This window comes from Ips typographus, linkage group LG14 (genome assembly GCF_016097725.1).
Source record: "Ips typographus isolate SLU linkage group LG14, UJ_Ityp_2.0, whole genome shotgun sequence".
NCBI lineage: Eukaryota > Metazoa > Arthropoda > Insecta > Coleoptera > Curculionidae > Ips > Ips typographus.
Genome location: NC_138435.1, coordinates 2,870,432 through 2,942,520, shown reverse-complemented (window position 1 = coordinate 2,942,520; position 72,089 = coordinate 2,870,432). Strand labels below are relative to the sequence as shown.

The following is a 72,089-nucleotide window of genomic DNA, read 5'->3' as shown; positions in this document are numbered from 1 at the left end:
AAATCAGTCTGATCGGTTTGAAATTGAGGAAACGCGGTAACATTGTAGGTTTGGTGGAGGTTGCGTCAGTTCACATGCTACAACACTCGGTTAAGTCAACATATCTCAGGAACTAAAAGAGATAAAAATCTGAAATTTTCAGGGATTAAACCACTAACAACTGGCTACAATCCCTGCAAAAATCAGTCTGATCGGTTTGAAATTGAGGAAACGCGGTAACATTGTAGGTTTGGTGGAGGTTGCGTCAGTTCACATGCTACAACACTCGGTTAAGTCAACATATCTCAGGAACTGAAAGAGATCAAAATCTGAAATTTTCAGGGATTAAACCACTAACAACTGGCTACAATTCGTGCAAAAATCAGTCTGATCGGTTTGAAATTGAGGAAACGCGGTAACATTGTAGGTTTGGTGGAGGTTGCGTCAGTTCACATGCTACAACACTCGGTTAAGTCAACGTATCTCAGGAACTAAAAGAGATAAAAATCTGAAATTTTCAGGGATTAAACCACTAACAACTGGCTACAATCCCTGCAAAAATCAGACTGATCGGTTTGAAATTGAGGAAATGCGGCAACATTGTAGGTTTGGTGGAGGTTGCGTCAGTTCACATGCTACAACACTCGGTTAAGTCAACGTATCTCAGGAACTAAAAGAGATAAAAATCTGAAATTTTCAGGGAATAAACCACTAACAACTGGCTACAATCCCTGCAAAAATCAGACTGATCGGTTTGAAATTGAGGAAATGCGGCAACATTGTAGGTTTGGTGGAGGTTGCGTCAGTTCATCTGCTACAACACTCGGTTAAGTCAACATATCTCAGGAACTAAAAGAGATAAAAATCTGAAATTTTCAGGGATTAAACCACTAACAACTGGCTACAATCCCTGCAAAAATCAGACTGATCGGTTTGAAATTGAGGAAATGCGGCAACATTGTAGGTTTGGTGGAGGTTGTGTCAGTTCATCTGCTACAACACTCGGTTAAGTCAACATATCTCAGGAACTGAAAGAGATCAAAATCTGAAATTTTCAGGGATTAAACCACTAACAACTGGCTACAATTCGTGCAAAAATCAATCTGATCGGTTTGAAATTGAGGAAATGCGGCAACATTGTAGGTTTGGTGGAGGTTGCGTCAGTTCATCTGCTACAACACTCGGTTAAGTCAACATATCTCAGGAACTGAAAGAGATCAAAATCTGAAATTTTCAGGGATTAAACCACTAACAACTGGCTACAATTGGTGCAAAAATCAGTCTGATCGGTTTGAAATTGAGGAAACGCGGTAACATTGTAGGTTTGGTGGAGGTTGCGTCAGTTCACATGCTACAACACTCGGTTAAGTCAACATATCTCAGGAACTAAAAGAGATAAAAATCTGAAATTTTCAGGGATTAAACCACTAACAACTGGCTACAATCCCTGCAAAAATCAGTCTGATCGGTTTGAAATTGAGGAAACGCGGTAACATTGTAGGTTTGGTGGAGGTTGCGTCAGTTCACATGCTACAACACTCGGTTAAGTCAACATATCTCAGGAACTGAAAGAGATCAAAATCTGAAATTTTCAGGGATTAAACCACTAACAACTGGCTACAATTCGTGCAAAAATCAGTCTGATCGGTTTGAAATTGAGGAAACGCGGTAACATTGTAGGTTTGGTGGAGGTTGCGTCAGTTCACATGCTACAACACTCGGTTAAGTCAACGTATCTCAGGAACTAAAAGAGATAAAAATCTGAAATTTTCAGGGATTAAACCACTAACAACTGGCTACAATCCCTGCAAAAATCAGACTGATCGGTTTGAAATTGAGGAAATGCGGCAACATTGTAGGTTTGGTGGAGGTTGCGTCAGTTCACATGCTACAACACTCGGTTAAGTCAACGTATCTCAGGAACTAAAAGAGATAAAAATCTGAAATTTTCAGGGAATAAACCACTAACAACTGGCTACAATCCCTGCAAAAATCAGACTGATCGGTTTGAAATTGAGGAAATGCGGCAACATTGTAGGTTTGGTGGAGGTTGCGTCAGTTCACATGCTACAACACTCGGTTAAGTCAACGTATCTCAGGAACTAAAAGAGATAAAAATCTGAAATTTTCAGGGAATAAACCACTAACAACTGGCTACAATTCGTGCAAAAATCAATCTGATCGGTTTGAAATTGAGGAAATGCGGCAACATTGTAGGTTTGGTGGAGGTTGCGTCAGTTCATCTGCTACAACACTCGGTTAAGTCAACATATCTCAGGAACTAAAAGAGATAAAAATCTGAAATTTTCAGGGATTAAACCACTAACAACTGGCTACAATCCCTGCAAAAATCAGACTGATCGGTTTGAAATTGAGGAAATGCGGCAACATTGTAGGTTTGGTGGAGGTTGTGTCAGTTCATCTGCTACAACACTCGGTTAAGTCAACATATCTCAGGAACTGAAAGAGATCAAAATCTGAAATTTTCAGGGATTAAACCACTAACAACTGGCTACAATTCGTGCAAAAATCAATCTGATCGGTTTGAAATTGAGGAAATGCGGCAACATTGTAGGTTTGGTGGAGGTTGCGTCAGTTCATCTGCTACAACACTCGGTTAAGTCAACATATCTCAGGAACTGAAAGAGATCAAAATCTGAAATTTTCAGGGATTAAACCACTAACAACTGGCTACAATTGGTGCAAAAATCAGTCTGATCGGTTTGAAATTGAGGAAACGCGGTAACATTGTAGGTTTGGTGGAGGTTGCGTCAGTTCACATGCTACAACACTCGGTTAAGTCAACGTATCTCAGGAACTAAAAGAGATAAAAATCTGAAATTTTCAGGGATTAAACCACTAACAACTGGCTACAATCCCTGCAAAAATCAGACTGATCGGTTTGAAATTGAGGAAATGCGGCAACATTGTAGGTTTGGTGGAGGTTGCGTCAGTTCACATGCTACAACACTCGGTTAAGTCAACGTATCTCAGGAACTAAAAGAGATAAAAATCTGAAATTTTCAGGGAATAAACCACTAACAACTGGCTACAATCCCTGCAAAAATCAGACTGATCGGTTTGAAATTGAGGAAATGCGGCAACATTGTAGGTTTGGTGGAGGTTGCGTCAGTTCACATGCTACAACACTCGGTTAAGTCAACGTATCTCAGGAACTAAAAGAGATAAAAATCTGAAATTTTCAGGGAATAAACCACTAACAACTGGCTACAATTCGTGCAAAAATCAATCTGATCGGTTTGAAATTGAGGAAATGCGGCAACATTGTAGGTTTGGTGGAGGTTGCGTCAGTTCATCTGCTACAACACTCGGTTAAGTCAACATATCTCAGGAACTAAAAGAGATAAAAATCTGAAATTTTCAGGGATTAAACCACTAACAACTGGCTACAATCCCTGCAAAAATCAGACTGATCGGTTTGAAATTGAGGAAATGCGGCAACATTGTAGGTTTGGTGGAGGTTGTGTCAGTTCATCTGCTACAACACTCGGTTAAGTCAACATATCTCAGGAACTGAAAGAGATCAAAATCTGAAATTTTCAGGGATTAAACCACTAACAACTGGCTACAATTCGTGCAAAAATCAATCTGATCGGTTTGAAATTGAGGAAATGCGGCAACATTGTAGGTTTGGTGGAGGTTGCGTCAGTTCATCTGCTACAACACTCGGTTAAGTCAACATATCTCAGGAACTGAAAGAGATCAAAATCTGAAATTTTCAGGGATTAAACCACTAACAACTGGCTACAATTGGTGCAAAAATCAGTCTGATCGGTTTGAAATTGAGGAAACGCGGTAACATTGTAGGTTTGGTGGAGGTTGCGTCAGTTCACATGCTACAACACTCGGTTAAGTCAACGTATCTCAGGAACTAAAAGAGATAAAAATCTGAAATTTTCAGGGATTAAACCACTAACAACTGGCTACAATCCCTGCAAAAATCAGACTGATCGGTTTGAAATTGAGGAAATGCGGCAACATTGTAGGTTTGGTGGAGGTTGCGTCAGTTCACATGCTACAACACTCGGTTAAGTCAACGTATCTCAGGAACTAAAAGAGATAAAAATCTGAAATTTTCAGGGAATAAACCACTAACAACTGGCTACAATCCCTGCAAAAATCAGACTGATCAGTTTGAAATTGAGGAAACGCGGCAACATTGTAGGTTTGGTGGAGGTTGTTTCAGCTCATCTGCTACAACACTCGGGTTAAGTCCACATATCTCAGGAACTGAAAGAGCTAAAAATCTGAAATTTTTAGGGATTAAACCTCTATAATAGTACTTTAATCCCTAGGAATTTCAGATTTTTTGCTTGGGTATTTATGGAGTTATGGGTCAATTCTCACACATTTTTACGAGCGCATAAATTCGAATGAGTGACAGTTTTTAACACCGTTTTACCAGTCAATCTGGCAACATTGTACCAGTTTACCCTATTAATCTTTAGGATCGTAAAAAGTAGATTTTTTTTTTAAATTTTATTACTTTTGAAAACGGTTTTTGACACAAAATGGGATGAGACCAACATGTGTGTGATGGACGATAATTTGTCATGGTAATCAACAGAGAACAGGAAATCAACCAAGACAGAGGGAGGAGTTGAGTTATTATTGAATTTCAGTAGAAAAAAACAATTTATAACCCATAATTGACCGAAAAATCAAAATTCCAGCTCATTAGGAGCAGAAATGTAAGAGATAAATGGAACGAAACATCTCCCAAAACAAAATAGTGTCGAAATCAGACAATTTTTCCCCAATCTAGTTGATTTTTGTAGGAATTGTAGCCAGTTGTTAGTGGTTTAATCCCTGAAAATTTCAGATTTTTATATCTTTTAGTTCCTGAGATATGTTGCCTTAACCGAGTGTTGTAGCAGGTGAACTGCAACCACCTCCACCAAACCTACAATGTTGCCGCATTTCCTCAATTTCAAACCGATCAGACTGATTTTTGCAGGGATTGTAGCAGGTTCATAGCAGTTTAATCCCTAAAAATTTCAGATTTTTATCTCTTCTAGTTTGCGAGATATCCACCTTAATGGGTGTTGTTGCAGATAAAGTGTTTGTCTACAAAGTGACTAATTTAACAAACCACAGTAACTAGAGTACGAATCAAGCTGAAAATTTTGACAGTTATATTTACCTGGCACAAGGCAAAAATTGTACTAAATTTGACAGCTGTCACTGTCACACAAGTTTGACAGGAAATTTTCGAAATTCATGTTTGGCTTGCAATCAAAGAGAAACTTAGTGAACGGCTAATAGCTTAGAAACTGAGGTGCTAATTAGTGTCAAATTTTTGACAGGTGTCACTCATGTGTCACAAAGTAATTGTACTAAATATGACAGCTGTCACTTGCGCACAACTCTGACAGGAAACTATGGAAAGTCGTGTTTGTGGTCAAAAGGGAGTTTAGCTTGAATGACAGCCTACAGCTGTCATATCTCCGAAACCGCTTGAGGTATCGAGCTGTCATTTTTGACACATGTCACTCAAGTGCCATAGAGTAATTGTACTAAATATGACATCTGTCACTTGCGCACAACTTTGACAGGAAATTATGGAAAGTCATGTTTGTGGTCAAAAGGCAGTTTAGCTTGGATGACAGGCCACAGATGTCATATTTCCGAAACTGCTTGAGGTATCGAGCTGTCATTTTTGACACATGTCACCTAAGTGTCATAGAGTAATTGTACCAAATTTGACAGCTGTCACTTGCGCACAACTCTGACAGGAAATTAAAGAAAGACATGTTTGTGGTGAAAAGGGAGTTTGGCTTGGATGACAGCCCCCAGCTGTCATATCTCCGAAACTTCTTGAGATACTGAGCTGTTATTTTTGACACATGTCACTTAAGTGTCATAGAGTAATTGTACTAAATATGACAGCTGTCACTTGCGCACAACTCTGACAGGAAATTAGGGAAATTCATGTTTGTGGTCAAAAGTGAGTTTGGATTGGATGACAGTCCACAGCTGTCATATCTCCGAAACCGCTTGAGGTATCGAGCTGTCATTTTTGACACATGACACCTAAGTGTCATAGAGTAATTGTACTAAATATGACAGCTGTCACTTGCGCACAACTCTGACAGGAAATTAAGGAAAGTCGTGTTTGTGGTGAAAAGGGAGTTTGGCTTGGATGACAGTCCACAGCCGTCATATCTCCGAAACCGCTTGAGGTATCGAGCTGTCATTTTTGACACATGTCAATCAAGCATCAAAGAGTAATTGTACTGAATTTGACAACTGTCATTTGGCCGCAAGTGACTTAAAGTCGGTTTGAGTGTGTTGGTGACCTTCTGGCGGTGATTCCGAGGTTGGCGGCGTTGCCGCTTCGGTCGCGTACGTTTCGGCGAGGTGGCAACGCCGCTCCCCCTATGTTTCCTACGGCAAACATTTATGATTTGTTGTTTCCATTTCAAATTAACCGTTTTACGGTCCGAGGAGTTGCGAACGCTTTTTCCGTCCCGAAAACCGTTTAAACAGCCCTGGCAAGTCGTAAAATTGACCGAACAAACTGTTAAAAGGGCTGACAATTAATGGCGTCAGTGAATTTATGATACAGGGTCGTAAAAATTGTACGGAAACCCGTAATGTCCGTGAGAAAACAACCGCGTGTGTGCTACTTTGGCAACTTTGCCTGAAAGGGCCTTATTGACACATCCCTTCTCTAGTGCCCCTTTTCTTTGGTATACCAGCCGCAGTTTTGCTTAAAGGGACGGTTATTTAAGGGTTTTATTAAACCAATTTGCATACATATTTGATTAGTACGGCTCGCTTTTCTCGGTGGCCGAAATTCAAACTTATTACCTTCCCAGTCGCAGCTTCCTGACAACAAGTAAAAAATACTTGTTTTTTGAACACCCTGTATATATTTGATCCTGGCGGTTGGAGTGTTTGGCAGCGTTGGATAGAGGACCTCAAAAGCTGTCGAATGGTTTTTTTCCGGTCTCTCAACTCTCAAAAATAACCGAGTTATGCTCTTCCCAAAAATGAACAACCTGTGTTCAGGCAAACAACTTATACAGTCTACTTTTTGCTGCACACTCGGTATATTTGGACACCGATTTTTGGTTACTTTACAGGGTTGAATAGAGGACTTTATGAGGAACATTTTGGTTTTTTTCCGGTCGCTCAACTCTCAAAAATAACCGAGTTATGCTCTTCCCAAGAATCAACAACTTGTGTTCAGGCAAACAACTTATACAGTCCACTTTTTGTTGGACACTCGGTATATTTGAACACCAATTTTTGGTTACTTTACAGGATTGGATAGAGGACTTTATGAGCAACATTTTGGTTGTTTTCCGGTCGCTGAACTCCCAAAAATAACCGAGTTACGCCATTTCAAAAATTCCATGACCATGCTATGCCAAGGGAACATATGAGGTTTATATTTTTGGGACACCCTGTACATATTTTGCTCCGATTGTTGGAGTGTTTAGTAGCGTTGGATAAAGGGCTTCAAAATCTGTAGAATGGTTTTTTTCCGGTCGCTGAACTCCTAAAAACAACCGAGTTACGCCATTTTGAAAATTCCATGTCCGCGCTATGCCAAGGGAACATATGAGGTTTATATTTTTGGGACACCCTGTACCTATTTGGCTCCGATTGTTGGAGTGTTTGGTAGCGTTGCATAGAAGACTTCAAAAGCTGTAAAATGGTTTTTTTTCCGGTCGCTCAACTCCCAAAAATAACCGAGTTATGCTCTTCCCAAGAATCAACAACTTGTGTTCAGGCCAACAACTTATACAGTCCACTTTTTGCTGCATACTCGGTATATTTGGACACCAATTTTTAGTTGCTTTACAGGGTTGAATAGAGGACTTTATGAGCAACATTTTGGTTTTTTTCCGGTCGCTCAACTCTCAAAAATAACCGAGTTTTGACCGCGCAAACTTTAGGCACCCTATGCCAAGGCAAAAGATTACCAAAGTCAATATTTTTTTAAACCCCCTGTATATTTGCCGGCCGATTTTTGAGCGCTTTACGGCGCTGGATAGAGGATGGCAAGAGCTACATTTTAGCGTTTTTTTCGGTCGCTCAAACTCGAAAAACAACCAAGTTAGGGCTGTTCCAAAATCACGGTTCCTATGCCATGCCACTAGAACTATATTCAATCAATTTTTGCGTGGAGAAAACGGTGGATGTTAGGCAATATCTTTTTCCGCAGTTGTTAGGACAGATATGTGCCCGATTATTTCCGCGTATAGCGACGGGCGGCGCCTCCACCATTTTGTCAAGAATCACTTTTTTCGCTTTTAAGGGGTTTAATTCCGACCAATTGCACTTTAAATTGTGCCACAAGTATTTCAAAGGTGTACAGTGGCAAACAAAAGGGAACAGATGTTTTAAAAGTGGAAAAAAAAAAAACTTTAATGGATTTATAAGAGGATTTCGATTCCCCTTTGCGCCATTGGCCCCCCTGCCGACCGGACTTATATACGCGCTACAAATATGATGAAAAGGACCCTTTTCGACCGTTTTAAGGGCCAAACTAGAAGAGTTTCGGCCAGTTTAGGGTGGTTTCAAGTAGGAAAATCGTGTGAAATGTATTTATTTAATATTCTTTGGTGTTTTTTCGTGTGTTTCCTTACATTTTCCACTCGCACGCACGCAAATCCGCTTGTAATTAACATTTCAAATGACGAAAGATGCAAATCTAAAACGAGGTGTAATTATTGTTATTTATTTGGGGTGTGGTGGCACAAATTGTGCCGCTCCGTGGACCCTAATGACCCTTTTGCTTTTCATTAAATTTCAGGTTACTTGGGTAGAAAAATTTGAATTTGCTCGAGATGAGTCAGGACGACTTCTCCAGCAACACCAATTAACTCCCATAACTGTCAAAGTAGATGGGTAAAAAATCTGAAAAATTTCCTGGTTAAACTACCATCAATTGGCTACACTCACTGCAAAAATCAGCCTGATCGAAGCGAAATTGAGGAAATGCGGCAACATTGTTGGTTTGGTGGACGTTGTGTCAGTTCAACTGCCAGGGCAGAAATTTCAAATTTTTTTGGCAAACTTGTGCGAAAGTGACTTTTGTTCAATTTAGTACAATTAGTCTTTGACACATTTGATTGATATCTGTCAAAAATGACAGCTCGATATCTCAAGCAGTTTCGGAGATATGGCAGCTGTAGTCTGTCATCCAAGCCAAACTCACTTTTCACCACAAACGTGACTTTCCTTAAATTCCTGTCAGAGTTGTGCGCAAGTGACAGCTGTCATATTTAGTACAATTACTCTATGACACTTGAGTGACATATGTCAAAAATGACAGCTCGATACCTCAAGCAGTTTCGGAGATATGACAACTGTAGTCTGTCATCCAAGCCAAACTCACTTTTCACCACAAACATGACTTTCCATAATTTCCTGTCAGAGTTGTGCGCAAGTGACAGCTGTCAAATTTAGTACAATTACTCTTTGACACTTGAGTGACATCTGTCAAAAATTACAGCTCGATACCTCAAGCAGTTTCGGAAATATGACATCTGTGGCCTGTCATCCAAGCTAAACTCACTTTTGACCACAAACATGATTTTCCATAATTTCCTGTCAGAGTTGTGCGCAAGTGACAGCTGTCAAATTCAGTACAATTACTCTTTGACACTTGAATGACATCTGTCAAAAATGACAGCTCGTTATCTCAAGCAGTTTCGGAGATATGACATCTGTGGCCTGTCATCCAAGCCAAACTCACTTTTGACCACAAACATGACTTTCCATAATTTCCTGTCAGAGTTGTGCGCAAGTGACAGCTGTCAAATTTAGTACAACTATTGTACTGTACTAGAGTGACAGCTGTCAAAAATTAGACCTCGATTACGTCACTGCTTTGGGAGATATTGGCTTCTGAGATATTTAGGACTTCTGGTGGTAGTTTCTCTGGTTTTTCCACGTTTTTGGGTGGAAAAACGTGATTTTTCCACTACATTGATGCGAGAGCGGTACCACTTAATCATTTTGACGTTTTCCTCTTGAAAACAGCAAAATAATTAGCCGTTCCCCGCCACCAGGCTAATTGTTTCTTCATTAAAGATAATGAGTAAATTAGTAAGTTGATAAATAGAACAAGGGACTTATCTTCTTGATCTTCGTGTTGTCGAGATTTTTATTAGCATTTTAGACAATAGAAAAATTAACTGCTTTATCGCTCCGCAACCGCACGCACACGTACAGTGCGATTCAAGCCAAATTGCGATGACGTGGGAGAGTTTTTGCTGCGAGCGCCTTCAATGGCCCGTAACTTTGTTATTTGCCGAGCCAGAATTTTCTTCGACAACTCCTAGAGTAGGGAATTTAGCGCTCTACACATAAGATAAGAATGATTTTTTCTGTATCTGGCAGCGCAAAGGAGTTATGAGGCTTTAAACGCGTGTGAGACACTAAAAAACCAACCCTGCTATTAACACAAACAGGAAACCTTTCATATCTTCCTTACTGGTGGAGATAATTTTTTTTTAAAAAAACCTTCTTGTAGGGAATTTTGTTCTCTACAAATTAGGTGAAATTCATTTTAGCCCTAACTGTGCTAATAAAGGAGGTAGGGGAGGAAAACTGGGGTGGCGCATGGAACAACTGTCCTCCAGGCGCCATTTCTGTCACCCAGTGACAATTGACAGTTTTGACATTAAATGGCCGCTAATTTACGTGCGATAGCTCATTTTAAAGCTATTTTCACGCGTAATTCAGAAATGCGAATAAATTTAAGGGATGTTTTTGCCTGGAACCCTTTAAGGGTTGGTTTACAACCCTCTGGTGGCCGAAACTTGGTTTTTGGCTCAGAACTCCGTTCTGAGACTAGATACAAAAAAAGTGTATTCTTTATTTTTTATAGAGACGGAAATTTTCTGCAATTTAGTTTTTTTAAAAAATTTTTAGCTCTATAAATAACGGAGTTATGGCGTGATTTGTGTTGCTGCAGTTGTAGGTTGAGTTGTCTAGTGCCTCACCGCAGTTTTTGCCTCATAACTCCTTTCAGAGGCCAGATACAGAAAAAGTGCACTCTTTCTTTTTTGTAGAGGAAGGAATTCTCTACAATTCTCACTTTTTAGGAAATTTCTAGTCCCAGAAATAACGGAGATATGAAGGGTTTTGTGTTGTTGGAGTTGTAAGCCCTCGTGTGTAGAAATCCAGGAAGCTTCCAGAACCTTCCGGAAAGTGCTGGAAAGTTTCTGAAAGCTTCTGAAAGCTTAGGGAAGTTCTGGAAGCTTTCAAAACCTTCCGGACTGGTTTTTTGGCCTTGCGGAAGCTTATTAGGCCGTAAAATGACTGTTTTACTTAAACTGCAACTTTGAGGTTAAATAACTCCGGAACGGAAAAAGCAAAAATTCTTAAAAAATTTAGAGATAATCTACTGTCAGAGCAGATCAACTGTGTAATTTTTCAGATTTTTCCCTCTAACCGTTTTCGAGATATTTAATTTTCAAATTTGTGATCACGTGACACTGTCAACGTCACCCCCACCAAGATTCAAAAATTTGTTTTTTTAGGTTATGAGCCTGTTTTATGCGTTAAAATAACGGTTTAATACGAAACAATTGACGCGCCGCGCTGTCAAGGCTGTCAGTTGTCAGCGGGCCAAAATGGCGCCTGGAGGACAAGACATTCTGGTGCAGCGGCGCTGTTTTTGGTCAATAACTCTTTTCCCAGGAAAGTTAGAGTGAAAACGCTTCTTAGCTTTTTTGTAGAGGAGGAAATTTCCTATAATCTCCTTTTTTTAGGAAAATTTTAGCTCCACCAGTAACGGAGATATGGAGTGATTTGTGTTGTTGACTTACTTGTCCAGTGCCTCATCGCAGGTTTTTACATCGTAACTCCTTTCAGAGACTAGATACAGAAAAAACTCTTCTTACCAGTCTTGTAGAGGAGGAAATTCTCTATAAAAACCTTTTTTTAAAAAAAATGTAGCTCCTCTAATAACGGAGATATGAAGTAATGTGTGGAGTTGGAGTTGTCAACGCACTTTTCTCAGACCTTACAGCGGTTTTTGGCCTGTAACTCCTTCCAGACACTAGATACAAAAAAAGTTAATTTTTCCTTTTTTGTAGGGAATTTAGTGGTCCACACAAAAGCTAAGAATGATTTTTTCTGTAAATGCCAGCGCAAACGAGTTATGAGGCTTTAAACGCGGTGAGACACTAAAAAACCAACCCTGCTATTAACACAAACAGGAAACCTTTCATATCTTCCTTACTGGTGAAGCTAAAATTTTTTTAAAAAAACCTTCTTGTAGGTAATTTTGTTCTCTACAAATTAGGTGAAATTCATTTTTGCCCTAACTGTGCTAATAAGGGAGGTAGGGAAGGAAAACTGGGGTGGTGCATGGAACAACTGTCCTCCAGGCGCCATTTCTGTCACCCAGTGACAATTGACAGTTTTGACATTAAATGGCCGCTAATTTACGTGCGATAGCTCATTTTAAAGCTATTTTCACGCGTAATTCAGAAATGCGAATAAATTTAAGGGATGTTTTTGCCTGGAACCCTTTAAGGGTTGGTTTACAACCCTCTGGTGGCCGAAACTTGGTTTTTGGCTCAGAACTCCGTTCTGAGACTAGATACACAAAAAGTGTATTCTTTATTTTTTATAGAGAAGGAAATTTTCTGCAATTTAGTTTTTTTTAAAAATTTTTAGCTCTATAAATAACGGAGTTATGGCGTGATTTGTGTTGCTGCAGTTGTAGGTTGAGTTGTCTAGTGCCTCACCGCGGTTTTTGCCTCATAACTCCTTTCAGAGGCCAGATACAAAAAAAGTACACTCTTTCCTTTTTGTAGAGGAGAAAATTTCCTACAATCTCCTTTTTTTAGGAAAAATTTAGCTCCACTAGTAACGGAGATGTGGAGTGATTTGTGTTGTTGACTTACTTGTCAAGTGCCTCATTGCAGGTTTTTGCCTCACAACTCCTTTCAGAGACTAGATACAGTAAAAACTCTTCTTACCAGTCTTGTAGAGGAAGAAATTCTCTATAAAAATCTTTTTTTAAAAAAACTGTAGCTCCTCCAATAAGGGAGATATGAAGTAATGTGTGGAGTTGGAGTTGTCAACGCACTTTTCTCAGACCTTACAGCGGTTTTTGGCCTGTAACTCCTTCCAGACACTAGATACAGAAAAAGTTAATTTTTCCTTTTTTGTAGAGAATTAAATTTCCTACAATCCTCATTCCATAAAATTTTTTTGTAGCACCCAAAATAACGGAGATATAAATTGATTAGTGTTGTTGAAGTTGCAGGCTAACTTTACTAGAATCTCACCGCGGTTTTAGGCTGATAACTCCTTTCGCAAACCAGATACAGGAAAATTGCATTCTTCCTTTTTTGTAGAGAGGAAAATTTCCTACAATCTCCCTTTTTTAGGAAAATTTTAGCTCCTCTAGTAACGGAGATATGGAGTGATTTGTGTTGTTGACTTACTTGACAAGTGCCTCACTGCGGGTTTTTGCCTCATATCTCCTTTATAAGAGCAGATACAGTAAAATCACTCTTTACCTCTCTTGTAGAGGAGGAAATTTCCTGTAATACACTTTTTTTATAAAAATCGTATCTCCTTTAATAACGGAGATATGAAGTGATTTGTGTTGCTGGAGTTGTAGGCCCACTTTTCTTCTGCCTCACCGCGGTTTTTGCCTCATAACTCATTTCCCCGATTACATACAGGAAAAATCTTTCTTAGCTTTTTTGTAGAGAAGGAAATTTCCTACAATCTCCTTTTTTTAGGAAAATTTTAGCTCCTCTAGTAACGGAGATATGGAGTGATTTGTGTTGTTGACTTACTTGACAAGTGCCTCAACGCAGGTTTTTGCCTCATAACTCCTTTCAGAGACTAGATACAGTAAAAACTCTTCTTACCAGTCTTGTAGAGGAGGAAATTCTCTATAAAAACCTTTTTTTAAAAAAAATGTAGCTCCTCTAATAACGGAGATATGAAGTAATGTGTGGAGTTGGAGTTGTCAACGCACTTTTCTCAGACCTTACAGCGGTTTTTGGCCTGTAACTCCTTCCAGACACTAGATACAAAAAAAGTTTATTTCTCCTTTTTTGTAGAGAATTAAATTTCCTACAATCTTCATTCCATACAAATTTTTTGTAACACCCCAAATAACGGAGATATGAATTGATTAGTGTTGTTGGAGTTGCAGGCTAACTTTACTAGAACCTCACCGCGGTTTTAGGCTGATAACTCCTTTCGCAAAGGAGATACAGGAAAAATGCATTCTTCCTTTTTTGTAGAGGATGAAATTTCCTACCAGACTAGCTAATTTCAATCAAAATTAACCCACTGTGTCATACAGAAAATTCAACTTTTCCAAACTGCAACAAGGCAAAAGTGGTTGCGCTACCGGGTACCGCCTTCTGGTGCGTAGAAGCGACTGCAGGGTACCATCCACGGTATATTAAACACGCTATTAATGCGATGGACCCATAAATACAGGCCAGGGAACCATCGTACCGTAAAAATAATTTTTTTTTTGGTTTTAATGGGTCGCCACCCGCAATTCACTCGGTATAATGCTTCGAGAAGGCGCCTTTTGTTACAACCAGACGAGAACCAAATTGTTTCCGGCCCAGGGGGAACCCATCAGATATCTTTTTCGTCGGTCGTTTTTTTCCTCTACGAAATTTCGAAGAAAACCGCGGAAACGACCGATTTACCACCAGAAACACCATTTCCCCTCCCCCCCGCAACTCGACAAGTTACATTTCTGCCCGCAACTTTGTTACTGTTAAAGCTTGGATTTTCCGCTTGGCGTAGGATTGTAGGAAATTTCTTCCTCTACAAAAAAGCTAAAATAGGTTTTTCCTGTATGTAGTCGAGGAAATGAGTTATGAGGCAAAAACCGCGATGAGGCAGTAGAAAAGTGGGTCTACAACTCCAGCAACACAAATCACTTCATATCTCCGTTACTAAAGGAGCTAAAATTTTTTTTTAAAAAGGAGATTATAGGAAATTTCCTCCTGTACAAGAGAGGTAAAGAGTGATTTTGCTGTATCTGCTCTTAGAAAGGAGATATGAGGCAAAAACCTGCAGTGAGGCACTGGACAAGTAAGTCAACAACACAAATCACTCCATATCTCCGTTACTGGTGGAGCTAAAATTTTTCTAAAAAAAGGAGATTGTAGAAAATTTTCTCCTCTACAAAAAAGAAAGAGTGCACTTTTTTTGTATCTGGCCTCTGAAAGGAGTTATGAGGCAAAAACCGCGGTGAGGCACTAGACTAATGAACCTACAACTGCAGCAACACAAATCACGTCATAACTCCGTTATTTATAAAGCTAAAATTTAAAAAAAAAAACTAAATTGCAGAAAATTTCCTTCTCTATAAAAAATAAAGAATGCACTTTTTTGGTATCTAGTCTCAGAACGGAGTTCTGAGCCAAAAACCAAGTTTCGGCCACCAGAGGGTTGTAAATCGACCCTTAAGGGTTCCAGGCAAAAACATCCCTTAAAATTATTCGCATTTCTGAATTACACGCGAAAATCGCTTTAAAATGAGCTATCGCACGTAAATTAGCGGCCATTTAATGTCAAAACTGTCAATTGTCATTGGGTGACAGAAATGGCGCCTGGAGGACAGTTGTTCCATGCACCACCCCAGTTTTCCTCCCCTACCTCCTTTATTAGCACAGTTAGGGCAAAAATGAATTTCACCTAATTTGTAGAGAACAAAATTCCCTACAAGAAGGTTTTTTTTAAAAAATTTTAGCTTTACCAGTAAGGAAGATATGAAAGGTTTCCTGTTTATGTTAAAAGTAGGGTTGGTTTTTTAGTGTCTCACCGCGTTTAAAGCCTCATAACTCGTTTGCGCTGGCATTTACAGAAAAAATCATTCTTAGCTTTTGTGTAGACCACTAAATTCCCTACAAAAAATAGGAAATTAACTTTTTTTGTATCTAGTGTCTGGAAGGAGTTACAGGCCAAAAACCGCTGTAAGGTCTGAGAAAAGTGGGCTGACAACTCCAACACCAAACATTACTTCATATCTCCGTTACTGGAGGAGCTAAATTTTTTTTAAAAAAAGATTTTTATAGAAAATTTCCTCCTCTACAAGACTGGTAAGAAGAGTTTTTACTGTATCTAGTCTCTGAAAGGAGTTATGAGGCAAAAACCTGCAGTGAGGCACTGGACAAGTAAGTCAACAACACACATCACTCCATATCTCCGTTACTAGAGGAGCTAAAATTTTCCTAAAAAAAGGAGATTGTAGGAAATTTCCTTCTCTACAAAAAAGGAAGAATGCATTTTTCCTGTATCTCGTTTGCGAAAGGAGTTATCAGCCAAAAACCGCGGTGAGGTTCTAGTAAAGTTAGCTTGCAACTCCAACAACACTAATCAATTTATATCTCCGTTATTTGGAGTGTTACAAGAAATTTCTATGGAATGAGAATTGTAGGAAATTTAATTCTCTACAAAAAAGGAAAAATGATTTTTTTTTTGTATCTAGTGTCTGGAAGGAGTTACAGGCCAAAAACCGCTGTAAGGTCTGAGAAAAGTGCGTTGACAACTCCAACTCCACACATTACTTCATATCTCCGTTATTGGAGGAGCTACATTTTTAAAAAAAAAAAAATTTTATAGAGAATTTCCTCCTCTACAAGACTGGTAGGAAGAGTTTTTACTGTATCTAGTCTCTGAAAGGAGTTATGAAGCAAAAACCTGCGTTGAGGCACTGGACAAGTAAGTCAACAACACACATCACTCCATATCTCCCTTAGTAGAGGAGCTAAAATTTTCCTAAAAAAAGGAGATTGTAGGAAATTTCCTCCTCTACAAAAAAGCAAAGAAGCATTTTTACTCTATCTGTCCTGGGAAAAGAGTTATTGACCAAAAACAGCGCCGTTGCACCAGAATGTCTTGTCCTCCAGGCGCCATTTTGGCCCGCAGACAACTGACAGCCTTGACAGCTCGGCGCGTCAATTGTTTGGAATTAAACTGTTATTTTAACGCATAAAACAGGCTCATAACCTAAAAAAACAAATTTTTGAGTCTTGGTGAAGCTTCCTGGATTTCTACACACGAGGGCTTACAACTCCAACAACACAAAACCCTTCATATCTCCGTTATTTCTGGGACTAGAAATTTCCTAAAAAGTGGAAATTGTAGGGAATTCCTTCCTCTACAAAAAAGAAAGAGTGCACTTTTTCTGTATCTGGCCTCAGAAAGGAGTTATGAGGCAAAAACCGCGGTGAGGCACCAGACAACTGAACCTACAACTGCAGCAACACAAATCACGTCATAACTCCGTTATTTAAAAAGCTAAAAAATTTTTAAAAAAAGTAAAATGCAGAAGAAGGTGAAATTCATTTTTGCCCTAACTGTGCTAATAAGGGAGGTAGGGGAGGAAAACTGGGGTGGCGCACGGAACAACTGTCCTCCAGACGCCATTTCTGTCACCCAGTGACAATTGACAGTTTTGACACTAAATGGCCGCTAATTTACGTGCGATAGCTCATTTTAAAGCTATTTTCGCGTGTAATTCAGAAATGCGAATAATTTTAAGGGATTTTTTACCTGAAACCCTTAAGGGTCGATTTACAACCCTCTGGAGGCCGAAACTGGTTTTTGGCTCAGAACTCCGTTCTGAGACTAGATACGAAAAAAGTGCATTCTTTATTTTTTATAGAGAAGGAAATTTTCTTCAATTTAGTTTTTTTAAAAAAATTTTAGCTTTATAAATAACGGAGTTATGGCGTGATTTGTGTTGCTGCAGGTGTAGGTTTAGTTGTCTAGTGCCTCACCGCGGTTTTTGCCTCATAACTCCTTTCAGAGGCCAGATACAGAAAAACTGCGCTCTTTCTTTTTTGTAGAGGAGAAAATTTCCTACAATCTCCTTTTTTTAGGAAAAATTTAGCTCCACTAGTAACGGAGATATGGAGTGATTTGTGTTGTTGACTTACTTGTCCAGTGCCTCATCGCAGGTTTTTGCCTCATAACTCCTTTCAGAGACTAGATACAGTAAAAACTCTTCTTACGAGTCTTGTAGAGGAGGAAATTCTCTATAACAGCCTTTTTTTTAAAAAAATGTAGCTCCTCCAATAAAGGAGATATGACGTAATGTGTGGTGTTGGAGTTGTCTGTCCACTTTTTTCAGACCTTACAGCGGTTTTTGGCGTGTAACTCCTTCCAGATACTAGATACAAAAAAGTTAATTTTTCCTTTTTTTGTAGGGAATTTAGTGGTCTACACAAAAGCTAAGAATGATTTTTTCTGTATCTGGCAGAGCAAACGAGTTATGAGGCTTTAAACGCGTGTGAGGCACTAAAAAACCAACCCTACTATTAACACAAACAGAAAACCTTTCATATCTTCCTTACTGGTGAAGCTAAAATTTTTTTAAAAAAACCTTCTTGTAGGGAATTTTGTTCTCTACAAATTAGGTGAAATTCATTTTTGCCCTAACTGTGCTAATAAGGGAGGTAGGGGAGGAAAACTGGGGTGGCGCATGGAACAACTGTCCTCCAGGCGCCATTTCTGTCACCCAGTGACAGGTGACAGTTTTGACACTAAATGGCCGCTAATTTACGTGCGATAGCTCATTTTAAAGCAATTTTCGCGTGTAATTCAGAAATGCGAATAATTTTAAGGGATTTTTTTACCTGAAACCCTTAAGGGTAGGTTTACAACCCTCGGGTGGGCAAAACTAGTTTTATTGGTTACGGCACCGGGTTTTATGGCCTGTTTATGGGAAATTACAGAGCGTCGTCTAGTAAATTTGGTGTTTTGGACCACTGCACAATGGTTTTTACCTGCTTTTCTAAACAATTTTGCCCCAACTCAACTTTTAAGGGTGACTAACTTTGATCGGGCATTGCCAACGTGTTTTTTGGTTTAGAAAGCTGATTTTTGCACAGATTATACTAAAACCACTCTAGATTAACCCAAAATTTTTTCAGAATTTTTCCCCAATTATTTGCGGAGATATGGGGCTTTAACCCTATGTCGTAGCAAGTGAGGCCATGCAACACCCCTCAAACCTACCACGTGACCGTGTACAGTCAGTTTCAAAGCGATTTGAATGATTTTTGCACTGATTGTAGCTAATTGTTGCTAGTTTAACTGGGAAAATTTTCAGAATTTTTCCTCAACTATTTCCGAAGTTATGGGGCTAAATTGGGGTTGTTGCAGATGAAAGATGATCGGGAAAGCTTCACCAATCATTCTGAGCACTTTTTTAAATTTTAACAACTGAATTTCTTCTAGCTTCCCATAAAGGAGGAAATTCCCTACAATTTAGTTTTTTTAGGAAGTTTCTAGCTTCAGAAATAACAGAGATTTGCTGGAATTAGTGTTTTTGGAGGTGTAAGTGCAGGTTTCTAGTGCCTCACAGGAGTTTTTTTGAAAATTTCTAACTCCGGTTCTGTAATATAGATTTTACTTAGACTTTTTACGCATATAGTACAGGCCTAAAAGTAGTTCCACACCAAAAATCATTAAAATCTATATTACAGAACCGGAGTTATAAATTTTCAAAAATACTCCTGGCAACTAAGACTGTTTTGGTCGTTAAGACATACAGTCACAATTTTGCCAATTCCTAGCCTTCTGTAATATATTTTCTAACCAAATGTTTTACACAGATAGTACAGGCCTAAGGGTAGTTCCACACCAAAAACCATCAAAATCTATATTACAGAACCGGAGTTATGAATTTTCAAAAATTCTCCTGACAACTAGGATTGTTTTAGTCGTTAAGACATACAGTCACATTTTTGCTAATTCCTAGCCTTCTGTAATATATTTTCTAACCAAACTTTTTACACATATACTACAGACCTAAAGGTAGTTCCACACCAAAAATCTTCAAAATCTATATTACAGAACCGGAGTGACAAATTTTCAAATTACTCATTGCAACTAAGACCGTTTTGGTGGTAAAGACATACAGTCACATTTTTGCCAATTCCGGCCCTTATACAATATATTTTCTAACCAAACTTTTTACACATATAGTACAGGCCTAAAGGTAGTAGCACACCAAAAATCATCAAAATCTGTATGACAGAACCGGAGTTATGAATTTTCAAAAATACTCCTGACAACTAAGACTGTTTTAGTTGTTAAAACATACAGTCACATTTTTGCCAATTCCGGCCCTTATACAATATATTTTCCAACCAAACTTTTTACGCATATAGTACAGACCCAAAAGTAGTTCCACACCAAAAACCATCAAAATCTATATTACAGAACCGGAGTTATGAATTTTCAAAAATACTCCTGGCAACTAAGACTAAGTTTTAGTTGTTAAGACATACAGTCACATTCAAGGTTCAAGAGAGCGTAGCTCCGTTATTTAAGGAGCTACACCAAAAGTGTACAGAAGGTGTCTTGTAGGGAATTTAGCGCTCTTTAAGATTGCTTCTAAGCAATTTCGCCCTAAAAGGTCGTTTAAGCGAGTTACAGGACAAAAAATGTCTATCTCTAAGCAAGTCAGTTTAGGGTAGGTTAAGGTGCAAATATCACTTCAAGCGAGTGGCGCCGCCACTCGCGAGTGTCGGCGGCGGCACACCGAACTAAACGGGGGTCGGGGGCGGCAAAGGGGGGGGTGCGACCACGATTTGTTTTCAAAACTGGCTGGTGCAGCTGGTTCAGTGCGCCACGCGATCCGCAGGAGCAAAGTCCGGTCCGCTTGCGGTCCAATCCGAGTGTTTTTGTTATTATTTTCCGATCAGCTGATCTGGGAAGCGCTTGCGCATCGCAATCGAGTCGTAGTGGGGCAACAGCTGGCCAGATCGAGTCGACTGGGCTACCCTAGAAAACAGTCGAAAGTCGTTCGGTGCAGTCGCTTGTTTCCCTGTCAAATTGGTGGAGGCGCGCGCGCGTTTATTTCTTCTTGACAGTGTGGTGAATATTAGTATGGTGCCGCAACAAATGGAGATGGCACGTTCTGATAGTCCGCACGTTTTGCCCGTTTTTGGGTCGCAACTTGTCGATCAAAACTCTTCGACACCGTACTCCGATGCCACTCAGGTAGGTGTTAACCCGTTGGTTAAGGTGAAAACCGGCCCTTAAGTGATCGTGTGCAGTGCGTTACGGTTTTGAGCCCTTTTTGGATTAATTTCGGCGAGTGAAAGGTAATTTTTTGGCTAGTTTCACTCAATCCCGAGCTGTTTGGAGCTGTTTTCCTTGACTGACATTTTTCGGCCTGTAACTCCCTTAAACGACCCTTTAGGGCAAAATTTCTTAGAATCAATCTTAAAGAGCGTTAAATTCTTTACAAGACACCTTCTGTACACTTTTAGTGTAGCTCTTCAAATAACGGAGCTACGCTCTGTTGAAGCTTGAACTGTTTTGAAGTCACTGAAACACTTTTAGTATCCGAGTGCAGTGTAGACAGTTTTCGGCCTGTAACTCTCTTAAATGACACTTTAGGACAAAAATCCTTAGAAGCTATCTTGTAGAGCATAAAATTCCCTACAACTCTCTTTATTTGCATTTTTGCCTTATCTCCTTAAATAACGGAGCTATGCTCCGTTAAACCTTTTAAAAGGAAGTTTTCGGACTGTAACTCCCTTAAACGACCCTTTAGAGCGAAATTGCTCTGAATCAATCTTAAAGAGCGTTAAATTCCCTACAATACCACTTCTGTACACTTTTAGTGTAGCTCCTCAAATAACGGAGCTACGCTCTGTTGAAGCTTGAGGTGTTTTGAAGTCACTGAAACACTTTTAGTATCCGAGTGCAGTGTAGACAGTTTTCGGCCTGTAACTCCTTTAAATGACACTTTTGGACAAAAATCCTTAGAAGCAATCTTGTAGAGCATGAAATTCCCTACAACTCTCTTTATTTGCATTTTTGCCTTAACTCCCCAAATAACGGAGCTACGCTCCGTTAAACCTAATAAAAGACAGTTTTTGGTCTGTAACTCCATTAAATGACACTTTCTGACAAAAATCCTAAGAAACAATTTTGAAGCGCGTGAAATTTCCTACAACTCTCCTTATTTACACTTTTAGCGTAACTTGTCAAATAACGAAGTTACGTTCTGTTGAACTTTTTTTTATTTTGGAGCTACTAAAGCACTTAATTGCAGTAAGTACTTGAATACAGTTTTAGTCCTGTAACTCCCTTAAACGACCCTTTAGGGCGAAATTGCTCTGAATTAATCTTAAAGAGCGTGAAATTCCCTACAACTTTCCTTATTTACACTTTTGCTGTATCTCCTCAAATAACGGAGCTACGCTCTGTTGAACTTTGAACAGTTTTGAAGTTACTGAAACACTTTCAGTCTCCAAGTGCAGTTAGACAGTTTTCGGCCTGTAACTCTCTTAAATGACACTTTAGGACAAAAATTCTTAGAAGCAATCTTGTAGAGCATAAAATTCCCTATAACACTCTTTATTTGCATTTTTGCCTTAACTCCTCAAATAACGGAGCTGCGCTCCGTTAAACATTGTAAAAGACAGTTTTTGGTCTGTAACTCCTTTAAATGACAATTTCTGACAAAAATCCTAAGAAGCAATTTTGAAGCGCGTGAAATTTCCTACAACTCTCCTTATTTACACTTTTCAAGTAACTTTTCAAATAACGGAGTTACGGTCTGTTGAACTTTTTTTTATTTTGGAGATACTAAAACACTTGAATGCAGTTTTTGGTCTGTAACTCTCTTAAATGACACTTTAGGACAAAAATCCTTAGAAGCTATCTTGTAGAGCATAAAATTCCCTACAACTCTCTTTATTTGCGTTTTTGCCTGAACTCCTCAAATAACAGAGTTACGCTCCGTTGAACCTTTTTAAAGACAGTTTTCGACCCGTAACTCCCTTAAACGGCCCTTTAGGGAAAAATTACTTAGAATCAATCTGATAGAGCGTGAAATTTCCTACAACCCTCTTTATTTACACTTTTGCTGTAACTCCTCAAATAACGGAGCTACGCTTTGCTGAATCTACAACTTCGTTTTTCCTTTAATGAAAGCAAATTTGGACCGTAATGATAGCACAGTCACATTTTTGCCAATTCCTAGCCTCCTACAATATATTTTCTAACCAAACTTTTTACACATATAGTACAGGCCCAAAGGTAGTTCCACACCAAAAATCATCAAAATTTATATTACAGAACCGGAGTTAGGAATTTTCAAAAATACTCCTGACAACTAGGATTGTTTTAGTCGTTAAGACATACAGTCACATTTTTGCCAATTCCCAGCCTTCGGTGATATATTTTCTAACCAAACTTTTTACGCATATTGCACAAGCCTAAGGGTAGTTCCACACCAAAAATCATCAAAATCTATATTACAGAACCGGAGTTACAAATTTTCAAAAATACTCCTGGCAACTAAGACTGTTTTAGGCGTTAAGACATACAGTCACATTTTTGCCAATTACTAGCCTTCTGTAATATATTTTCTAACCAAACTTTTTACGAATATAGTACAGACCCAAAAGTAGTTCCACACCAAAAATCATCAAAATTATAGTACAGAACCGGAGTTAGGAATTTTCTAAAATTACTCATTGACAACTAGGACTGTTTTAGTCGTTAAGACATACAGTCACATTTTTGCCAATTCCTAGCCTTCGGTGATATATTTTCTAACCAAACTTTTTACACATATAGTACAGGCCTAAAGGTAGTTCCACACCAAAAGTTATCAAAATCTATATTACAGAACCGGAGTTAGGAATTTAAAAAAATACTCCTGGCACTTAAGACTGTTTTAGTCGTTAAGACATACAGTCACATTTTTGCAAATTAGTAGCCTTCTGTAATATATTTTCTAACCAAACTTTTTACACCGATAGTACAGGCCTAAAGGTAGTTCCACAACAAAAATAATCATAATCTATATTACAGAACCGGAGTGACAAATTTTCAAAATTACTCATTGCAACTAAGACCGTTTTGGTTGTAAAGACATACAGTCACATTTTAGCCAATTACTAGCCTTCTGTAATATATTTTCTAACCAAACTTTTTACACAGATAGTACAGGCCTAAAGGTAGTTCCACACCAAAAATTATCAAAATCTATGTTACAGAACCGGAGTTAGGAATTTTCAAAAATTCTCCTGGCAACTAAGACTGTTTTAGTTGTTAAGACATACAGTCACATTTTTGCCAATTCCCAGCCTTCTGTAATAGATTTTCTAACCAAACTTTTTACACATGCAGTACAGGCCTTAGGGTAGTTCCACACCAAAAATTATCAAAATCCATATTACAGAACCGGAGTGAAAAATTGTCAAAGTTACTCCTGGCAACTAGGGACGTTTCAGTCAAGCAAACACAACGCGACATTTCCACCAATTCCAGCCCTGTCGCTAACCCGATTCGAACGAAACTTTCACCCACTTGTACCACACCCTTTTGGGATATTTTCAGCGCAAGAACCATCAAAATCCACGCGGTACAACCCAAATTGTGGTACCTGCACTGTTACGATTTGCCCCAGCGCCCATCCCTCGAGTAAACCAAGCTTTCCGGGCGAATTTCTACCTGAATTTACCCATTTTCAGACGGAAACAGGTGTTCAAATTTAAAATTAGATTTCTGGACCCTGTCAGACTTATGTAAAAGCTTTCGATTATCGTTGTTTGGGTCTCGTCCAAAATAGTTCATATTTACCTTCAGATAACCTTGTCAAACCGTAATTTGGCCGATTAATTTATCAATTTTTCGGTGTTTACATTGCCTGAGGGGGGGCTTAAAGCTCGAAACGTTTGCCCCCGATAAGCGTGTGTTATCAGCTTGCATGTTGTTTAACTGGTTTACCCAGAAAAAAATGTTTTTTTTGGCTTTTTTTCCAGTTTTTTTCACTTTAAAATTAGACTTTTACTACAATTTTTGCTTAGTGACCCACTGTGACAGCCTTAGTCACCTAAAAAACCGCTCATTTCCAGTGAAAATTGCTTGAAAAACCTTCTTTTAACTGAAACAGTAAATCTAGTCTAGTTTACTGGTGGTTTTCGCGGAAAAGTGTCGAAACACATTTTGGTCCACAACTTCCCTCCTACAATATGTATCTGAACGAAATTTTCTCCACTTATAGTACAGACTGGCAGCTATTTACCCAGAAAATTTCATTTAAATCCACCCTGTATAACGGGAGTTATTAAAGTTTAAAAAAGGGTCGTGCGGAGTACGGAACGGTTTTTTTAGTAAAGTGAGGTGGGTTTTTGGTCTGTAACTCCTTTTAGAAATTTTTTAGGGCAAAATCGCTTGGAAGCAATCTTGTAGAGAGTGAAATTCCCTACAACTTTCCTTCTACACACTTTTGCTGTTACTCTTTTAATAACCCGGTTAAACCAACACAAACCCTTGCAACGTAGTTCAGTCACATTTTGGTCCACAACTTCCCTCCTACAATATGTATCTGAACGAAATTTTCTCCACTTATAGTACAGGCCGGCAGCTATTTACCCTGAAAATTTCATTTAAATCGGAGCAGTAGAAAGGGAGTTATGAGGGTTTTAAAAAAGGGTCGTGCGGAGTACTGAACGGTTCGGCCCTTAAACAGTTTTTTAGTAAAGTGAGGTGGGTTTTTGGTCTGTAACTCCTTTTAAACATTTTTTAGGGCAAAATTGCTTAGAATCAATCTTGTAGAGAGTGAAATTCTCTGCAACTTTCCTTCTATACATTTTTGCTGTAACTCTTTAAATAACCTAGTTAAACCGACACAAACCCTTGCAACGTAGCTCAGTCACATTTTGGTTCACAACTTCCCTCCTACAATATGTATCCGAACGAAATTTTCTCCACTTATAGTACAGACTGGCAGCTATTTACCCTGAAAATTTCATTCAAATCCGAGCATGTAGAAAGGGAGTTATGAGGGTTTTAAAAAAGGGTCGTGCGGAGTACGGAACGGTTCTGACCCTTAAACAGTTTTTTAGTAAAGTGAGGTGGGTTTTTGGTCTGTAACTCCTTTTAGAAATTTTTTAGGGCAAAATTGCTTAGAATCAATCTTGTAGAGAGTGAAATTCTCTACAACTTTCCTTCTATACACTTTTGCTGTAACTCTTTAAATAACCTAGTTAAACCGACACAAACCCTTGCAACGTAGTTCAGTCACATTTTGGTCCACAACTTCCCTCCTACAATATGTATCTGAACGAAATTTTCTCCACTTATAGTACAGGCTGGCAGCTATTTACCCTGAAAATTTCATTCAAATCCGAGCGGTAGAAAGGGAGTTATGAGAGGTTTTAAAAAAGGGTCGTGCGGAGTACGGAACGGTTCGGCCCTTAAACAGTTTTTTAGTAAAGTGAGGTGGGTTTTTGGTCTGTAACTCCTTTTAGAAATTTTTTAGGGCAAAATTGCTTAGAATCAATCTTGTAGAGAGTGAAATTCTCTACAACTTTCCTTCTATACATTTTTGCTTTAACTCTTTAAATAACCCGGTTAAACCAACACAAACCTTTGCAACGTAGCTCAGTCACATTTTGGTCCACAACTTCCCTTCTACAATATGTATCCGAACGAAATTTTCTCCACTTATAGTACAGACTGGCAGCTATTTACCCAGAAAATTTCATTTAAATCCGAGCAGTAGAAAGGGAGTTATGAGGGTTTTAAAAAAGGGTCGTGCGGAGTACTGAACGGTTAATCCCTTAAACAGTAAATCAGTCCAGTTTACTGGTGGTTTTCCCGGAAAAGTGTTAAATTACACTCTAAAAACCCGCGAATTAACAAGAAAATTCAAAAAAAATCACTTACAACAAACGCAGAAGCTTCAAGACTATTCTAGAAGCTTCCCAGTGTGTAACGTATGGTTTTTTAGTAAACAGAAGTGGGTTTTTGGTCTGTAACTCCTTTTAAACATTTTTTAGGGCAAAATTGCTTAGAATCAATCTTGTAGAGAGTGAAATTCTCTACAACTTTCCTTCTATACATTTTGCTGTAACTCTTTAAATAACCTAGTTAAACCGACACAAACCCTTGCAACGTAGCTCAGTCACATTTTGGTCCACAACTTCCCTCCTACAATATGTATCCGAACGAAATTTTCTCCACTTATAGTACAGACTGGCAGCTATTTACCCAGAAAATTTCATTCAAATCCGAGCTGTAGAAAGGGAGTTATGAAGGTTTTAAAAAAGGGTCGTGCGGAGTACGGAACGGTTCGGCCCTTAAACAGTTTTTTAGTAAAGTGAGGTGGGTTTTTGGTCTGTAACTCCTTTTAGAAATTTTTTAGGGCAAAATTGCTTAGAATCAATCTTGTAGAGAGTGAAATTCTCTGCAACTTTCCTTCTATACATTTTTGCTGTAACTCTTTAAATAACCTAGTTAAACCGACACAAAGCCCTTGCAACGTAGCTCAGTCACATTTTGGTCCACAACTTCCCTCCTACAATATGTATCTGAACGAAATTTTCTCCACTTATAGTACAGGCTGGCAGCTATTTACCCTGAAAATTTCATTTAAATCCGAGCAGTAGAAAGGGAGTTATGAGGGTTTTAAAAAAGGGTCGTGCGGAGTACGGAACGGTTCGGCCCTTAAACAGTTTTTTAGTAAAGTGAGGTGGGTTTTTGGTCTGTAACTCCTTTTAGAAATTTTTTAGGGCAAAATTGCTTAGAATCAATCTTGTAGAGAGTGAAATTCTCTACAACTTTCCTTCTATACACTTTTGCTGTAACTCTTTAAATAACCTAGTTAAACCGACACAAACCCTTGCAACGTAGCTCAGTCACATTTTGGTCCACAACTTCCCTCCTACAATATGTATCCGAACGAAATTTTCTCCACTTATAGTACAGACTGGCAGCTATTTACCCATGAAAATTTCATTCAAATCCGAGCTGTAGAAAGGGAGTTATGAAGGTTTTAAAAAAGGGTCGTGCGGAGTACGGAACGGTTCGGCCCTTAAACAGTTTTTTAGTAAAGTGAGGTGGGTTTTTGGTCTGTAACTCCTTTTAGAAATTTTTTAGGGCAAAATTGCTTGGAAGCACTCTTGTAGAGCGTGAAATTCTCTACAACTTTCCTTCTATACATTTTTGCTGTAACTCTTTAAATAACCTAGTTAAACCAACACAAACCCTTGCAACGAAGCTCAATCACATTTTGGTTCACAACTTCCCTCCTACAATATGTATCCGAACGAAATTTTCTCCACTTATAGTACAGACTGGCAGCTATTTACCCTGAAAATTTCACTTAAATCCGAGCAGTAGAAAGGGAGTTATGAGGGTTTTAAAAAAGGGTCGTGCGGAGTACGGAACGGTTTGACCCTTAAACAGTTTTTTTAGTAAAGTGAGGTGGGTTTTTGGTCTGTAACTCCTTTTAGAAATTTTTTAGGGCAAAATTGCTTAGAATCAATCTTGTAGAGAGTGAAATTCTCTACAACTTTCCTTCTATACATTTTGCTGTAACTCTTTAAATAACCTAGTTAAACCGACACAAACCCTTGCAACGTAGTTCAGTCACATTTTGGTCCACAACTTCCCTCCTACAATATGTATCTGAACGAAATTTTCTCCACTTATAGTACAGGCTGGCAGCTATTTACCCTGAAAATTTCATTTAAATCCGAGCGGTAGAAAGGGAGTTATGAGAGTTTTAAAAAAGGGTCGTGCGGAGTACGGAACGGTTCGGCCCTTAAACAGTTTTTTAGTAAAGTGAGGTGGGTTTTTGGTCTGTAACTCCTTTTAGAAATTTTTTAGGGCAAAATTGCTTAGAATCAATCTTGTAGAGAGTGAAATTCTCTACAACTTTCCTTCTATACACTTTTGCTGTAACTCTTTAAATAACCTAGTTAAACCAGACACAAACCTTGCAACGTAGCTCAGTCACATTTTGGTCCACAACTTCCCTTCTACAATATGTATCCGAACGAAATTTTCTCCACTTATAGTACAGACTGGCAGCTATTTACCCAGAAAATTTCATTTAAATCCGAGCAGTAGAAAGGGAGTTATGAGGGTTTTAAAAAAGGGTCGTGCGGAGTACTGAACGGTTAATCCCTTAAACAGTAAATCAGTCCAGTTTACTGGTGGTTTTCCCGGAAAAGTGTTAAATTACACTCTAAAAACCCGCGAATTAACAAGAAAATTCAAAAAAAATCACTTACAACAAACGCAGAAGCTTCAAGACTATTCTAGAAGCTTCCCAGTGTGTAACGTATGGTTTTTTAGTAAACAGAAGTGGGTTTTTGGTCTGTAACTCCTTTTAAAAAATTTTTAGGGCAAAATTGCTTGGAAGCAATCTTGTAGAGAGTGAAATTCTCTACAACTTTCCTTCTAAATACTTTTTCCGTAACTAGTCTAGTAAGGGAGTTACGCTCTTTTGAAACGACACTTTGGAGTTCTGAAGCACTCGAGTGTTTGAAAGACACTTTTTGGCTTGTAACTCCTTTTAAACATTTTTTACCGGAAAATTGCTAAGAATCAATCTTGTAGAGCGTGAAATTCCCTACAACTTTCCTTCTACACACTTTTGCTGTTACTCTTTAAATAACCTAGTTAAACCGACACAAACCCTTGCAACGAAGCTCAATCACATTTTGGTCCACAACTTCCCTTCTACAATATGTATCTGAACGAAATTTTCTCCACTTATAGTACAGGCTGGCAGCTATTTACCCTGAAAATTTCATTTAAATCCGAGCTGTAGAAAGGGAGTTATGAGGGTTTTAAAAAAGGGTCGTGCGGAGTACTGAACGGTTCGGCGCTTAAACAGTTTTTTAGTAAAGTGAGGTGGGTTTTTGGTCTGTAACTCCTTTTAGAAATTTTTTAGGGCAAAATTGCTTAGAATCAATCTTGTAGAGAGTGAAATTCTCTACAACTTTCCTTCTATACATTTTTGTTGTAACTCTTTAAATAACCTAGTTAAACCCTACACAAACCCTTGCAACGGTAGCTCAGTCACATTTTGGTCCACAACTTCCCTTCTACAATATGTATCCGAACGAAATTTTCTCCACTTATAGTACAGACTGGCAGCTATTTACCCATGAAAATTTCATTTAAATCCGAGCTGTAGAAAGGGAGTTATGAGGGTTTTAAAAAAGGGTCGTGCGGAGTACGGAACGGTTCGGCCCTTAAACAGTTTTTTAGTAAAGTGAGGTGGGTTTTTGGTCTGTAACTCCTTTTAGAACATTTTTTAGGGCAAAATTGCTTAGAATCAATCTTGTAGAGAGTGAAATTCTCTACAACTTTCCTTCTATACACTTTTGCTGTAACTCTTTAAATAACCTAGTTAAACCGACACAAACCCTTGCAACGTAGTTCAGTCACATTTTGGTCCACAACTTCCCTTCTACAATATGTATCCGAACGAAATTTTCCTCCACTTATAGTACAGACTGGCAGCTATTTACCCTGAAAATTTCATTTAAATCCGAGCATGTAGAAAGGAGTTATGAGAGTTTTAAAAAAGGGTCGTGCGGAGTACGGAACGGTTCGGCCCTTAAACAGTTTTTTAGTAAAGTGAGGTGGGTTTTTGGTCTGTAACTCCTTTTAGAACATTTTTTAGGGCCAAAATTGCTTGGAATCAATCTTGTAGAGAGTGAAATTCTCTACAACTTTCCTTCTATACATTTTTGCTGTAACTCTTTAAATAACCTAGTTAAACCGACACAAACCCTTGCAACGTAGCTCAGTCACATTTTGGTCCACAACTTCCCTCCTACAATATGTATCTGAACGAAATTTTCTCCACTTATAGTACAGGACGGCAGCTATTTACCCAGAAAATTTCATTTAAATCCGAGCATGTAGAAAGGGAGTTATGAGGGTTTTAAAAAAGGGTCGTGCGGAGTACGGAACGGTTCTGGCCCTTAAACAGTTTTTTAGTAAAGTGAGGTGGGTTTTTGGTCTGTAACTCCTTTTAGAACATTTTTTAGGGCAAAATTGCTTAGAAACAATCTTGTAGAGAGTGAAATTCTCTACAACTTTCCTTCTATACACTTTTTGCTGTAACTCTTTAAATAACCTAGTTAAACCTAGACAAAGCCTTGCAAGGTAGTACAATCACATTTTGGTCCACAACTTCCCTCCTACAATATGTATCTGAACGAAATTTTCTCCACTTATAGTACAGGCTGGCAGCTATTTACCCAGAAAATTTCATTTAAATCCGAGCTAGTAGAAAGGGAGTTATGACGGTTTTAAAAAAGGGTCGTGCGGAGTACGGAACGGTTCGCCCCTTAAAAATCGCATTTTGCCCGCTAAAACCAGGAAATTCAGGGCGTGTGACACACAATCAGCTGTTGCGAAACCAAACTCGTTAGGTTGTTGGCATGTTGGTTCGTTTTCAAGGTTTCTTCGAGTGTATGTGTGACTCAAACCGTACAACGCATAGACGAGCGGTCGCTATTTTGCTTTTGTTTGCGCAAAAAAAAAAAAAAAATACAAAATACGATCGAGTAAATGTAAATTTTCTGTATTATTGCGGAACTGGTTTCGTTTTTTGGCCTTGACTAATACCGTATTCGTTCTAGTCGTGAGATGGCAAATGTCAAGCCTTTAAATGCTAGTTTAAATGATCTTTTCGAGCATTTCCGGCTTGTTTAGTCCTTTCTGGACGTTTTTAAGGTTTTCTAGACCTTTTCGCGTCCTTCGGAACGTTCCGGAAGCTTCCCGAAGCTTTCTTGAAGCTTCTGAGACTTTCCGGAAGCTTCTAGGACCTTTTGGAAGCTTCTGACACTTTCTGGAAAGTTTTGGTGCTTTTTGGAAGCTTCTTAGTCCTTTTGAAAGGTTTTGGGACTTTATGGAAGCTTCTGAGACTTTCCAGAAGCTTCTAGGACCTTTTGGAAGCTTCTGACACTTTCTGGAAAGTCTTGGTGCTTTTTGGAAGCTTTTAAGACCTTTTGAATGGTTTTGGGACTTTCTTGAAGCTTCTGAGACTTTCCAGAAGCTTCTAGGACCTTTTGGAAACTTTTGACAGTTTCTGGAAAGTTTTGGTGCTCTTTTGAAGCTTCTAAGGCCTTTTGAAAGGTATTGGGACTTTCTGGAAGCTTCTGACACTTGCTGGGATTTTCCGAAAACTTTTGGAAGCTTTTGCCACTTTCTGGAAGCTTCTGAGACTTTCCAGAAGCTTCTAGGACCTTTTGGAAGCTTCTGACACTTTCTGGAAAGTTTTGGTACTTTTTGGAAGCTTCTAAGGCCTTTTGAAATGTTTTGGGACTTTCTGGAAGCTTCTGAGACTTGCTAGGACTTTCTGAAAACTTTTGGAAGCTTTTGCGACTTTCTGGAAGCTTCTGAGACTTTCTAGAAGCTTCCAGGACCTTTCGGAAGCCTCCAAAAGTTTTTGGAAACTACTGACACTTTCTGGAAAGTCTTGGAAGCTTTTAAGGCCTTTTGAAGGGTTTTGGGACTTTCTGGAAGCTTCTGGAATTTTGTAAAATCTTCTGAGTCTTTCTGGCAACTTCTGAAACTTTCTGGAAGCTTTTTAGGCTTTTTGAATGCTTTTTGGAGTTTCTTGAAGCCTCTGAAATTTTCTGGATGTTTCTGGGACTTTCTGAAAGCTTTTTGGACTTTCTGGAAGCTTCTGAGACTTTCTAGAAGCTTCTAGGACCTTTCGGAAGCCCCTTGAAACTTTCGGAAGCTTTTGACACTTTTTGGAAATTTTTGGTATTTTTTAGAAGTTTTTAAGGCCTTTCGAAGGGTTCGGAGACTTTCTGGAAGCTTCTGGAATTTTCTGAAATCTTCTGAGTCTTTCTGGCAACTTCTGGAAGCTTTTTGGACGTTTTCGAAGCTTCTGAGTCTTTCTAGATGTTTCTGGGACTTTCTGAAAACTTCTAAGAACCTTTGGGATTTTATGTAAACTTCTGAGTCTTTCTAGAAGCTTCTAGGACCTTTTGGAAGCCTCTGAAAGGAGGAGGAAGACCTTTTTGAAGTTTCTGATACTTTCTGGAAAGTTTTGGTACTTTTTGGAAACTTCTGAAGCTTTACAAAATTCTTCTGAGACTTTTTGGGTGTTTCTGGGACTTTCTAGCAGCTTCTGACACTTTCTGAAAGCTTCTGAGACTTATTGAGCGTTTTTGAAATTTTCTGAAAGCTTCTGAGATTTTCTGAAAGCTGCCGGAAGCTTCTGGGACTTTTTGGAAGTTTCTGATACTTCCTAAAAGCTTCTGAGACCTTCCAGAATGTTTAGAGACTTTCTGGAAGCTTCTGAGACTTTTTAAAAGTTTTTGAAATTTTCTAAAAGCTTCTGGAAGCTTCTGAGATTTTCTGAAAGCTGCCGGAAGCTTCTGGGACTTTTTGGAAGTTTCTGATACTTCCTAAAAGCTTCTGAGACCTTCCAGAATGTTTAGAGACTTTCTGGAAGCTTCTGAGACTTTTTAAAAGTTTTTGAAATTTTCTAAAAGCTTCTGGAAGCTTCTGAGATTTTTTGAAAGCTGCCGGAAGCTTCTGGGACTTTCCGGAAGCTTCTGAGATATTATAACATTTTCTGAAAGCTTCTGAGAATTTTCTGGAATTTTGGAGACTTTCTGGAAGCTTCTGAGATTTTTTGAGATATTTTTAAATTTTCTGAAAGCTTCTAGGAGCTTTTGAGACTTTCTGATAGCTTCTGGAAACTTCTGAGTCTTTCTGGGAGCTTTCTGAAAGATTCTGATACTTCCTGAACGCTTCTAATACTTCCTGAAAGCTTCTGATACTTTCTGAAAGCTTCTGACACTTTCTGGAAGCCTCTGAGACTATCTGGAAGCTTCTGAGACTTTCTTAAAGATTCTGATACTTCCTGAACGCTTCTGATACTATCTGGAAGCTTCTAGGACATTCTGGAAGAGATTATCCACCGTTCCGTACTCCGCGCGACCTCAATAATTCTTTACCTGCACGATAACCTTTAAACCCTCACCAAAAAGCGAGTTTTAAAGCTACAGCCTTGATTTTTGGCACCCTAATAGCCAGGATACTAGGGAATATCAGTGAAATTTTCCAGATTTTTAGTACAAAAGTGTGGTTGTTGTGCAACTAAATGCTCTTCCGCTGGAGCTTTGGCACTTATCAGAGCCCCAAAACCTTTGGAGGAGCCTAAAAAATTGAGTTTTCAAGCTACAGCCTTGATTTTTGGTCGTTTTTTCCGTTGGAAACCGCGCAGAAATCACCAAGTTTGCCACTAGACACTGAAATTCGCTTAATCAAATCGGCAAAAGTTACCAGATCGATATGCTCCGGTTGGTTTGTAAGTGAAGGTGAAACTGGTCGTTATTAAGTAATTTTTTGATTGAATTGCCATGTTTGTGTGGTAATCGTTTGAGTTTCACTTTAAACGACCGATAATCATTTGAATGGGTTACTTAATCTGAAAACGTCATAACGAACGTCCAAATCTAAAGTGAAACGGAGGCTCGACTCTCTTTCTGAGTGGATGGAGCAGCGCAACTTTGATTGGTCACCAAAAAAGTCATTTTTTAGGTTAGAACCTTGATTTTTTTGCTCAATCAGAGCCATAGTCTTGTAGGTTAAGTGGTAAAAATTTCAGAATTTTAGCTCTTTCAGTTGAGAAGTTGTGGTGGGAAAACCACAGCTCTGGGGAGAGTAGCACTTTACTGAAGTTAACTGAGTTAACTCTGTTAACTTTGACCTCGTGTAACTCGGTTATTTTGACAGTTATCTGAGTGATTTTTTACCAAATTGTAGCCTGGACATTCAATTTTAACCATCCTGTAAGACGGAAATTCGCAAAATTAAAATCAACCAGCGCCAACCCAAGTTACAGACTGATTACCTTGCAACAGCCTGAGTTTCACTCTGTTAACTTTAACCCCGTGTAACTCGGTTATTTTGACAGTTATCTGAGTGATTTTTTTACCAAAATGTAGCCTGGAAAGTCAGTTTTAACCACACTGTATAGCGACTTTTCGCAAAATTAAAATCAACCAGCGCCAGCCCAAGTTGCAGACTGATTACCTTGCAATAACTTGAGTTTCACTCTGTTAACTTTAACCCCGTGTAACTCGGTTATTTTGACAGTTATCTGAGTGATTTTTTACCAAATTAGTAGCCCGGGCAGTCAATTTTAACGACCCGGTATAGCGACTTTTCGCAAAATTAAAATCAACCAGCGCCAGCCCAAGTTGCAGACTGATTACCTTGCAACAACTTGAGTTTCACTCTGTTAACTTTAACCCCGTGTAACTCGGTTATTTTAACAGTTATCTGAGTGATTTTTTTACCGAATTGTAGCCCGGGCAGTCAAGTTTAATCAACCCGTAAGCGCCAATTCGCAAAATTAAAATCAACCAGCGCCAGCCCAAGTTACAAACTGATTACCTTGCAACAACCTGAGTTTCACTCTGTTAACTTTAACCCCGTGCAACTCGGTTATTTTGACAGTTACTGAATGATTTTTTTACCAAATTATAGCCTGGATGCTCAGTTTTAAACTGTCCGGTATAGCGACTTTTCGCAAAATTAAAATCAACCAGCGCCAGCCCAAGTTGCAGACTGATTACCTTGCAACAACCTGAGTTTCACTCTGTTAATTTTAACCCCGTGTAACTCGGTTATTTTGACAGTTATCTGAATGATTTTTTTCCCAAATTATAGCCGGGAAGTCAGTTTTAACAAACCGGTATAGCGACTTTTCGCACAATTAAAATCAACCAGCGCCAGCCCAAGTTGCAGACTGATTACCTTGCAACAACCTGAGTTTCACTCTGTTAACTTTAACCCCGTACAACTCGGTTATTTTGACAGTTATCTGAGTGATTTTTTTACCAAATTGTAGCCTGGATATCCAGTTTTAACCATCCTGTAAAGCGACGTTTCGCAAAATTATAATCAAGCAGCGCCAGCCCAAGTTACAGACTGATTACCTTGCAACAACCTGAGTTTCACTCTGTTAATTTTAGCCCCGTGTAACTCGGTTATTTTGACAGTTATCTGAGTGATTTTTTTACCAAATTGTAGCCTGGTTATTCAGTTTTAACAATCTTGTAAAGCGACGTTTCGTAAAACTAAAATCAACCAGCGCCAGCCCAAGTTGCAGACTGATTACCTTGCAATAACTTGAGTTTCACTCTGTTAACTTTAACCCCGTGTAACTCGGTTATTTTAACAGTTATCTGAGTGATTTTTTTACCAAATTGTAGCCTGGATATCCAGTTTTAACCATCCTGTAAAGCGACGTTTCGCAAAATTATAATCAACCAGCGCCAGCCCAAGTTACAGACTGATTACCTTGCAACAACCTGAGTTTCACTCTGTTAACTTTAACCCCGCGTAACTCGGTTATTTTGACAGTTATCTGAGTGATTTTTTTACCAAATTGTAGCCTGGACGTTCGCTTTTAACGACACGTGTCCCAATTAATTGACAGGTGACAGTCACGTGACCGAGTCGCACGTGACTCGCGTCACGTGCTAAACCTCCCGTAGTGGCGTGATTTTCGCGATTTATACGGTAATTACCGATTTCCTCGTTGGATTTGTGCGCTTATTTAAAAACCAGCAACATTATCGCAGTCTAAGGTCGTCGGGTTTCCTTTTTAGCGGCGGCTTTTTCATACTTGCCAACCGTATCCTTCGGGCAAAACAAGAATAATGATTATTACCGTTTTTTATGGTTTTATATCGCTTCCTGCACCGCGTTTTGCATTACAAACATAAACCAGAAACCCACCAAGTGGGATCAGTTCAATTAGAGGAATCAAAGCCTCGTCGCAACTAAATGGCATTTTAAAGGTTTGCCTGTGCGACTCGCAGGGTTGCCAGTTTTACGGTCATGTTCTACAGGGTCCGGGCTACAAATTGGTCCAAAAATCACGTTTTTCGAACGAAAAATGCGATTTCTAGAGCCTTTTCAAGCTGCTTTGCTGCTTTGAACTCGGACACTAAAGCCCAACAGTTTAGCGCAAGCGTATTTCCGGTATCAGTTAAGTGACCATTTTGAACTTTTTACCAGTTATTCTACAAGACTAAGGCTCTAATTGAGCAAAAAAATCAAGCTTCTAACCCAAAAAATGAATTTTTTGTGGCTTAAATTGGAGTTTCAGCTTCCTGACATGTCCCACGTAATCAACTCAGCCCCATATCTCGGCTATTTGGACAGCGAGAATTTTGCAACAAATTTCTACTTAATCTACAGAACTAAGGCTCTAATTGAGCAAAAAAATCAAGCTTCTAACCTAAAAAATGAATTTTTTGTGACCTTTTGAAGTTCTGTAGCCCTTCCGGTCAGGGCTGGTGCAGCAAACGAGTTTGGAGCAAGCGTATTTCAGTTATTTGCGGAGTGGGAATTTTGAAATTTTTTTCCAGTTAATCCACTGGACTAAGGCTACTAATGAGCCAAAAATCAAGCTTCTAACCTAAAAAACCAATTTTTGGTGGCCCAAATACAACCTCAGCGCCACCAAGCAACTTTACCAAATTACAACTTTAAAAAAATTAAAAAAAATAATAATTTTTCCTCCATTTACCAGTTTTCATTTGCTTAATTGTCCATTAAACTTTATCGGAAAACGCTCGAGAAACGTTAAAATTCGATTGGTTAATGTCGTTGATGTGTCGCGACGATACCTACTTTATCGCACGAAACCCATCTGGACTCGTTAACCGTAATAACCGCATTTGAAATACAATTTACCGGTCTCCGAATTAGTTTAAATGGTTTTCGGAAGCTTCTAGAACGTTCCGGAATCGTTCGGAAGCTTGCGAAAACTTCTAGAATGTTCCGGAAGCTTCCAGAACGGTCTAGAAGCGTGTAAAATGCCTTAAAAGCTTCCAGAGTAACTTCGGAGTCAGTAAAACGGTTTTAGAAGCTTGCAAAAACTCCTAGAATGTTCTGGAAGATTGCGAACACTCCTAGAATGTTCTGGAAAGCTTGCGAAAACTCCTAGAATGTTCTGGAAGATTGCGAACACTCCTAGAATGTTCTGGAAGGTTGCGAACACTCCTAGAATGTTCTGGAAGGCTTGCGAAAACTCCTAGAATGCTCTGGAAAGCTTGCGAAAACTCCTAGAATGTTCTGGAAGATTGCGAACACTCCTAGAATGTTCTGGAAGGTTGCGAAAACTCCTAGAATGCTCTGGAAAGCTTGCGAACACTCCTAGAATGTTCTGGAAAGCTTGCGAACACTCCTAGAATGTTCTGAAAGCTTGCGAACACTCCTAGAATGTTCTGGAAAGCTTGCGAACACTCCTAGAATGTTCTGAAAGCTTGCGAACACTCCTAGAATGTTCTGAAAGCTTGCGAACACTCCTAGAATGTTCTGGAAAGCTTGCGAACACTCCTAAAATGTTCTTAAAGCTTGCGAACACTCCTAGAATGTTCTGAAAGCTTGAGAACACTCCTAGAATGTTCTGGAAAGCTTGCAAAAACTCCTAGAATGTTCTGGAAGATTGCGAACACTCATAGAATGTTCTGGAAGATTGCAAACACTCCTAAAATGTTCTTAAAGCTTGCGAACACTCCTAGAATGTTCTGGAAGCTTGCGAAAACTCCTAAAATGTTCTGAAAGCTTGCAAACACTCCTAGAATGTTCTGGAAAGCTTGCGAACACTCCTAGAATGTTCTGGAAAGCTTGCGAACACTCCTAGAATGTTCTGGAAGGTTGCGAACACTCCTAGAATGTCCTGGAAGATTGCGAACACTCCTAGAATGTTCTGGAAGCTTGCGAAAACTCCTAGAATGTTCTGGAAGCTTGCGAAAACTCCTAAAATGTTCTGAAAGCTTGCAAACACTCCTAGAATGTTCTGGAAAGCTTGCGAACACTCCTAGAATGTTCTGGAAAGCTTGCGAAAACTCCTAGAAGGTTCTGGAAGGTTGCGAACACTCCTAGAATGTTCTGGAAAGCTTGCGAACACTCTTAGAATGTTCTGGAAAGCTTGCGAACACTCCTAGAATGTTCTGGAAAGCTTGCGAACACTCCTAGAATGTTCTGGAAAGCTTGCGAACATTCCTAGAATGTTCTGGAAAGCTTGCGAACACTCCTAGAATGTTCTGGAAAGCTTGCGAACACTCCTAAAATGTTCTGGAAGCCTCCAGAACGGTCTAGAAAGATGTAAAATGCCTTAAAAGCTTCCAGAGTAACTTGGAAGTGAGTAAAACAGTTTTAGAAGCTTGCGGAAACTCTTGGAATGTTCTAAAAGCTTCCAGTTCACTGAAAGTGGTCGTAAACGGTTGAAAAAATGAAATTCAAGTGCGATTTGGTCTCGAATCATTGTTTTTGATCGGGTCTGGTAGATTAGCAGGTTTCGGGCCAGAAATCGTGGGTGCGACGCACGAAAACCAAATCAAAAATTCAGATCGCGTAAACTCGTTACGGGCCGAAAGAGATGCACACATAAGTTGGTCGGGGCCGTAAATTTGATTTACGGCCCTCGTATTTTTCCGGGCGGTTTGTACGAACGCAAGTTTGTTGTACCCGGCCGGGAATAAAAAATCCCATTTTTTTTCCGACCGCAAACAACATCCAGTAGGCCGTGAACCGACGTTGACCTGCGTGATCGCCGCAAATTGCGGCGTTGCCGCGATGCGCGAGCGAGAGCAGGTTTCAGTAAGTTTGTCCAGTTGCAATTTTGACAGCCGGTAACTCGGTTATTTTGACAGTTATCTGAGTGATTTTTTTACCGAATTGTAGCCCGGACATTCAAGTTTAATCACCCTGTAAAGCGCCAATTCGCAAAATTAAAATCAACCAGCGCCAGCCCAAGTTACAAACTGATTACCTTGCAACAACCTGAGTTTCACTCTGTTGACTTTAACCCCGTGTAACTCGGTTATTTTGACAGTTATCTGAGTGATTTTTTTACCAAATTATAGACTGAATGCTCATTTTTAACCATCCTGTAAAGCGGCAAATCGCAAAATTAAAATCAACCAGCGCCAGCCCAAGTTGCAGACTGATTACCTTGCAACAGCCTGAGTTTCACTCTGTTAACTTTAACCCCGTGTAACTCGGTTATTTTGACAGTTATCTGAGTGATTTTTTTACCAAATTATAGCCTGGGCAGTCAATTTTAACGACCCGGTATAGCGACTTTTCGCAAAATTAAAATTAACCAGCGCCAGCCCAAGTTACAGACTGATTACCTTGCAACAACCTCAGTTTCACTCTGTTAACTTTAACCCCGTGTAACTCGGTTATTTTGACAGTTATCTGAGTGATTTTTTTACCAAATTATATCCTGGGCAGTCAATTTTAACGACCCGGTATAGCGACTTTTCGCAAAATTAAAATTAACCAGCGCCAGCCCAAGTTACAAACTGATTACCTTGCAACAACCTCAGTTTCACTATGTTAACTTTAACCCCGTGTAACTCGGTTATTTTGACAGTTATCTGAGTGATCTTTTTACCAAATTATAGCCTAAATGCTCATTTTTAACCATCCTGTAAAGCGGCAAATCGCAAAATTAAAATCAACCAGCGCCAGCCCAAGTTGCAGACTGATTACCTTGCAACCACTTGAGTTTCACTCTGTTAACTTTAACCTCGTGTAACTCGGTTATTTTGACAGGTATCTGAGTGATTTTTTTACCAAATTATAGCCTGGGCAGTCAATTTTAACGACCCGGTATAGCGACTTTTCGCAAAATTAAAATTAACCAGCGCCAGCCCAAGTTCCAGACTGATTACCTTGCAACAACCTCAGTTTCACTATGTTAACTTTAACCCCGTGTAACTCGGTTATTTTGACAGTTATCTGAGTGATTTTTTTACCAAATTATAGCCTGAATGCTCATTTTTAACCATCCTGTAAAGCGGCAAATCGCAAAATTAAAATCAACCAGCGCCAGCCCAAGTTGCAGACTGATTACCTTGCAACCACTTGAGTTTCACTCTGTTAACTTTAACCTCGTGTAACTCGGTTATTTTGACAGGTATCTGAGTGATTTTTTTACCAAATTATAGCCTGGGCAGTCAATTTTAACCACCCGGTATAGCGACTTTTCGCAAAATTAAAATTAACCAGCACCAGCCCAAGTTGCAGACTGATTACCTTGCAACAACTTGAGTTTCACTCTGTTAACTTTAACCCCGTGTAACTCGGTTATTTTGACAGTTATCTGAGTGATTTTTTTACCAAATTATAGCCTGGGCAGTCAATTTTAACGACCCGGTATAGCGACTTTTCGCAAAATTAAAATTAACCAGCGCCAGCCCAAGTTCCAGACTGATTACCTTGCAACAACCTCAGTTTCACTATGTTAACTTTAACCCCGTGTAACTCGGTTATTTTGACAGTTATCTGAGTGATTTTTTTACCAAATTATAGCCTGAATGCTCATTTTTAACCATCCTGTAAAGCGGCAAATCGCAAAATTAAAATCAACCAGCGCCAGCCCAAGTTGCAGACTGATTACCTTGCAACCACTTGAGTTTCACTCTGTTAACTTTAACCTCGTGTAACTCGGTTATTTTGACAGGTATCTGAGTGATTTTTTTACCAAATTATAGCCTGGGCAGTCAATTTTAACCACCCGGTATAGCGACTTTTCGCAAAATTAAAATCAACCAGCGCCAGCCCAAGTTACAAACTGATTACCTTGCAACAACCTGAGTTTCACTCTGTTAACTTTAACCCCGTGTAACTCGGTTATTTTGACAGTTATCTTAATGATTTTTTTACCAAATTGTAGCATAGACATTCAAGTTTAACGACCCGGTATAGCGACTTTTCGCAAAATTAAAATCAACCAGCGCCAGCCCAAGTTACAAACTGATTACCTTGCAACAACCTGAGTTTCACTCTGTTAACTTTAACCCCGTGTAACTCGGTTATTTTGACAGGTATCTGAGTGATTTTTTTACCAAATTATAGCCTGGGCAGTCAATTTTAACGACCCGGTATAGCGACTTTTCGCAAAATTAAAATCAAGCAGCGCCAGCCCAAGTTACAAACTGATTACCTTGCAACAACTTGAGTTTCACTCTGTTAACTTTAACCTCGTGCAACTCGGTTATTTTGACAGTTATCTGAGTGATTTTTTTACCAAATTATAGCCTGGGCAGTCAGTTTTAACCAGCCTGTATAGCGACTTTTCGCAAAATTAAAATCAACCAGCGCTAGCCCAAGCTGCAGACTGGTTACCTTGAAACAACCTCAGTTTCACTCTGTTAACTTTAACCCCGTGTAACTCGGTTATTTTGACGGTTATCAGAGTGATTTTTTTACCAATTTGTCGCCCAACTGTTACACTTTAATAATCCGATATAAAAAAATTATTTGGGTTTGTCACGTGATAATTGACATTTTAAACCTGTCATCGGTTGGATTAGGTGGAATCAAATGAATTAATGACCGATTTGAAGCTTTTTTGAATATTTCCGCTTGCTGGGAAAGTGCCACTGAATAATTGATCGGCTAATTTCCTAGCGGACGAACTACTAGAAAACTTGTGGGAGGTTCTCGCCGATCCAATTTCCAAAGCAAATGCACTCTATTAAACATTTAAGAAGGCGAACCGTCCGCGTTGTCCCCGTTTCCATAGCGCTTAGGGGCAATTTACCGCCATCCCTAACATTATCTAGAGTCGACACACTCGTCCGGTACTAGTCAAGGAAAACAAGTCATTAAATCCCGCGTGTAGAGATCGAAACGAGCGATTTAACGATGCCGAAGAAGAAGAAACGTGCATTATCCTAAACGCTCCGGGGCCAAACCAGTTTGGTCGGTCTCGCCAATGTCGCAGCCGTTCTGCCGCTAATTGCTCCGTTTCTACCTGTACACAGGGTGATTTCAAATGTTACAGCTAAAAATCAGTCAAAAACGCCATCCTGTAACTCAAAAATTAACCGAGTTATGGCCTGACAAAGTTTAAGCCTCACACAGTTTGGGGAAGTACCTAGGTGGGACAGGTTTAGTGCGACTCCTGGTTAAATCTGACTTTGATCCCTAAAGTGTTTAGTATGGTTAGATAGAGGACCTCAAGGGCTATCAAACGGTTTTTGTCCGGTCACCAAACTCAAAAAAATAACCAAGTTATGGCCTTGCAAAGTTTAAGCCTTAAACAGTTTGGGGAAGCACCTAGGTGGGACAGGTTTTGTGCGACTCCTGGTTAAATCTGACTTTGATTCCTAAAGTGTTTAGTATGGTTGGATAGAGAGCTTCAAGGGCTATCAGATGGTTTTTGTCCGGTCGCCAAACTCAAAAAAATAACCAAGTTATGGCCTTGCAAAATTTAAGCCTTACACAGTTTGGGGAAGCACCTAGGCGGGACAGGTTTTGTGCGACTCCTGGTTAAATCTGATTTTGATTCCTAAAGTGTTTAGTATGGTTGGATAGAGGGCTTCAAGGGCTATCAGACGGTTTTTGTCCGGTCGCCAAATTCAAAAAAATAACCAAGTTATGGCCTGTCAAAGTGAACATTGCACAATTAGGACAGTTTTAATGTAATCACTGTAGAATCTTAGATGACGCTGGTTAATTTTAGTTGGAATTCAGGATGTTATACAGGGTGATTAAACTACAATGTTTAGGCTACCAAATGGAGAAAAGAACCACCCTGTAACTAATAAACTAACCGAGTTAGGCCTTATCCAAATAAATAGAGTACAAAATTTTCTGTGACAATTATTAAAATTGCACAGAGTTTGAGTTAAATTCAACCGATTCTCTTGAAATTTGTGATGAAGGCCTAGTTGGGGGAGGGCTTTTAATACCTCCACCTCCGACCGCCCCCCGGGGGCGGCGGAGGGGCGGCAAAAATAATATTTTCTACTTTTTACACTTTTAACTCCTGGATCGATTAGCTGGACCTTTCAGTAACCTCCAGCACAAATCTAACATTTTTCCCCCTTAAATCGCTCTCCACACATCAAAAAAAACTACTTGGAACAGTGTTTATTTGGTCTGACTGGGGGCGCAGCCACTCCAAGCGATTTCAACACCCAAATTAGATTAAAACTCGATGATATTTCGTTGTTCTTGGCCTATTTCCACGATTCGTTGCGCTGAAAAAACAGAAGAGGCTAATTGGATTTAAGTATCATAACGCCAACTAATATTAATCAGTGAATTTGCCGGTGTGTGTCATAATATTTTTGTGTAATTGCAGTGGTTGAATAATCTGTGGATGATGCGATTTTTCACGGTTGGAGTGAAGCAACCAGCGTTTAGCTGTATCGATCGTCTGCCGGAAAAAAATTCAGTATTTTTGTTGCATTAGAAAACACTTTAATCGGATTAGGAAACCGCTTAAATGTAGGGTTTAGGATATTTTTTGAAAAGTTTCCAATGCGGCGCTGGTTTTTGGGGTCAATTTAGTGTCTTCAGTGAAAATTTCAGGTCCGTAACTGCCCAATTACCCAAATTATGGCCCAAATTGTGTTTCATGTTAGTTGAGTGGGTTTTCTTGTAATTTCAGTTTGGTTTTCCAAGTTTAACAAAAAACAGGATTTTTTCTGAAAATTTTCCAGTACGGCGCTGGTTTTTAGGTTCAATTTTGTACAATCAGTGAAAATTTCAGGTCCGTAACTGCCCAATTACCCAAATTCTGGCCCAAATTGTGTTTCATGTTAGTTGAGTGGGTTTTCTTGTAATTTCAGTTTGGTTTTCCAAGTTTAACAAAAAACAGGATTTTTTCTGAAAATTTTCCAGTACGGCGCTGGTTTTTTGGTTCAATTTAGTACATTCAGTGAAAATTTCAGGTCCGTAACTGCCCAATTACCCAACTTATGGGCCAAATTGTGTTTCATGTTAGTTGAGTGGGTTTTCTTGTAATTTCAGTTTGGTTATTCAAGTTTAACAAAAACCTGGAATTTTTCTGAAAAGTTTCCAATGCGGCGCTGGTTTTTTAGGTCAATTTAGTGTCTTCAGTGAAAATTTCAGGTCCGTAACTGCTCAATTACCCAACTTATGGGCCAAATTGTGTTTCATGTTAGTTGAGTGGGTTTTCTTGTAATTTCAGTTTGGTTATTCAAGTTTAACAAAAACCTGGAATTTTTCTGAAAAGTTTCCAATGCGGCGCTGGTTTTTTAGGTCAATTTAGTGTCTTCAGTGAAAATTTCAGGTCCGTAACTGCTCAATTACCCAACTTATGGGCCAAATTGTGTTTCATGTTAGTTGAGTGGGTTTTCTTGTAATTTCAGTTTGGTTATTCAAGTTTAACAAAAATCAGGATATTTTTTGAAAAGTTTCCAATGCGGCGCTGGTTTTTGGGGTCAATTTAGTGTCTTCAGTGAAAATTTCAGGTCCGTAACTGCCCAATTACCCAACTTATGGGCCAAATTGTGTTTCATGTTAGTTGAGTGGGTTTTCTTGTAATTTCAGTTTGGTTAATCCAGTTTAACAAAAAACAGGATTTTTTCTGAAAATTTTCCAGTACGGCGCTGGTTTTTAGGTCCAATTTAGTACATTCAGTGAAAATTTCAGGTCCGTACCTGCCCAATTACCCAAATTATGCACAAAAATTGTGTTTCATGTTAGTTGAGTGAGTTTTCGGTCATTTTTAGTTTGGTTTTCCCAGTTTTGCAAAAAACAGGAATTTTTTTGAAAATTTTCCAGTACGGCGCTGGTTTTTAGGTCCAATTTAGTACATTCAGTGAAAATTTCAGGTCCGTAACTGCCCAATTACCCAACTTATGGCCCAAATTGTGTATCAAGTTAGTTGAGTGAGTTTTCTGTCATTTTCAGTTTGGTTTTCCCAGTTTTACAAACAACAGGATTTTTTCTGAAAATTTTCTAGTACGGCGCTGGTTTTTAGGTTCAATTTACTCACTTCATTGAAAATTTCAGGTCCGTACCTGCCCAATTACCCAAATTATGGCTCAAATTGTGTTTCATGTTAGTTGAGTGGGTTTTCTTGTAATTTCAGTTTGGTTTTCCAAGTTTAACAAAAAACAGGATTTTTTCTGAAAATTTTCCAGTACGGCGCTGGTTTTTAGGTTCAATTTTGTACATTCAGTGAAAATTTCAGGTCCGTAACTGTCCAATTACCCAAATTATGGCCCAAATTGTGTATCAAGTTAGTTGAGTGACTTTTCTGTCATTTTCAGTTCGGTTTTCCCAGTTTTGCAAAAAACAGGATTTTTTCTGAAAATTTTCCAGTACGGCGCTGGTTTTTAGGTTCAATTTAGTACATTCAGTGAAAATTTCAGGCCCGTAACTGCCCAATTACACAATTTATGAGCCAAATTGTGTTTCATGTCAGTTGAGTGGGTTTTCTTGTAATTTCAGTTTGGTTAATCCAGTTTAACAAAGAACACGATTTTTTCTGAAAAGTTTCCAATGCGGCGCTGGTTTTTGAGGTCAATTTAGTGTCTTCAGTGAAAATTTCAGGTCCGTAACTGCCCAATTACCCAAATTATGCCCAAAAATTGTGTTTCATGTCAGTTAAGTGGGTTTTCTTGTAATTTCAGTTTGGTTTTCCCAGTTTTGCAAAAAACAGGATTTTTTCTGAAAAGTTTCCAATGCGGCGCTGGTTTTTAAGGTCAATTTAGTGTCTTCAGTGAAAATTTCAGGTCCGTACCTGCCCAATTACCCAAATTCTGGCCCAAATTGTGTTTCATGTCAGTTGAGTGGGTTTTCTTGTAATTTCAGTTTGGTTAATCCAGTTTAACAAAAACCTGGAATTTTTCTGAAAAATTTCCAATGCGGCGCTGGTTTTTAGGTCCAATTTAGTACATTCAGTGAAAATTTCAGGTCCGTAACTGCCCAATTACCCAAATTATGGCCCAAATTGTGTATCAAGTTAGTTGAGTGAGTTTTCTGTCATTTTCAGTTTGGTTTTCCCAGTTTTACAAACAACAGGATTTTTTCTGAAAATTTTTCAGTACGGCGCTGGTTTTTAGGTTCAATTTAGTACATTCAGTGAAAATTTCAGGTCCGTAACTGCCCAATTACCCAAATTATGGCCCAAATTGTGTTTCATGTTAGTTGAGCGGGTTTTCTTGTAATTTCAGTTTGGTTATTCAAGTTTAACAAAAAACAGGATTTTTTCTGAAAAGTTTCCAATGCGGCGCTGGTTTTTGAGGTCAATTTAGTGTCTTCAGTGAAAATTTCAGGTCCGTAACTACCCAATTACCCAAATTATGCACAAAAATTGTGTTTCATGTTAGTTGAGTGGGTTTTCTGGCATTTTCTAGTTTGGTTCCAGACCATGCCTTAAATTCTTCCGATGTTCTTCAAATTTGGGGTGCAGGCCTGTCTGGGGGAGGGCTTGTAATCCCTCTACTTCCGCCCGCCCCCGGGGGCGGCAGAGGGGCGGCAAAATAAAAAAAATTGAATATCTACAATTTTGACTTTAGGATCAGTTTACAGGCGTTCTAAGGAATGTTTGTACAAATTTTCAGAATTTTCCTAGCTCAAACACTTCTCCAACTAAAGGAAAGCTACTTTTCCAAGGGATTATCCCCTAATCCAGCCCGTGGATTCGTAAATACCGCAGTGGTTTCCACTCAAATTACAAAACTAACTTATCACAGCGGCAAGAATAATCCATCGTACGTGCGTGTCGTAACGATTTCATGACATTTTCCAACTTTTCCCCATAAATTTGCCACCGGTCGCGAAAAAAAAAACCGCATTCTAGACGTAACGTCATCATATATTCACCCTCGGGGCTGTCTAGTTCGGTTGACGACCCTAACCTGGCAATCATTGGCATGCGATTTGCTATCCGGGTCGGTGACAGTCGCCAGCTGCGAATTAGTCAATTTGGCTGGCAGATAAGTGGAAAAGTCGCGTTTTTTTGGCATTTTTTACCGCCCCCCTGGGGGCGGACCTCGACGCTTTGAAAGCCTTCCCCAAACTAGACCTGCACACCAAATTTGAAGTAAATCGGTTGAACTGTTCGGGAATTGCTCAATTTTGAAGAAACCAGCACAAATCAGCGAGTGTGGAGAAGGGAAAAGGTTTCCCTGGGGGTTTTTTGATTAGAAAGGTCAGAGGGGATATAGGGGAAGCTGAAACAGTAAAAAAATACACAAAAATTGAGGTTGGACATGACTTTCTAGCTCAAAAACCCCCTTAAAACCAGTATTTTCCTACTTTTTTCAACAAATCAAAGAGTGTGGAGAAGGGAAAATGTTTCCCTGGGGTTTTTTTGATTACAAAGGTCAGAGGGGATATAGGGCAAGCTGAAACAGTAAAAAAATACACAAAAATTGAGGTTGGACATGACTTTCTAGCTCAAAAACACCCTTAAAACCAGTATTTTCCCACTTTTTTCAACAAATCAAAGAGTGGGGAGAAGGGAAAATGTTTCCCTGGGAGTTTTTTGATTGGAAAGGTCAGAGGGGATATAGAGGAAGCTGAAACAGTAAAAAAATACACAAAAATTGAGGTTGGACATGACTTTCTAGCTTAAAAACCTCCTTAAAACCTGTATTTTCCCACTTTTTTCAACAAATCAAAGAGTGTGGAGAAGGGAAAATGTTTCCCTGGGAGTTTTTTGATTGGAAAGGTCAGAGGGGATATAGAGGAAGCTGAAACAGTAAAAAAATACACAAAAATTGAGGTTGGACATGACTTTCTAGCTTAAAAACCTCCTTAAAACCTGTATTTTCCCACTTTTTTCAACAAATCAAAGAGTGTGGAGAAGGGAAAATGTTTCCCTGGGAGTTTTTTGATTGGAAAGGTCAGAGGGGATATAGGGCAAACTGAAACAGTAAAAAAATACACAAAAATTGAGGTTGAACAAGACTTTCTAGCTCAAAAACCCCCTTAAAACCAGTATTTTCCCACTTTTTTTAACAAATCAAAGAGTGGGGAGAAGGGAAAATTATTCCCTGGGGGTTTTTTGATTAGAAAGGTTAGAGGGAATATAGGGCAAGCTGAAACAGTAAAAAAATACACAAAAATTAAGGTTGGACATGACTTTCTAGCTTAAAAACCCCCTTAAAACCTGTATTTTCCCACTTTCTTCAACAAATCAAAGAGTGGGGAGAAGGGAAAATGTTTCCCTGGGGGTTTTTTGATTAGAAAGGTCAGAAGGGACATAGGGCAAACTGAAACAGTAAAAAAATACACAAAAATTGAGGTTGGACATGACTTTCTAGCTTAAAAACCTCCTTAAAACCTGTATTTTCCCACTTTTTTCAACAAATCAAAGAGTGGGGAGAAGGGAAAATTATTCCCTGGGGGTTTTTTGATTAGAAAGGTTAGAGGGAATATAGGGCAAGCTGAAACAGTAAAAAAATACACAAAAATTGAGGTTGGACATGACTTTCTAGCTCAAAAACCTCCTTGAAACCTGTATTTTGTCATTTTCTTCAACAAATCTAAGAGTGGGGAGAAGGGAAAATTATTCGCTGGGGGTTTTTTGATTAGAAAGGTCAGAGGGGATATAGAAGAAGCTGAAACAGTAAAAAAATACATAAAAATTGAGGTTGGACATGACTTTCTAGCTCAAAAACCCCCTTAAAACCAGTATTTTCCTACTTTTTTTAACAAATCAAAGAGTGGGGAGAAGGGAAAATGTTTCCCTGGGGGTTTTTTGATTGGAAAGGTCAGAGGGGATATAGGGCAAGCTGAAACAGTAAAAAATACACAAAAATTGAGGTTGGACATGACTTTCTAGCTCAAAAACCCCCTTTAAACCAGTATTTTCCTACTTTTTTTAACAAATCAAAGAGTGGGGAGAAGGGAAAATGTTTCCCTGGGGGTTTTTTGATTGGAAAGGTCAGAGGGGATATAGGGCAAGCTGAAACAGTAAAAAAATACACAAAAATTGAGGTTGGACATGACTTTCTAGCTCAAAAACCTCCTTGAAACCTGTATTTTGTCATTTTCTTCAACAAATCTAAGAGTGGGGAGAAGGGAAAATTATTCCCTGGGGGTTTTTTGATTAGACAGGTCAGAGGGGATATAGGGGAAGCTGAAACAGTAAAAAAATACATAAAAATTGAGGTTGGACAAGACTTTCTAGCTCAAAAACCCCCTTAAAACCAGTATTTTCCCACTTTCTTCAACAAATCAAAGAGTGTGGAGAAGGGAAAATGTTTCCCTGGGGGTTTTTTGATTGGAAAGGTCAGAGGGGATATAGGGCAAGCTGAAACAGTAAAAAAATACACAAAAATTGAGGTTGAACAAGACTTTCTAGCTCAAAAACCCCCTTAAAACCAGTATTTTCCCACTTTCTTCAACAAATCAAAGAGTGTGGAGAAGGGAAAATGTTTCCCTGGGGGTTTTTTGATTGGAAAGGTCAGAGGGGATATAGGGCAAGCTGAAACAGTAAAAAAATACACAAAAATTGAGGTTGAACAAGACTTTCTAGCTCAAAAACCCCCTTAAAACCAGTATTTTCCCACTTTGTTCAACAAATCAAAGAGTGGGGAGAAGGGAAAATGTTTCCCTGGGGGTTTTTTGATTAGAAAGGTCAGAGAGCATTAAAAGCCCTCCCCCAACTAGGCCTTCACCTCAAATTTCAAGAAAATCGGTTGAATTTAACTCAAACTCTATGCAATTTTAATAATTGTCCCAGAAAATTTTGTACTCTATTTATTTGGATAAGGCCTAACTCGGTTAGTTTATCAGTTACAGGGTGGTTCTTTTCACCATTTGGTACCCCAAACATTGTAGTTTAATCACCCAGTATAACATCCTGAATTCCAACTAAAATTAACCAGCGTCAACTAAGATTCTACAGTGATTACATCAAAACTGTCCTAATTGTGCCCTGTTCACTTTGACAGGCCATAACTCGGTTATTTTTTTGAGTTTAGCGACCGGACAAAAACCGTTTGATAGCCCTTGAAGTCCTCTAACCAACCATACTAAACACTTTAGGAATCAAAGTCAGATTTAACCAGGAGTCGCACAAAACCTGTCCCACCTAGGTACTTCCCCAAACTGTGTGAGGCTTAAACTTTGCAAGGCCATAACTCGGTTATTTTTTTGAGTTTAGCGACCGGACAAAAACCGTTTGATAGCCCTTGAAGTCCTCTATCCAACCATACTAAACACTTTAGGGATCAAAGTCAGATTTAACCAGGACTCGCACTAAACCTGTCCCACCTAGGTGCTTCCCCAAACTGTGTGAGGCTTAAACTTTGCAAGGCCATAACTCGGTTATTTTTTTGAGTTTAGCGACCGGACAAAAACCGTTTGATAGCCCTTAAGGTCCTCTATCCAACCATACTAAACACTTTAGGGCTCAAAGTCAGATTTAACCAGGAGTCGCACTAAACCTGTCCCACCTAGGTACTTCCTCAAACTGTGTGAGGCTTAAACTTTGCAAGGCCATAACTTGGTTATTTTTTTGAGTTTAGCGACCGGACAAAAACCGTTTGATAGCCCTTGAGGTCCTCTATCCAACCATACTAAACACTTTAGGGATCAAAGTCAGATTTAACCAGGACTCGCACTAAACCTGTCCCACCTAGGTACTTCCCCAAACTGTGTGAGGCTTAAACTTTGCAAGGCCATAACTTGGTTATTTTTTTGAGTTTGGTGACCGGACAAAAACCGTTTGATAGCCCTTGAAGTCCTCTATCCAACCATACTAAACACTTTAGGGGTCAAAGTCAGATTTAACCAGGAGTCGCACTAGACCTGTCCCACCTAGGTACTTCCCCAAACTGTGTAAGGCTTAAACTTTGCAAGGCCATAACTCGGTTATTTTTTTGAGTTTGGCGACCGGACAAAAACCGTTTGATAGCCCTTGAAGTCCTCTAACCAACCATACTTAAGACACTGTCACTAACGAAACGTTTCCTTTTGCAGACAAAGAAAAACAACCCGAACCACATCAAGCGACCGATGAACGCGTTCATGGTCTGGTCGCAGATCGAGCGCAGGAAAATCTGCGAAGTATCCCCGGACATGCACAACGCGGAAATATCCAAGAATCTGGGCAAGCGATGGAAGTTGCTCAACGACGAGGAACGCCAACCGTTCATAGAGGAAGCGGAACGCCTCAGACAGCTACACCAGCGAGAGTATCCGGATTACAAGTACCGTCCGAGAAAGAAAACCGCCAAACCCGCCCAGAAAGTGACGAAAAAAAACGCGAAAACCCAAGAAACGCAACGACACAAACAACAACGACAAGATTTACAATCGCAGAACCCAAATACCGGATCGGGTAAAGGACAAACTGGTGCTGGGACCGGATTTGAGGTATTTGGAGCAGCAAACCGTCCAGCAATTGCCACCCATCAGTTCTTTGGCCAAAGTACCATCGAGTCCATCCTGCGACACCCCAGATTCCCCAGAAAGCGCCACAATTTACGACGATTCTTGGGTGAACATGAATCTGGTGAAGGAAGAGCCAGAGGATCGACTCACCTGTCCCCAGATTGCCGGTACTCTGGACGATTTGGACAATTTGGAGTTGATGCCCATGGATGATATTGATTTGGCCAGATTTGCCGAGTTGGACACCAGTTTTGATACGCAATCGAGTAGTTCCGGGTCACATTTAGACTTTCCTTGTCCCACGGACTTGTTTGTGGAGAGTAATTGGGCGGAGGCGATGTTGTTGTGAGAACCTAATATAATATTCATAACCCTAATTTTTTACCTTACTAACCCCTACGAGTTAAGAATGTAACATTAACCTCCCCCCCCCCCAAATGTGTTTTGATCTCATTTTTTGTGTTTAAAAGGCACCAATGTTTTTTTTTTTAAACCAGTTGTAGTTTAGAGGACACAATTACCAGGCTGTGATTTGATTCGGTAGTTTTTTTGACCAAAAAATCTCTTTTGGTTAATTTTTTTTTAAGGGAAAGGTGCTGCTTCAACTCGTTTACTTTTTCTGGTGCTTTGAACGATATTTGCTGTCCTCTCAGTTGGGTGAAAACTCCCTGAAACACTAGAGTAGTTTGTGAGTGAGTGGAAATTTCAGAATTGTAGCTCTTTAGGAACCTCAGAAATTCTGATTAATAGTTTGAACATCACACTAAATTTTGACCTTTTCGCAAAATGTCAAATGATCACCGAATAACTTGATTTTTGGTGGGAATATTCACTAGTCCCTAAAGGTTATTCAGGCCAAATTTCAGAAATTTAACTATTCAGGAACCCGAGATATTCGCACTAATAGTTTAGGTGACCACAACCCCATTGATTTTACATCCACACTAAATTCTGACCTCTTCGCAAAATGGCAGTTCATCCCCGAATAACTTGATTTTTGGTGAGAATATTCACTAGTCCCCCAAAGGTTATTCAAGCCAAATTTTAGAAATTTAACTATTCAGGAACTCGAGATATTCGCATGAATAATTTAGGTGACCACAACCCAATTGATTTTACAGCTACACTAAACTTTGACCTCTTCGCAAAATGTCAGATGATCACCGAATAACTTGATTTTTGGTGGGAATATTCACTAGTCCCTAAAGGTTATTCAAGCCAAAATTTCAGAAATTTAACTATTCAGCAACCCGAGATATTCGCAAGAATAGTTTGGGTGACCACAACCCAATTGATTTTACATCCACACTAAATTTTGACCTCTTCGCAAAATGGCAGTTCATCCCCGAATAACTTGATTTTTGGTGGGAATATTCACTAGTCCCCAAAGGTTATTCAAGCCAAATTTCAGAAATTTAACTATTCAGGAACCCGAGATATTCGCAAGAATAGTTTAGCTGACACAACCAAGTTGATTTTACATCCACACTAAATTTTGACCTATTCGCAAAATGTCAGATGATCACCGAAAGACTTGATTTTTGGTGGGAATATTCACTAGTCCTTAAAGGTTATTCAAGCCAAATTTCAGAAATTTAACTATTCAGGAACCCGAGATATTCGCATGAATAGTTTATGTGACCACAACCTCATTGATTTTACATCCACACTAAATTTTGACCTCTTCGCAAAATGTCAAATGATCACCGAATAACTTGATTTTTGGTGAGAATATTCACTATTCCCTAAAGGTTATTCAACCCAAAATTCAGAGATTTAACTTTTCAGGAACCCGAGATATTCGCAAGAATAGTTTAGGTGACCACAACCCAATTGATTTTACATCCACACTAAATTTTGACCTCTTCGCAAAATGTCAGATGATCACCGAAAGACTTGATTTTTGGTGGGAATATTCACTAGTCCTTAAAGGTTATTCAAGCCAAATTTCAGAAGTTTAACTAATCAGGAACCCGAGATATTCGCATGAATAGTTTAGGTGACCACAACCCAATTGATTTTTCATCCACACTAAATTTTGACCTCTTCGCAAAATGGCAGTTAATCCCCGAATAACTAGATTTTTGGTGGGAATATTCACTAGTCCCTAAAGGTTATTCAAGCCAAATTTCAGAAATTTAACTTTTCAGGAACCTAAGATATTCGCATGAATAGTTTAGTTGACCACAACCCAATTGATTTTACATCCACACTAAATTTTGACCTCTTCGCAAAATGGCAGTTCATCCCCGAAATACTTGATTTTTGGTGGGAATATTCACCAGTCCCTAAAGGTTATTCAACCCAAATTTCAGAATTTTAGCTATTTAGGAACCCGAGATATTCGCATGAATAGTTTAGGTGACCACAACCCCATTGATTTTACAGCTACACTAAACTTTGATCTCTTCGCAAAATGGCAGTTCATCCCCGAATAACTTGATTTTTGGTGAGAATATTCACTAGTCCTGAAAGGTTATTCAAGCCAAATTTCAGAAATTTAACTATTCAGGAACCCGAGATATTCGCATGAATAGCTTACGTGACCACAACCTCATTGATTTTACAGCTACACTAAACTTTGACCTCGTCGCAAAATGTCAGATGATCACCGAATAACTTGATTTTTGGTAAGAATATTTACTAGTCCCTAAAGGTTATTCAAGCCAAATTTCAGAAATTTAACTATTCAGGAACCCGAGATAGTCGCATGAATAATTTAGGTGACCACAACCCCATTGATTTTACATCCACACTAAATTTTCACCTCGTCGCAAAATGTCAGATGATCACCGAATAACTTCATTTTTGGTGGGAATATTCACTAGTCCCCAAAGGTTATTCAAGCCAAATTTCAGAAATTTAACTATTCAGCAACCCGAGATATTCGCAAGAATAGTTAGGTGGCACAACCAAGTTGATTTTACATCCACACTAAATTTTGACCTCTTCGCAAAATGTCAAATGATCACCGAATAACTTGATTTTTGGTAAGAATATTTACTAGTCCCTAAAGGTTATTCAAGCCAAATTTCAGAAATTTAACTATTCAGGAACCCGAGATATTCGCATGAATAGTTTAGGTGACACAACCAAGTTGATTTTACATCCACACTAAATTTTGACCTCTTCGCAAAATGGCAGTTCATCCCCGAATAACTTCATTTTTGGTGGGAATATTCACTAGTCCCTAAAGGTTATTCAAGCCAAATTTCAGAAATTTCACTATTCTGGAACACACCGAAAAAATTCCGCGAATAGTTCAACTTACCTGACTGGCACAACCTAAACTTGTACACCCTGTAGAATAGGCAGTTTGCAACTTGGAGCTTCAATTTTTTTTCCTAAAACACCACTCACCCAGGAGGTTATTCACGTAAAATTTCAGAAATTTCACTATTCTGGAACACATCGAAAAAATTCCGTGAATAGTTCAACTTACCTGACTGGCACAACCTAAACTTGTACACCCTGTAGAACCGGGAGTTTTCAACCAATCACCACCAAATTTTCACCCTGTACGCACAAACTATTCTAGAACGTTCCACGAAATTTGGGGAATTTTCGCAGCAACGTGGCAACAGCGCCACACTTTTTAGTTGCCACATTTACTCCCACTACGATAACCGACTAAATATCCGCAAAAACGGTCAGAGGACAGCAAAAATTTGCAAAAAAACTGTACTTAACCTTAAATAATGTAAAAAATATGCAGAGTGTGAAAAAAAGCGGGAAAACAGGATCTGATTGTGCTGGTTACAAACCGGAACAAACTCTAGAGTTTCGTATACTTTGTTCCGTTAGATGGCGCTGGAGTTACCGTTTTTTTTGGATTTTTTTTTTGGAAAAAAGGGTGTTTAAAACGTGCACACCCTGTATGACTGACTTTTTCTAATTTAAGAGGGATCTGCGCATCCGAGTTGGCAGTTTTCTGTTTGTAAATAGGAAAACCAGTAAATTGCTCATATTTTGTAAAAAAAAACGTTTCGTTTTGCAATAATTTCCGCATTTTTGACAAAATGGCGAACGAATTTTCCGAATTGGCAATATTTTCGCGAATTACTCCCTCTATATTGAAAAAAATGCATTTTTTTGTACATCCTTTGTATTATAATCAATTATTATGGAAAAAATGAACTATATTTGAAAGTTATTATAAATAGTGTGTAAATTTTGTATCGTAGTTGCTGTTAAATATATTATTACCTTTATGGCTAATAAAATGATTTTTCAATTTAACTCAAAAAAAAAATTAATTTTTTTCACCCAAAAACTACCTTTTTACCCCCAAGTGGAACAAGGTAAGTAAAACGCACCAAAAAAGGTAAGTTTCATGGTTATTTTGATTTTTTATTTATCGAATATATTCAGGGGACTTTTTAGGTTATTCAGGAATTTTTTCACAATTTTTTGTGATCAAAAACGCGAGATATTCCATGAATAGTGCTCTAGTGAACATCATTTTTCATCACACAGTCACACCAAATTTTAACAATTTTTCACAATTTTATTTTTCTGGTTAGAAACTTCATATTTACAGGTAATATTCAGCTACTATTTAAGGTTATTCAGGAATTTTTTCAGCCATTTTTGACGTCCGGAAGATGAGATATTCCACGAATAGTGCTCTAGTGTGCATAACTTTTCATCACACAGTCACACCAAACTTTGACAATTTTTCACAATTTTAATTTTCCAGGTAGAAACTTCATATTTACAGGTAATATTCAGCTACTATTTAAGGTTATTCAGGAATTTTTTCAGCCATTTTTGACATCCGGAAGGTGAGATATTCCACGAATAGTGCTTTAGTGTGCATAACTTTTCATTACACAGTCACATCAAACTTTGACAATTTTTCACAATTTTAGTTTTCTGGTTAGAAACTTCATATTTACTGGTAATATTCAGCTACTATTTAGGGTTATTCAGGAATTTTTTCAGCCATTTTTGACGTCCGGAAGGTGAGATATTCCACGAATAGTGCTTTAGTGTGCATAACTTTTCATTACACAGTCACATCAAACTTTGACAATTTTTCACAATTTTAGTTTTCTAGCTAGAAACTTTATATTTACTGGTAATATTCAGCTACCATACAAGAATATTCAGGAATTTTTTCAGCCATTTTTGACGTCCGGAAGGTGAGATATTCCACGAATAGTGCTTTAGTGTGCATAACTTTTCATTACACACTCACACCAAACTTTGACGAATTTTCACAATTTTAGTTTTCCAGGTAGAAACTTTATATTTACTGGTAATATTCAGCTACTATTTAAGGTTATTCAGGAATTTTTTCAACCATTTTTGACGTCCGGAAGGTGAGATATTCCATGAATAGTGCTCTAGTGTGCATAACTTTTCATCACACAGTCACACCAAACTTTGACGAATTTTCACAATTTTAATTTTCCAGGTAGAAACTTTATATTTACTGGTAATATTCAGCTACTATTTAAGGTTATTCAGGAATTTTTTCAGCCATTTTTGACATCCGGAAGGTGAGATATTCCACGAATAGTGCTCTAGTGTGCATCATTTTTCATCACACAGTCACACCAAACTTTAACAATTTTTCACAATTTTATTTTTCTGGTTATAAACTTCATATTTACAGGTAATATTCACCTACTATTTAAGGTTATTCAGGAATTTTTTCAGCCATTTTTGACATCCGGAAGGTGAGATATTCCATGAATAGTGCTTTAGTGTGCATAACTTTTCATTACACAGTCACATCAAACTTTGACAATTTTTCACAATTTTAGTTTTCTGGTTAGAAACTTCATATTTACTGGTAATATTCAGCTACTATTTAAGGTTATTCAGGAATTTTTTCAGCCATTTTTGACGTCCGGAAGGTGAGATATTCCACGAATAGTGCTCTAGTGTGCATAACTTTTCATTACACAGTCACACCAAACTTTGACGAATTTTCACAATTTTAATTTTCCAGGTAGAAACTTTATATTTACTGGTAATATTCAGCTACTATTTAAGGTTATTCAGGAATTTTTTCAGCCATTTTTGACGTCCGGAAGGTGAGATATTCCACGAATAGTGCTTTAGTGTGCATAACTTTTCATTACACAGTCACATCAAACTTTGACAATTTTTCACAATTTTAGTTTTCTGGTTAGAAACTTCATATTTACTGGTAATATTCAGCTACTATTTAAGGTTATTCAGGAATTTTTTCAGCCATTTTTGACGTCCGGAAGGTGAGATATTCCACGAATAGTGCTCTAGTGTGCATAACTTTTCATTACACAGTCACACCAAACTTTGACGAATTTTCACAATTTTAATTTTCCAGCTAGAAACTTTATATTTACAGGTAATATTCAGTGGACCAATAAGATTATTCACTAAAATTTTCAGATATTTAGCTATTCGGGAACACACCGAAAAAATTCCGTGAATAGTTCAAGTTACCTGACTGGCACAACCTAAACTTGGACACCCTGTAGAACAGGCAGTTTGCAACTTAGAGCCTCAATTTTTTTACCTAAAACACCACTAACCCAGGAGATTATTCAAGTAAAATTTCAGAAATTTCACTATTCTGGAACAGGAGAAATTCCAAGAATAGTCCAACGATGTCAAACGCAGTTTTAGGCACAAACACCCTTAACTGGGACACCCTGTAAAACTGACATTTTCAGACTTAGAGAAATAATTTTTTTTTCACAAAACATTGCACACCCTGTAGACTATTCGTGGAAAATTCCAGAATAATTTTTTTTTTTTTTTGGAGCAAAAATTTTTTGAAAATTTTAGTGACAGTTTGCCTTTAGTAGACAGTAAGTCACCCTTCCCCCCACTACAGCCCTAGTTGATCCCCAAACAAAACCAAATTTTTACCAGAGATTAGTGGACAGTAGAGCTACAAAACAGCGTTTAAATCACTCAGATCGGATAATCAGTTTAGGAGTAATAATTTTTTGAAAACCGTTGGGTTAGTAAGGTAAGTTTACCTACTCTAGACAGTGTCACCCTTCAGTCCACTACAGCCCTAGTTGTTCCCTAAACAAAACCAAATTTTTACCAGAGATTCCAGGATAGTAGAGCTACAAAACAGCGTTTAAAACACTCAGATCAGTTAAGCCGTTTTGTAGTAATAATTTCTTGAAAACCGTTGTTTTAGTAAGGTTAGTTTACCTACTCTAGACAGTGAGTCACCCTTCAGCCCACTACAGCCCTAGTTGTCCCCCAAACAAAACCAAATTTTTACCAGAGATTACTGGATAGTAGAGCTATAAAACAGCGTTTAAATCACTCAGATCGGTTAAGCCGTTTAAGAGTAAGAATTTCTTGAAAACCGTTGGGTTAGTAAAGTTGGTTTACCTACACTAGACAGTAAGTCACCCTTCAGCCCACTACAGCCCTAGTTGTCCCCCAAACAAAACCAAATTTTTACCAGAGATTACTGGATAGTAGAGCTATAAAACAGCGTTTAAATCACTCAGATCGGTTAAGCCGTTTAAGAGTAAGAATTTCTTGAAAACCGTTGGGTTAGTAAAGTTGGTTTACCTACACTAGACAGTAAGTCACCCTTCAGCCCACTACAGCCCTAGTTGTCCCCCAAACAAAACCAAATTTTTACCAGAGATTAGTGGACAGTAGAGCTACAAAACAGCGTTTAAATCACTCAGATCGGATAATCAGTTTAGGAGGAATAATTTTTTGAAAACCGTTGGGTTAGTAAGGTTGGTTTACCTACTCTAGACAGTAAGTCACCCTTCAGCCCACTACAGCCCTGGTTGTCCCCCAAACAAAACCAAATTTTTACCAGAGATTACTGGATAGTAGAGCTACAAAACAGCGTTTAAATCACTCAGATCGGTTAAGCCGTTTTGTAGTAATAATTTCTTGAAAACCGTCGGGTTAGTAAGGTTGGTTTACCTACACTAGACAGTAAGTCACCCTTCAGCCCACTACAGCCCTAGTTGTCCCCCAAACAAAACCAAATTTTTACCAGAGATTCCAGGATAGTAGAGCTACAAAACAGCGTTTAAATCACTCAGATCGGTTAAGCCGTTTAAGAGTAAGAATTTCTTGAAAACCGTTGGGTTAGTAAGGTTGGTTTACCTACACTAGACAGTAAGTCACCCTTCAGCCCACTACAGCCCTAGTTGTCCCCCAAACAAAACCAAATTTTTACCAGACATTCCTGGATAGTAGAGCTACAAAATAGCGCTTAAATCACTCAGATCGGTTAAGCAGTTTTGTAGTAATAATTTCTTGAAAACCGTTGGGTTAGTAAGGTTAGTTTACCTACACTAGACAGTAAGTCACCCTTCAGCCCACTACAGCCCTAGTTGTCCCCCAAACAAAACCAAATTTTTACCAGAGATTCCAGGATAGTAGAGCTACAAAACAGCGTTTAAATCACTCAGATCGGTAAAGCCGTTTTGTAGTAATAATTTCTTGAAAACCGTCGGGTTAGTAAGGTTGGTTTACCTACACTAGACAGTAAGTCACCCTTCAGCCCACTACAGCCCTAGTTGTCCCCCAAACAAAACCAAATTTTTACCAGAGATTCCTGGATAGTAGAGCTACAAAACAGCGTTTAAATCACTCAGATCGGTTAAGCCGTTTAAGAGTAAGAATTTCTTGAAAACCGTTGGGTTAGTAAGGTTGGTTTACCTACTCTAGACAGTAAGTCACCCTTCAGCCCACTACAGCTCTAGTTGTCCCCCAAACAAAACAAAATTTTTACCAGACATTCCTGGATAGTAGAGCTACCAAACAGCGTTTAAATCACTCAGATCGGTTAATCAGTTTTGGAGTAAGAATTTTTTGAAATCTTGCATGGCACCTAGAGCTTCCAGCTCTTCTATGGTTGAGACGTGTTCTTGACCTCCTGGTTTGTCCAAATCGCCCCGTCGTGCGACCGCTCGGCCACGGTCCATTAAAACCATTAAAATGACGACCAAGAGAACCGAAAAACACAAACAAATATCCAGCCATTACGTTTCTTCGTGAAAAAAAAGTGCCTTTTGCTACATTTCCGAGCAATCATAATTTGTCAAGCTAACGACGCCACTATAACAGTCGGACCGAGTCGTTTTCTCGAAAGTTTCTACAAAACGTGGAAACAAACGAATGTAAGTAAAACGACGACGTATTTCTTGTATTTGCCAGTTTTTTGCTTCGAAAGGCTTTCCGAGGCTTCAAAGAGGAAAAAAAATAAACAATATAAAAGTATTTTTTTTTTTTTCTTTTTTTTATTGTTTACAGTTGTACTAGAGTGACAGCTGTCAAATTTGGCACGAGTATACTGTTACGTCAGGTGACCAACTGTCAAAAATTTCAGTTAAATCGGTTGCCTAGTTCCAGAAATATGACTCATCAAAGTAGCTGCTTGGCAAAAGTTCTGAATCACTGTCAGTGCAACGCAACCTTTGAAAGGTCACCAAAAAGTCACTTTTTGGGTTAGAGCCTTGATTTTTTGACTCGATTGCAGTTTTTGACTGCATCTCTTTCCCTGACAGAAACAGGAGTCGAACGGACTCAAGTCCGGTCATTTTGAAGGCCTCCGAAGCTTTACGCGAGCCTATTAATCAAATTATCGCCCCAACAAGAGGAAGTACCACTTGATGGTCGTTCGCAGGCTTGTGATGGTTCAATGTCGTATTTACCATTGCAAAAGCGACCTCGGTTCACTGACTGCATATTAATGAACCGAAAACCACGTAAAACTGACGATCACCTTCGATTTGATGTGTTGGGAGAGAGGATCGAAACTTGGAACGACCATGGAAGTGGTTTCCGTGGCTGGGAAAAAAAAGTTTCTCAATTTTTTGTTGGTTTTAGTGGTGGTTCCCGTAGAGACACCTTCTGGGAAGACCTGGAAAAAATTTGGTTGAAATTGGTTGAGAAGGAGGGTTGTTAGGGACTGAATGGTGGGTTGGTGTCTGGGGAACCAAACCAACCTCACTGCCACAACAGATTTTAGGAAATTCTTACTTCAGAACTAGATAACCGATCTGAGTAATTCCAACGCTGGTTGATAGCTAAACTATCAGGGAATTACATAAAAAAGTTTCACTTCACTAGGTGAACAACTAGGGATGTGGTGGGCTGAATGGTGGGTTGGTGTCTGCTGAACCAAACCAACCTCACTGCCACAACAGATTTTAGGAAATTATTACTCCAGAACTGGATAACCGATCTGAGTGATTCCAACGCTGGTTTTTTTGCTAAACTATCAGGGAATTACATAAAAAATTTTCACTTCACTAGGTGAATAACTAGGGATGTGGTTGGCTGAATGGTGGGTTGGTGTCTGCTGAACCAAACCAACCTCACTGCCACAACAGATTTTAGGAAATTATTACTCCAGAACTGGATAACCGATCTGAGTGATTCCAACGCTGGTTTTTTTGCTAAACTATCAGGGAATTACATAAAAAATTTTCACTTCACTAGGTGAATAACTAGGGATGTGGTGGGCTGAATGGTGGGTTGGTGTCTGCTGAACCAAACCAACCTCACTGCCACAACAGATTTTAGGAAATTATTACTTCAGAACTAGATAACCGATCTGAGTGATTCCAACGCTGGTTGATAGCTAAACTATCAGGGAATTACATAAGAAAGTTTCACTTCACTAGGTGAACAACTAGGGATGTGGTGGGCTAAATGGTGGGTTGGTGTCTGGGGAACCAAACCAACCTCACTGCCACAACAGATTTTAGGAAATTCTTACTTCAGAACTAGATAACCGATCTGAGTAATTCCAACGCTGGTTTGTAGCTAAACTATCAGGGAATTACAGGAAAAAAAATCATTCTGATTGGCTGCCTAGTTCCGGAGTAAAAATGTTTTGAAAAGCGTTGTTGCAGTGAACTTGGTTTGGTTCACCAGACACCAACCACCCAATCAGCCCACTGTTGCCAAAACTCTTGGCCTATTTAAGTGAAATTTTTTTCTGAAACTACTGGATGGTAGGGCTACCAAATGGCGTTGAAACCACCGTGATATCCTAATCGGTTCAAGAGTGAAAATTCCTCAAAAACTGTCGTGGCAGTTAAGTTGGTTTGCTGTGGCAAACACCAACCAACCAATCAGCCCACTGTTGCCAAACCACTCAACCGATTTGACTGAAATTTTTTCTGGAAAGTACCACAAGGTAGCGCCACCAAAGTACCAGAAAACCTCCAACCTAAACCGAGTGGTTCCCAAACAAAATCCCTTGTAAGGCAAGGTTGTAGTACCACCATGACGTGTTTGAGATAAAAGCGCAAATTGCGCTGATTCACTCGTATTATTGCCAATAAATTAGAGGTTATCGTAACGAATGTTGATGATAAATTGCGGTTTAAAACGCAATTTTGTTGTGCAATTGGGGAAAATTCCAGTTTTTCCACTTTGGACTGGAAAAAACGTCACTTTTGGCTCAAAAAACGTCATTTTTGGCTCGTTTTTCGTGGTTTTTTTGCCCAAATTTGGACGGTTCGAGTGTTTTCGATTTGCGAAACGCGCAAATTCGCTTGTTATCGCAAATATTTGCGTCGTACAGTCTGTGGAACCGTTGCGATAACGCCAAACTTCCTAATCGTCAAGATGTTTGCGTCGTAATTGAATATCGATCGATTTCTGCTAACAATTGACTGATTACGGGTCAATAACGTGTGGTTTCTGCTATTTTTGAAATTTCATTGAAATTGGTGAGAAAACAGGGTCGTACCAGCCCAAAAACCCCAGTGAGAACTTTAGTAAACACTGTCACTGCAAAGTTCAAATTTAAAAATTCATAACTCCCGAAAAACATGGAGTACGGACCTGCTTTTTTTTCTGTAAGATCCCTAGTGCTTTGGGAGTGTTTGGTAAAAATTTCATTGAAATTGGTAAGAAAACAGGGTCGTACCAGCCCAAAAACCCCAGTGAGAACTTTAGTAAACACTGTCACTGCAAAGTTCAACTTTAAAAATTCATAACTCGCAAAAAACATGTAGTACGGACCTGCTTTTTTTTCTGTAAGATCCCTAGTGCTTTGGAAGTGTTCGGTAAGAATTTCATTGAAATTGGTGAGAAAACAGGGTCGTACCAGCCCAAAAACCCCAGTGAGAACTTTAGTAAACACTGTCACTGTAAAGTTCAACTTTAAAAATTCATAACTCCCGAAAAACATGGAGTACGGACCTGCTTTTTTTTCTGTAAGATCCCTAGTGCTTTGGGAGTGTTCGGTAAAAATTTCATTGAAATTGGTAAGAAAACAGGGTCGTACCAGCCCAAAAACCCCAGTGAGAACTTTAGTAAACACTGTCACTGCAAAGTTTAACTTTAAAAATTCATAACTCCCGAAAAACATGGAGTACGGACCTGCTTTTTTGACTGCTAGATCCCTAGTGCTTTTGGAGTGTTCGGTAAAAATTTCATTGAAATTGGTGAGAAAACAGGGTCGTACCAGCCCAAAAACCCCAGTGAGAACTTTAGTAAACACTGTCACTGTAAAGTTTAACTTTAAAAATTCATAACTCCCGAAAAACATGTAGTACGGACCTGATTTTTTACTGTACGATCCTTAGTGCTTTGGGAGTGTTTGGTAAAAATTTCATTGAAATTGGTGAGAAAACAGGGTCGTACCAGCCCAAAAACCCCAGTGAGAACTTTAGTAAACACTGTCACTGCAAAGTTCAAATTTAAAAATTCATAACTCCCGAAAAATATGGAGTACGGACCTGCTTTTTTGACTGCTAGACCCCTAGTGCTTTGGAAGTGTTCGGTAAGAATTTCATTGAAATTGGTGAGAAAACAGGGTCGTACCAGCCCAAAAACCCCAGTGAGAACTTTAGTAAACACTGTCACTGTAAAGTTTAACTTTAAAAATTCATAACTCCCGAAAAACATGTAGTACGGACCTGATTTTTTTACTGTACGATCCTTAGTGCTTTGGGAGTGTTTGGTAAAAATTTCATTGAAATTGGTGAGAAAACAGGGTCGTACCAGCCCAAAAACCCCAGTGAGAACTTTAGTAAACACTGTCACTGTAAAGTTTAACTTTAAAAATTCATAACTCCCGAAAAACATGGAGTACGGACCTGCTTTTTTGACTGTACGATCCTTAGTGCTTTGGAAGTGTTCGGTAAGAATTTCATTGAAATTGGTAAGAAAACAGGGTCGTACCAGCCTAAAAACCCCAGTGAGAACTTTAGTAAACACTGTCACTGCAAACTTCAACTTTAAAAATTCATAACTCGCGAAAAACATGGAGTACGGACCTGATTTTTTGACTGCTAGATCCCTAGTGCTTTGGGAGTGTTCGGTAAAAATTTCATTGAAATTGGTGAGAAAACAGGGTTGTAATAGCCCAAAAACCCCAGTGAGAACTTTAGTAAACACTGTCACTGCAAAGTTCAACTTTAAAAATTCATAACTCCCGAAAAACATGGAGTACGGACCTGCTTTTTTGACTGCTAGATCCCTAGTGCTTTGGGAGTGTTCGGTAAAAATTTCATTGAAATTGGTGAGAAAACAGGGTCGTACCAGCCCAAAAACCCCAGTGAGAACTTTAGTAAACACTGTCACTGCAAAGTTTAACTTTAAAAATTCATAACTCCCGAAAAACATGGAGTACGGACCTGCTTTTTTGACTGCTAGATCCCTAGTGCTTTGGGAGTGTTCGGTAAAAATTTCATTGAAATTGGTGAGAAAACAGGGTTGTAATAGCCCAAAAACCCCAGTGAGAACTTTAGTAAACACTGTCACTGCAAAGTTCAACTTTAAAAATTCATAACTCCCGAAAAACATGGAGTACGGACCTGCTTTTTTGACTGTACGATCCTTAGTGCTTTGGAAGTGTTCGGTAAGAATTTCATTGAAATTGGTAAGAAAACAGGGTCGTACCAGCCTAAAAACCCCAGTGAGAACTTTAGTAAACACTGTCACTGCAAAGATTAACTTTAAAAATTCATAACTCCCGAAAAACATGGAGTACGGACCTGCTTTTTTGACTGTACGATCCTTAGTGCTTTGGAAGTGTTCGGTAAGAATTTCATTGAAATTGGTAAGAAAACAGGGTCGTACCAGCCTAAAAACCCCAGTGAGAACTTTAGTAAACACTGTCACTGCAAACTTCAACTTTAAAAATTCATAACTCGCGAAAAACATGGAGTACGGACCTGATTTTTTTTTCTGTAAGATCCTTAGTGCTTTGTGTGTGTTTGGTAAGAATTTCATTGAAATTGGTAAGAAAACAGGGTCGTACCAGCCCAAAAACCCCAGTGAGAACTTTCGGTGAGCAGTGAGCACTGCAAAGTTTAACTTTAAAAATTCATAACTCCCGAAAAACATGGAGTACGGACCTGCTTTTTTGACTGCTAGATCCCTAGTGCTTTGGGAGTGTTCGGTAAAAATTTCATTGAAATTGGTGAGAAAACAGGGTTGTAATAGCCCAAAAACCCCAGTGAGAACTTTAGTAAACACTGTCACTGCAAAGTTCAACTTTAAAAATTCATAACTCCCGAAAAACATGGAGTACGGACCTGCTTTTTTGACTGCTAGATCCCTAGTGCTTTGGGAGTGTTCGGTAAAAATTTCATTGAAATTGGTGAGAAAACAGGGTCGTACCAGCCCAAAAACCCCAGTGAGAACTTTAGTAAACACTGTCACTGCAAAGTTTAACTTTAAAAATTCATAACTCCCGAAAAACATGGAGTACGGACCTGCTTTTTTGACTGCTAGATCCCTAGTGCTTTGGGAGTGTTCGGTAAAAATTTCATTGAAATTGGTGAGAAAACAGGGTTGTAATAGCCCAAAAACCCCAGTGAGAACTTTAGTAAACACTGTCACTGCAAAGTTCAACTTTAAAAATTCATAACTCCCGAAAAACATGGAGTACGGACCTGCTTTTTTGACTGTACGATCCTTAGTGCTTTGGAAGTGTTCGGTAAGAATTTCATTGAAATTGGTAAGAAAACAGGGTCGTACCAGCCTAAAAACCCCAGTGAGAACTTTAGTAAACACTGTCACTGCAAAGATTAACTTTAAAAATTCATAACTCCCGAAAAACATGGAGTACGGACCTGCTTTTTTTTCTGTAAGATCCTTAGTGCTTTGGGTGTGTTTGGTAAGAATTTCATTGAAATTGGTAAGAAAACAGGGTCGTACCAGCCCAAAAACCCCAGTGAGAACTTTAGTAAACACTGTCGCTGCAAAGTTTAACTTTAAAAATTCATAACTCCCGAAAAATATGGAGTACGGACCTGCTTTTTTGACTGCTAGATCCCTAGTGCTTTGGAAGTGTTCGGTAAGAATTTCATTGAAATTGGTGAGAAAACAGGATCGTACCAGCCCAAAAACCCCAGTGAGATCTTTAGTAAAGACTGTCACTGCAAAGTTCAACTTTAAAAATTCATAACTCCCGAAAAACATGGAGTACGGACCTGATTTTTTTACTGTAAGATCCTTAGTGCTTTGGGAGTGTCCCATAAAAATTTCATTGAAATTGGTGGAAAAACCGAGTCGTACCAGCCCAAAAACCCCAGTGAGAACTTTCGGTGAGCAGTGAGCACTGCAAAGCACCACTTAACTGTCAAAAAAAAGGCATTTCAACTTTATACTCGTTTTCGACTAATTCGAGGACGAGAAATGCAATGCAACCAAATCCAATCGCGTAGCTGTCACGCAAACGTCAAAAATGACATATTTGGGTGGGGGCAACTTTGAAAATTCCTATCTCCCAAACCGCTGGAGCAAAAATTCTGATTTTTGGCACCAACATGGCCAAAGGCTTTGGGAATGTACGGTAAAAGTTTCGTTGAAATTGGGCGGAAAACTGGGCCGTAATGGGCAGAAATCTGGGCGGGTGACTGAGGCAACCGGACGGGTCCGAAACGGGCAAGCAAAACCGTAAATCATCAGGGTTTTTTTTGACGTCGTACGCAATCGTATTTGTACACACAATTCAGTAACGGCAACAAGATTAATGGGTTCCACACCTTCGTTTACCTGAATGGTACAGAGTGAAAGGTAATCAGGGTAGAACGAATTTGAATGATATTTTCAAATGGGCGCGTTGCACGCCATTTTGTTGTCCCAGTGGTAAATGGTAGTTTCCTGTAATTTTAAGCAAAAAAATCGCGTAAAAACCCCGTAAAAACCCCAAAAACAGCGATTTGTGGATTGTTTCAGTTGGTTCCACTTGCACCACGCTGCCTCAGAGGCCATAACTCCAAAACTGTTTGTCCAATCAAGTTGAAATTTGCAGGGTAGTTAGAACCCTCCAAGAGGGTGATTTTGTCTTAGAAAGCTTTTTGCTCTAAACGGGCTAGTTTGCCCGCAAAACGGGGAAGAAGCTTTGCACTCCCCTTAAACCACCTCACTACACACGCAGTGCTTCAAGCCAGGATAACTCGGTTACCTGACTAGTGAGGTAAAAAAGCCACAGAAGGTAAAAGGTAGCTGAGATTCAGGGCTTTCCAAAAATACCACTTCATCGGTGGCTAGGTTGCCCGGTTTGGCCGCTAGAGGGCGTCAAAGTAACCGGAGTAATTTGTTGCTAAGGATTACGAAACGAACGTTTCAAAATCGGCATTAATAGTAATTTGTAGTCATCTAAGAGAATTATACTGTATAATTTAAAATAATGCAATCTTGCTCGATTCCGGCACCACGTTTACTAATACGATTCAAGGATATTCACTTTTCTCGTATTAGGACGGTAATTGTCGCTGTTGCTAGTTTGGTTGTGGTAGACAGCAAGTCAGTTCTCAACCCACTACTGTCTTAGTTGACAAGATATGCAATCCAAATTTTTTCCGTATATTGCTGAATAGTGTAGCTACAAACCAGCGTTTGAATCACTCAAATAAGTTGAGTAGTTTGGGAGAGAGAATTTTTCAAAAATGACCCTGCTAGTAACGCTGGTTTGGTTGTGGTAGACAGCAAGTCAGCTCTTGGCCCATTACTGCCTTAGTTCGGGAGCAATCAAGGGCTGTTTTTGCCCTGACATAGCTGAATAGTTTAGCTACCAAACAGCGTTCGAATCACTGAAATGAGTTGAGTAGTTTGGGAGAAAAAATTTTGCCAAATTTCCTTAAATCCTTTTAATATGTACAATACTACTTTTGTACAATATTACCTTTGACAGCTAATAACTCAGTTGTTTTGACACTTGGACAGTTCAATTTTTGACCAGTTTACTCTTAAAAGAGTCCTTTAATAGCCCTGCAAAGGGTTTACAGATCGGTTGTCAAATACCCGAGTTACGCTGTTGTCAAGACACCAGAAACACACTTGACGTCTCATCAAGACAATATTCTCTTTGACAGCTAATAACTCAGTTGTTTTGACACTTGGACAGTTCAATTTTTGACCATTTTACTCTTAAGAGAGTCCTTTAATAGCCCTGCAAAGGGTTTGCAGATAGGTTGTCAAATACCCGAGTTATGCGGTTGTCAAGACACTACAAAACACACTTGACTTCTCATCTAGACAATATGACGTTTGACAGCTAATAACTCGGTTGTTTTGACACTTGGATAGTTCAAACTGTCACTCGCGTGACAGGTACAGTCTGTCAAACTATAATTTGACAGTGACGTTTGACAGAACCCCGTCAGAATCACGTGACACTTGACAGAACCCACTTGCAACCAAACGTTCTACGTAACGAGGCATTTACACGTCAGTCACTCAAATTTTGACAGACGCGACCGATTTTTGGGTTTGACGGTCACGTGACAGCTGTCAAACTTGTGACAACTGTCAAATTTGTGACAACTGTCAAAATAATCCAGTAAAAAGCAAATTGTTGGCGAAAAAATGTTTTTTTGACTTCACTTGAATATGGCTTGACAGTTTGACGTTTCCGACTGTTTTTGACATTTGACAAGTTTGATTTTTGACATTTGACAGCAACTGTACCAAAATTGACAGCTGTCACTTGGGTAAAACTGTCAAAAAATCAAAATTAGTGTTTAGTTCAAATCATAACTCTGCTTTCAGTATCAAACTCACTAAAAGTGACATAATTCGTAAAATCGTCACGTGATCCGGCTGAAACTTTGACAGCTGTAACTTTGACACATTTGACAGTGATTGTACCAAAATTGACAGCTGTCACTTGGGTAGAACTGTCAAAAAATCCATATTACTCTTGTCTTCAAATCATAACTCTGCTTTCAGTATCAAACTGACTAAAAGTGACATAATTCATAAAATCGTCACGTGATCCGGCTGAAATGTTTGACAGCTGTCATTTAATGACATTTGACAGTATTCGTACTAAAATTGACGGGTTGTTGAGTTTGACTGGATGGAAAAATGCTGATTACAGGGTGGGTCAAGTGAAAGTGTCTTTGCTGGACCTCCAGGACGTTTCACCCTGTATCTGTCTTATTTGACAGGGAAAAAAATTGAAAAAATTCCCAATTGTACTACTTGGTGTACTGGTTGATTGTACCGAAAAGTACCGGGATACCTTGCGAGGGGACTTGAGGAAAAAATGTTGAACACAGCGTTGTACATGAAAGTGGTTTTTGACAACCTCAAAGTCGTTTCACTCTGTATCTCGCTTAGTTTTAGGGGAAAAAAATTGAAAAAATTCCCAATTGTACTACTTGGTGTACAGGTTAATTGTACCGAAAAGTACCGGGATACCTTGCGAGGGGACTTGAGAAAAAAATGTTGAACACAGCGTTGTACATGAAAGTGGTTTTTGACAACCTCAAACACGTTTCACCCTGTATCTCGCTTAGTTTTGGCGGGAAAAATCTGAAAAAATTCCCAATTGTACTACTCGGTGTACGCAAAAATTGCCCGTAAAAACATTGAGAACAATTCGAGTGTAAAGTACTGAAATAAGTCGTTAAACTGGCCGCTGCATGTCACTTCCCAGTATACCCAGTACCACCGGTCGTCGAATCCAAGATCGTCGAAGGTCAAACAAAATGTGACTGAACCTTACTTGGGTTCCTTAATTATAGGCCGATATACCTTCTTTCTTCAAAAAAAAAAAAAAAAAAATTACTACCTATTCATAATGATATAGTAGGTCCAATCTGTCTCTCTCTCTCTCTCTATCTCTCTGTGTGTCTCTATCTCTGTCTTTCTTTACAGGGATGGACTTGGTTTGATTGGACAGGCATTTTGTAACACTTTTAGACGTTTTCCAGCAGTTCTACAACACGTTTTGACGTCGACAACATTTTTGCAGCCGCTGCAATATTTCTAGATTTTCTGAATTTTTTGCCTCATATTTAGGCTTTTCGGCAACTTTTTTTATTGTTTTGCAACATTTTGAGACTTTCTGCAACATTTCTAGAGTTTATGCAACATTTTTAGACGCTCTGGGACATTTTTAGATGCTCTGCATCATTTATTTATTATCTGCAACATTTTAAGATTTTCTGGAACATTTTTAAACGCTCAGCAACATTTTTGGATTCTCTGAAACATTTTTAGATGCACTGCAACATTTTTAGAAGCTTCTGCAACATTTTCAGTTTCTCTGGAACATTTTTAGACTCTCTGGGACATTTTAAGATGCTCTGCAACATTTTCAGACACTGTAGAACATTTTTAGGTGCTCTGCAACAGTTTTAGAAGTTTCTGCAACATTTTTAGACTCTCTGGAACATTTTTAGATGCTTTGCAACATTTTTAGACTCTCTGGAACATTTTTAGATGCTCTGCAACAGTTCTAGAAGCTTCTGCAGCATTTTTTTCATTTTAGACTCTTTGGAACAGATTTAGATTTTTTTATGAAAATATTTGCAATATAATATGTGATATTATGGTAAAGGAAATTTGATGCCCTCTAGCGGCCAAACGGTGTTATCAATCAGCTCATGAGGGGACATTTTTAGAAAGCTTGAAATCTGTTCTATCCTTTGTTTTCTATGATATTTTGACGTAACTTGTCAAATAAGGGAGTTATTTAGGGTCAAAGCGAGGTGTGTGCCAAAATATGTGATTTTAGGGAGAAATTGAAACATTTTTCAAAAATTCAGTTCAATTTTGAGAATTTTCAAATTTGGAGCAATTAATCAGTGGCCTTAGTAGCTTCTAACCTCAAATTTTCAGAAATTTCCTCCTTCAGGAAACCGAGTTACAGGGCAAAATCAATATGGCGACTTACATCAGTTGGACACACGTTGCTTTGACCCTAAATTACTCCCTTATTTGACAAGTTACGTCAAAATGTCATAGAA

The 72,089-nt window shown here is 38.9% G+C and overlaps 1 protein-coding gene across 1 annotated transcript; it reads left to right on the top strand.

The window, feature by feature from the left end:
• The first annotated feature begins 20,589 nt into the window (after positions 1–20,589).
• LOC145737432 (uncharacterized) lies at positions 20,590–56,176 on the top strand. Its single transcript, XM_081992115.1, is given in 3 exon segments — positions 20,590–20,979; positions 51,511–51,800; positions 51,802–56,176. Coding segments are annotated over 3 exon segments (876 nt in total). The 5' UTR covers positions 20,590–20,865; the 3' UTR covers positions 52,274–56,176.
• Positions 56,177–72,089: the final 15,913 nt, after the last annotated feature.